The 72,089-nt window shown below is 44.2% G+C and overlaps 2 protein-coding genes across 8 annotated transcripts in view; one reads left to right on the top strand and one right to left on the bottom strand.

Moving 5' to 3' along the window:
* LOC121840562 (carcinoembryonic antigen-related cell adhesion molecule 1-like) overlaps window positions 1-6,047 on the bottom strand; it is a 20,783-nt gene extending 14,736 nt beyond the window's left edge. Inside the window, exons 1-2 of the mRNA XM_042304409.1 lie at window positions 5,940-6,047; window positions 1,248-1,398 (exon numbers count right to left, since the gene is read on the bottom strand). Coding sequence (XP_042160343.1) covers window positions 1,248-1,398; window positions 5,940-6,047 — 259 coding nt within the window. The remainder of the gene's footprint in view (window positions 1-1,247; window positions 1,399-5,939) is intronic.
* Window positions 6,048-21,490: 15,443 nt separating this feature from the next.
* Window positions 21,491-41,272, top strand: LOC112235055 (carcinoembryonic antigen-related cell adhesion molecule 5). Of its 7 annotated transcripts, XR_002950994.2 has the most exons (10): window positions 21,493-21,632; window positions 21,926-22,246; window positions 23,214-23,489; window positions 23,917-24,183; window positions 26,302-26,577; window positions 27,912-28,026; window positions 28,833-28,876; window positions 29,278-29,321; window positions 32,080-33,127; window positions 41,227-41,272. XR_002950994.2 is itself a non-coding variant. In XM_024403444.2 (9 exons), exons 1-9 carry the CDS (start codon window positions 21,581-21,583, stop codon window positions 32,209-32,211), a joined length of 1,524 nt encoding a protein of 507 aa, XP_024259212.1. In that variant the 5' UTR covers window positions 21,492-21,580; the 3' UTR covers window positions 32,212-34,054. The 7 variants fall into 7 exon arrangements, 4 of the variants coding, with proteins under 4 accessions (XP_024259212.1, XP_024259213.1, XP_024259211.1 ...); XR_002950995.2 differs by lacking the exons at window positions 32,080-33,127; window positions 41,227-41,272 and adding an exon at window positions 29,031-29,172 and having other exon boundaries at window positions 21,491-21,632; window positions 29,278-29,327; XR_002950996.2 differs by lacking the exons at window positions 32,080-33,127; window positions 41,227-41,272 and adding an exon at window positions 29,031-29,174 and having other exon boundaries at window positions 21,491-21,632; window positions 29,281-29,318.
* Window positions 41,273-72,089: the final 30,817 nt, after the last annotated feature.

The following is a 72,089-nucleotide window of genomic DNA, read 5'->3' as shown; positions in this document are numbered from 1 at the left end:
ATAAATCGATTTCCATCATTTTCATCAGCAAGTGCCTGCATGTCACATAGATTCGCCTGAAACTGGGACAAGGGATGAGTAGAAAAAGTATATTTCGAGGAAATTGTTTTCGCACAGGTTTATGCAGAGTGTAAGCATCCTGCTCTGCTAGCCAATCATTCACTTGAGCAGCGCTTAACCGGCTACCTGTTTCTTCAGCTATAGATATCTGGAACCTCTCCTTCCCCCCCATAAGACCCTGGGTTAGAGGGGGTATAATAAATGTTTTTCATCATTTGCTCAGCCATCCTTCTTGCTTCTCTGATGTACAATAACATTAATGAACCTATTTCAAATAACGAGAACATTTCATTTTGATTTTTCATTTTATTTTTGCATACATTTTTAAGTATTACGTATCCAGACAATTCAGGATACGTAGCAAGATATTAGTACCCGTTTTCTCAATGACCCAAGCATGCACTCCATGGTATACTTGGTTTACATTTACAGGCTTATATCTCTTTTTAAAACACATACATCTGTTATGTAAGTATAACAACAGAAGAATATGATACATGTTACAATTAAATGATGGTTCAAACATATGAACTAAAATCTTAGACAAGGATGTTTCTAGTTCTTCAGAATAATCCACAAGACGGGATACCTGTTGTGACTATTGTAGAGTCTTCCCCGTATGTCTTACATGACTCATGACTTGTTCCATTTTCAACACACGCTCTGCATTAACCCCTGTATTATTGGATGTGTAGAGCGATACATAGTCCACTTTATTTTCAATCATTTGTTGAATAAGAGTTTTAAATTCTCTCAAAATATTTGTTTTATTTATTCTCTCTAACATAGTATGCAAATAGTTACCCTTTATGTTATGCTTTATATCTCATTTAAAAAATAATAATAATGTTACATGTTTTCTTGGGGTTTATTGAGCCAGAAAGTCACCACATCAGCCACCAAAGCTTCCTTGTATTTGCTGTCGTCCACCACTGCTTGCCTGATTTCTTTGAGTTTCTCATGGATGAAGATCGCCTCCATCAGTTCATGTAGGAAAGCCTCTGTTACACCGTAAACCCTTGGAATACATGGCACAAGACCCATAGACTCTAGGGCTCTGAACATCGATGTTATAAAACAGCCGGACCACATTCTTTTCACCAGTTCCTCAAAGTGGTTGAAGAAGAAGTGCTTTGGTGGGTCATATAAACAAGGATGTTGTCGCTGGCTGGGGTGATTGATCTCACAACCGGGACATTTTTCTCTTGTATACTCTCCAATCACCACATCTAAAAGTGTGGCTACAGCGGCCTTGATGGTGTCCACAAAAATAGTACTGACCACCCCATCAAACACATCCTCATGCTGTGTACATGTAGGGACTGTCGGGGGGCATGCCTGGGGAGAGTAGATAGGAGGGCTGTGAGGCATAGAGTCCTTAGGGTCTGGTACCCATGACGTATTGGAGTCCTCATATGGTATATGAATATCCATAGTATATGCTGAAATGAAGAACCGTAAGAGTTATGGTCACCCCTTTTATTGTTGAAGCATTTCTTGGGGATCGGGGCATGGTTAACGCAACACCCACATACTTCGTTTTTTTCAGCAGATGACCCTTCTGGGGGTTCCTTTGAATCAACATCCTTAGGATTCATATGTATAATGCATTTCCTTAGTTTAACAATACACTGCCGGCATTGGCTCTGTTCAAAGAGAGCATCCACTAACTCAACCATTTCCAATTCCATTACATCCCAACCTTTAATTTAGTTTTTTCTCAATATCCGCCTGAATGACGTGCCCAAAGTAAACTGCTTGTTACTCAGGCCATAAAGCCAGGTCACGCATATAATTGGTACCATTGGAAAGAAAACACTTCGAAGTTTGTAGAAATGTTAAAACAATGTAGGAGAGTATAACACAATAGATATGGTAGGAGAAAATACAAAGAGACATCAATCAGAATTGTTTTTGTTGAGAGACCATGCTCTTCCAATGGCAAGTATAAGGGCATACATAATTATAACTCTCAGGATGCAATTCCTATGGCTTCCACTGGGTGTCAGCAGTCTATGTTCAAGGTTTCAGGCTTGTAACCTGAAAAACGAATAAGAAAAATGAGTTTTAGCACAGGGACACAGTCTTGGAAATTTGTGTTTTCACGCACCATGAAGACAAGATGCACTTGCTAAAATTGGTTTCCTATTGAACATACTTCTTTCCGTAAGAAATATTATAGTTTGATTACATTTTAGGATATCTGAGGACTACATAGAAACATATTTTGACTTGTTGAAACAAAGTTTAGGATTAGATTTTCGGATTCCTTTCTCTGCACGTTGAACGAGTTGATTACTCAAATCGATGACTTTCTGGGATACAAAGAAGGATTTTATCTAACAAAATGACACTATATGTTATAGCTGGGACCCTTTGGATGACAAATCAGAGGAAGATTTTCAAAAAGTGAGTGAATATTTAATCGCTATTTGTGAATCTATGAAACCTGTGCCGGTGGAAAAATATTTTGATGTGGGGAGCCGTCCTCAAACAATCGCATGGCAGGTTTTTGCTGTAATAGCTACTGTAATCGGACTGTGCAGTTAGAATAACAATCATTTATGCTAGCGGAACACCTATCCCTGAGAGGATTTAAAAGGAATAAGCATACAAAACCGCAGGTCAGTCCATCATCACGGATGTTACTGTTGCGGATTTTGTCATTGCTGATATAGAACTCCACACATCCACAAGGAAGCCCATTCTTTCTTTGTATTTTCACCCTTTGAAATATTCTTCCAGAGGAGTCAGGGACACCTTCCCAACGGGCCTCGAAGCCCGTGAACAAGCTATACTCCTTTGAGCTAACTCTCAGTTCAGGAAACACCACATTGGGAAACACATGCCAGTCTTCATTCCTGTAGTCCACCCCTAAGGTCTGGTCTGTATATTCTTCTCCTTCGTCTAGGGTATAGCATTTCAGTCTACAGACAGGGTAATCAAACATATACGCCCATAGTTGTCCATTGTATATCAACACTTGATCTTTCAGACCATTACGGGAGGTATTTGGGTTCTATCCAAATTTAGAAAACACTTTTTTGGCGCATCGTATATTGCTGATTTATACTCGTCCCTTTCTCTATGTTTTAACCATGGTCCTGCTTCTGATGTTATGGTTGTCACGGGCATGTCAGTACTTAACAAATCCATGTTTTATTTCTTTCTTCTTTAGAGTCTTCTGTGGTTTATCCCTCTTGAGGTTTCTTGTCGCTCGTAGTGTTCACAGCTCTTTCTTATACGGAGGCATACCGACCCCCTGAAATTACCGTTTCATATGCAAGATCCCCGTACAGCAGATCCATAAGTTCACTGCAAAATTTCATAACTCTTTCAAATGTTCAAACACATTTCACAGTTCAACAAGGACACTACACACCAATCACCAGGACAGCTTTAAAAAAAAAGTTTTACAAGGTTAAAATCTGTCGTTCTGCCCCTGAACAAGGCAGTTAACCCACTGTTCCTAGGCCGTCATTGAAAATAAGAATATGTTCTTAACTGACTTGCCTAGTTAAATAAAGGTAAAGAGAAATAAAATTATTGCCAACACAGGCTTTACCCAAAATAGCTCACTTGATAGCATGAGAACATCCGGACAGGATGTACATAAATGGACATAACCACGTGACACACAAAATAGGTCATCAATCACTTTCGGACACAAGCCGCCTACTATAATTATTCTTGCCTGCCTGCTGTTCTGTACCTTGTGACACTGCTCTGGATTACTGACCTCAGCCTGCCCTTGACCTGCCATTTTCCTGCCCCCTGTTCTTGTATTAAACTTGTGTTACTTCGTACTGTCTGTATCTGGGTCTTGTCCTGAGGTCTGATAGAGCTGGCTACTATATTGCGATAAACACAACATTGGGCCTACAGTTGGAACTTAATTTGGCCAAATACTGCACACAATTAAACATCCAATTTAATTTAGTCAATAAAAATGTCTCAACAGAATTGAATCAAATAGGTTTAGCATATTTAAAGATCCCTCTCTCTCTCTCTCTCATAAAAAGGTTGGATGGAAACCAGGTTAATGTCAAGCCATTTTGGGGATGCTGAAATTCTATTTTGGATGAACGTGTGCAGGCCTACAGGAGACATTTGAAGTAGCCTAATCAGATTCAAACATTCTGACTGGTTGTGTTTATGCCCCATATAAAAGGCAATACATTTTAAAAGTTAAATGATAAATATTTAGGCTATATTGAAGCGTTAGGTTCTAGGAGAGGAGGCAGAGAGAGCGCATGTTAAGCTTTCCTGAATAACCGGGCCTGCCGGGAGCAGATGTGGCCACATTATTATAGGAGGACTTGGGGGAATGATGATCTGAAACAGACGGCCCATATCAGAAGTAAAAATCCAGCCAGACTGGATCACAACTGTTCCATTCTAGACCTTGTCAACTGTCCAAATCAAACAAAACATTCAAATCACAGGGATTTTGCGCCCTTATTCAAATGACATTTTCACTGAAGTACAATTTTGTACTCACTTGAAAGCGATATATTATTAATTGCATTGTGGTGTTGTAGGCTAGTCTAAGCAAGAAAAGTGTGTTGTCCCCAAACAAGATCAATCGGGAAGCTTTTTGAGATGTGTGTTTCATGTCTTATCCTTTTTTGCAATGATGCACCTGGCCTTTCCCGCTACCTATCAGCTATTTCTATTTGTTTTTGTGGATTCATATTACAATTGATACAGTTTTGAATGCTTTTATGCGTGGTATGATTGCTAGTTAGCATGTTTCAGATCTGGAAATGTTTTCCACCTACCACAATTGTCACTATGAATGGTGGATAGAGTGCAGGATAGACCGTTAGACTGGTAGACTATAGTGACCTGTGGTATAGTAAAAGTTAGCACATGGAAAAGCATAGTGCATAAGGGAAGTACCAAAACACAATGATATAGGGGAGGCGCATGCAAGCACAATTTGTCTAGGATGGAATAAATTATATTGTAAAACCTGCAAATAATTAATGTAAACAAGGATAAAAAAAATGCACTACCCTCCCATGTTCCCAAATAAAAAGTTTGACAACCCTCCTCCCCTATTTTGGAACACCCCTCGCCCCAGTAAATTGTGATCTGTCCCTAATCTTATTTTATGCACTCTGGACATGTCTTAGTAGTACCCAACTTGCTAATGATCATCAGGTCGCTAATGGCTTAGTACTTAGGGCTCTATTGTCCCTCTAACTACTCTGACATCAATGCAATTGGAAATCACATCAAATACTTATAATCAAAAGAGTATGTGCTTTTAAAACTCACCTCACTGTGATTGATCAATTTGAAAACAGAAGTTCAACAGGTTCTAACTGAGTGGATAACATGGCGTTGTGGATGTTGTTTCAAAGCGTAACAACAAGCTGGACAGCACTTTTTAGGCTGGTGATTAATTCAAAACACCCATATGCATTTTAGAGCTTATGCATATGCATAGGCCTATATATGAGCCCAAGTCGCCCCAAAAAGCTGCATTAAAATAATTATTGTGCCATTATTCAATACATAGCCTACCGCATAATAAACACAGCAGAATAAAAAAAACATGATTTTAAGATATCTTTGGTACATAATTGGTCAAGCCTAAATTAAACAAATACAAATTGTATTTGTTTTGGAATAGCCTAGTAATGGGCCATTTTTTTATGTTTTCATAGTTAATAGGCTGACACATTTAGCTACAGAATATCTCACAACTATGCATTTCTTCAAACAGTGGTTGATGTGTGGAGTGAAATAACCAGAGTACCCTACCAGACATGATTGAAAGTGGCCTCTTTTTGCTATTTGAGTGCATATGGATTAGAGGCTTCCCTTTGTGACAGGTATGATTGTGACATCGCCCCTAGGGATCTGCATACCTTGTGTATGCACTGCCTGGGTTTGAGCCACATGGAGAGGATGGTGGAGCGCCCTACTGGATGCCTGTTTTGTTGGCTCAGAACGCCTAGCGAGATTGGCCGACCCATTCTCGCATGGCCTCCAATCTCAGGCTCGGGATGAGCTCCTCCCTCAGGAGTGGTGCGCCAGGCCCAATACCCTTCCCAGGAAGTGTGGCCGGACCCAACGGAGGCAAAGCCCAGCTACCTCCAATCCTGGACGGGGGCAGGAGTCGGACTGCTGGAGGGCACATGCCCTGCGTCAGGAGGTTGATAGTTTAGATAGCAATGACAGCTGTTACCTGTTGGCCAGAGTTAAGCTGTTCCTGGGGTACAATGCTGGCACTGTTCACCACCGTGAGCAGGGCTACCAGTTTATCAGAAGCCGGCAGTGGGGCTTCATCGCCTCCAGCGGCTCGAGAGGCTATGAGGAGCCTACTCACTTGGGTAGCCTCTGCACTGAACATCAAACTGGTGGACAGTAATGACTCTCCATCTTCCCCATCTTTGCTGAGTTCTGCGAAGCCCAGGTCCTGTCAGACAGAGACCAGCTCCTGACCCACATCGGCGGGCTGAGCATTTACTGTAAACAAGAAGAAGAGTCGTCTGATGGCCACCCAGAGGGTGGCCTTCATTGGCATGGTACTGGACTCAGTCCTCATGAGAGCACGCCTGCCCACCAGAAGGTTTCAGGCGATCTTATCTTGCCACGACCACCTTCGGCAGGGGCGGGTGGTATTCACCCTGACCTGCCAACGCCTGTTGGGATCTCTGACGGTGGCCTCGTTGCTGATTCCCCTGGGCCTGCTCCATCTCTGGCCTCTTCAACCGTGTTTCAACTCCCATAGGCTGCACCTGAAGCGCCACTGTCACTGCCAGCTGCGGTGACCGCACAGTGCCTCAGGGCATTGTTGAGGTGGCGCTGTCGCTCCTTTCTCTCAGGTGGGGTGGAGATGCTGCGGATATGCCGCCGGGAACTGGTCAGCACAGATGCCTCCCAGATCAGCTGGAGTGGTGTGACCCAGGGCAGGCCGGTCAGCGGCTGTTGGCTACCCCCTTGGAGCGGCAGGCGCATCAATACACTAGAGCTCCGAGCTGTACTGCTGGCCCTGCAGTCTTTCCTCCCACATCTGAAGGGAAGACATGTCCTGGTCAGAACGGACAACATCACAGTGGTGGCTTACATCAACTATCAGGGTGGACTGAGGTCCCACCGCCTCCGTCTTATGGCACGTCTTATGGAGGTATAGCGTCTCTATACACAGCTCATGTACCTGGCAACCTGAATGTGGCAGCGGATATGCTCTCGAGGGAGGGCCCTCCACCTTGGGACTGGAGCCTATATCCCCATGTGGTGCAGCAACTGTGGGACAAGTTTGGGAGTGTGCAAGTGGACCTGTTTGCCTCCCTGGATAATGCACACTGGTGGTACTATGGTACTCCATGTCGGCAACATCAGGGCCTCTGAGCTTGGATGCTTTGGTTCACGATTGGCCAGGGCTGGAGATTTACACATTCCCCTATTTTCCCCTGATCTAGGCTGTGCTGGACAGGACCAGGATGACGGAGCATCGTCTGCTGCTGGCGGCCCCATACTGGCCCAGATGACCCTGGTTCAGCCTTCTCCTGTCCATGTTGTCTGGGACACCTTGGCAACTGCCCCTGAGACCCAACCTGCTTTCTCAGGCCGGGGGTACTCTGTGGTATCCGAGACTGCACTACCTCAGTCTGTGGGCTTGGCCGCTGAACAGCACCAATGTTTCATGTTTGGACTACAGGAGGGCATAATGTACACCAGGCAGAGCGCCAGGGCACCGGCTACAACCACGCGCATACCAGTTGCGCTGGCAGTTATTCTGCTCTTGGTGCACTGGTATTGAGATTGTACCCGAGTCATGCAGGGTGCAGTATGTCCTCCAATACCTGCAGTCTAACTTGGATGAGGGCTTGGCAGCCTCTACACTGAGAGGGTATTTGGCCGCTATATCTGCCTGCTATGTGGGGTGTATGGATAGGTCAATGGGGCGCCAACCCTTGGTCTCCAGGTTTATGAAGGGGGTTCATCGCCTGCGTCCAGCTAGGACCTGCTCAATAGCGAGCTGGGATCAGGATGTGGTCTTGGCAGCTTTGGCAAAGTCGCCTTTCGAACTGTTGGAATCTGCCTCCCTGAAACACCTTTTTATGAAGGTGACTTTCTTGGTAGCGATTACTTCCATGAAGAGTGTGGGTGCTCTTTCGGTAAGTTCTGAGTGCTACCGGATGGACCCCGGTGGGAGGAGTATATCTCTCTGCATCAACCCTTCATTCTTCCCGAAGGTTCTGTCAGACAGGCATGTGAACATCCCATTTATCCTGTCTGCTTACGACCCCCTGGCAGTGGAGTCTGGGCCTCCCTCCAGCATGCTGTGCCCTGTGTGGGCACTGGGTGCCTATGTGGAGATGTGGGTGCCTATGTGCAAATGAATGACTTAAAAATCATACAATGTGATTTTCTGGATTTTTGTTTTAGATTCCGTCTCTCACAGTTGAAGTGTACCTATGATTCAAATTACAGACCTCTACATGCTTTGTAAGTAGGAAAACCTGCAAAATCGGCAGTGTATCAAATACTTGTTCTCCCCACTGTATATATATATATTTGAAATAATGACAGTTACAACTGAAGGAACAATGAACACTTATTTTAATTCAATATAATACATAAAAAATATATAATTAGTCTCAAATAAATAATGAAACATGTCCATTTTGGTTTAAATAATGCAAAAACACAGTGTTGGAGTAGAAAGTAAAAGTGCAATATGTGCCATGTAAAAAAGCTCATGTTAAAATGTCTTGCTCAGAACATATGAAAGCTGATGGTTCAATATTCCCAGTTCTTCAATATTCCCAGTTAAGTGTAACGAAGAGTAGTAGGAAGGATCGGAGGACCAATGCGCAGCGTGGTAAGTGTCCATATTGTTTAATCAGAATAATGAACACTGAACAAAACAATAAACAACAACGTGAAATAAGAAAACCAAAACAGTTCTGTGTGGAACAAACACTGACACGGAAAATAATCACCCACAACTCAAAAGTGAAACCAGGCTACCTAAGTATGGATCTCAATCAGGGACAACGAATGACAGCTGCCTCTGATTGAGAACCATACCAGGCCAAACACAGAAATCCCAAATCATAGAAAAAGGAACATAGACAACCCACGCAACTCAAGCCCTGACCATACTAAAACAAAGACATAACAAAAGAACTAAGGTCAGAACGTGACATTAAGAAGTTTTAGGTTGAAGTTAATATAGGAATTATGAAGCGTTGACTATTTCTCTCTATACCATTTGTATTTCATATACCTTTGACTATTGGATGTTCTAATAGGCACTTTAGTATTGCCAGCCTAATCTCAGGAGTTGATAGGCTTGAAGTCATAAACGGCGCTGTGATCAAGCATGGCTAAGAGCTGATTGCAAACGCAGTAAAGTTTGAATGAATGCTTACGAGCCTGCTGCTGCCTACCACCGCTTAGTCAGACTGCTCTATCAAATATCAAATCATAGACTGAATTATAACATAATAAACACAGAAATACGAGCCTTTGGTCATTAATATGGTCAAATCCGGAAGCGAATCATTTTCAAAACAAAACGTTTATTCTTCAGTGAAATACGGAACCGTTTCGTATTTTATCAAAGGGGTGGCAACCCTAAGTCTAAATATTGCTGTTACATTGCACAACCTTCAATTTTATGTCATTATTGCGTAAAACGCAAATTAATTCGCAAAGAGCCAGGCGGCCCAAACTATTGCATATACCCTGACTCTGTGTGCAATGAACGCAAGAGAAGTGACACAATTTCCCTACTTAATATTGCCCACTAACATGAGTTCATTTTAACTAAATAGGCAGGTTTAAAAATATATACTTCTGTGTATTGCTTTTAAGAAAGGCAAAAGATGTTTATGGTTAGGTACATTCGATCAACGATTGTGCTTTTTTTGCGACTGCACCTTTGTTAAATTATCGGCCGTTTGGCGAAGTAGGCTGTGATTCGATGATAAATTAACAGGCACCGCATTGATTATATGCAACGCAGGACAAACTAGTTAACCTAGTAATATTATCAACCATGTGTAGTTAACCAGTGATTATGTGAAGATTGATTGTTTTCTATAAGTTTAATGTTAGCTAGCAACTTACCTTGGCTCATTGCTGCACAAGCATTACATGTGGTCAGCCTGCCACGCAGTTCTCTCGTGGAATGCAATGTAATCGGCGTCCAAAAAATAAGCTCAGCCAAGCCAACAAGGCCACGGAGCAGGGTTCCAACGCCCTGGGAGAGCTTATGTTGACATTTTAATTGCATCGGACCGAGGCTCTGCATCTGTCCTCGTGCTCCTAGACCTTAGTGCTGCTTTTGATACCATCGATCACCACATTCTTTTGGAGAGATTGGAAACCCAAATTGGTCTACACGGACATGTTCTGGCCTGGTTTAGATCTTACCTGTCGGAAAGATATCAGTTTGTCTCTGTGAATGGTTTGTCCTCTGACAAATCAACTGTAAATTTCGGTGTTCCTCAAGGTTCCGTTTTAAGGACCACTATTGTTTTCACTATATATTTTACCTCTTGGGGATGTTATTCGAAAACATAATGTAAACTTTCACTGCTATGCGGATGACACACAGCTGTACATTTCAATGAAACATGGTGAAGCCCCAAAATTGCCCTCGCTAGAAGCATGTGTTTCAGACATAAGGAAGTGGAAGGCTGCAAACTTTCTACTATTAAACTCGGACAAAACAGAGATGCTTGTTCTAGGTCCCAAGAAACAAAGAGATCTGCTGTTGAATCTGACAATTAATCTTAATGGTTGTACAGTCGTCTCAAATAAAACTGTGAAGGACCTCGGCGTTACTCTGGACCCTGATCTCTCTTTTGAAGAACATATCAAGACCATTTCGAGGACAGCTTTTTTCCATCTACGTAACATTGCAAAAATCTGAAACTTTCTGTCCAAAAATGATGCAGAAAAATGAATCCATGCTTTTGTCACTTCTAGGTTAGACTACTGCAATGCTCTACTTTCCGGCTACCCGGATAAAGCACTAAATAAACTTCAGTTAGTGCTAAATACGGCTGCTAGAATCCTGACTAGAACCAAAAAATTTGATCATATTACTCCAGTGCTAGCCTCTCTACACTGGCTTTCTGTCAAAGCAAGGGCTGATTTCAAGGTTTTACTGCTAACCTACAAAGCATTACATGGGCTTGCTCCTACCTATCTCTCTGATTTGGTCCTGCCGTACATACCTACACGTACGCTACGGTCACAAGACGCAGGCCTCCTAATTGTCCCTAGAATTTCTAAGCAAACAGCTGGAGGCAGGGCTTTCTCCTATAGAGCTCCATTTTTATGGAACGGTCTGCCTACCCATGTCAGAGACGCAAACTCGGTCTCAACCTTTAAGTCTTTACTGAAGACTCATCTCTTCAGTGGGTCATATGATTGAGTGTAGTCTGGCCCAGGAGTGGGAAGGTGAACGGAAAGGCTCTGGAGCAACGAACCGCCCTTGCTGTCTCTGCCTGGCCGGTTCCCCTCTTTCCACTGGGATTCTCTGCCTCTAACCCTATTACAGGGGCTGAGTCACTGGCTTGCTGGGGCTCTCTCATGCCGTCCCTGGAGGGGGTGCGTCACCTGAGTGGGTTGATTCACTGTTGTGGTCATCCTGTCTGGGTTGGCGCCCCCCTTGGCTTGTGCCGTGGCGGAGATCTTTGTGGGCTATACTCAGCCTTGTCTCAGGATGGTAAGTTGGTGGTTGAAGATATCCCTCTAGTGGTGTGGGGCTGTGCTTTGGCAAAGTGGGTGGGGTTATATCCTTCCTGTTTGGCCCTGTCCGGGGTGTCCTCGGATGGGGCCACAGTGTCTCCTGACCCCTCCTGTCTCAGCCTCCAGTATTTATGCTGCAGTAGTTTATGTGTCGGGGGCTGGGGTCAGTTTGTTATATCTGGAGTACTTCTCCTGTCCTATTCGGTGTCCTGTGTGAATCTAAGTGTGCGTTCTCTAATTCTCTCCTTCTCTCTTTCTTTCTCTCTCTCGGAGGACCTGAGCCCTAGGACCATGCCCCAGGACTACCTGACATGATGACTCCTTGCTGTCCCCAGTCCACCTGGCCATGCTGCTGTTCCAGTTTCAACTGACCTGAGCCCTAGGACCATGCCCCAGGACTACCTGACATGATGACTCCTTGCTGTCCCCAGTCCACCTGGCCATGCTGCTGCTCCAGTTTCAACTTCCACCTGACTGTGCTGCTGCTCCAGTTTCAACTGTTCTGCATTATTATTATTCGACCATGCTGGTCATTTATGAACATTTGAACATCTTGGCCATGTTCTGTTATAATCTCCACCCGGCACAGCCAGAAGAGGACTGGCCACCCCACATAGCCTGGTTCCTCTCTAGGTTTCTTCCTAGGTTTTGGCCTTTCTAGGGAGTTTTTCCTAGCCACCGTGCTTCTACACCTGCATTGCTTGCTGTTTGGGGTTTTAGGCTGGGTTTCTGTACAGCACTTTGAGATATCAGCTGATGTACGAAGGGCTATATAAATAAATTTGATTTGATTTGATTTATGTTGTGACCCGCCTGGAGGAGTAGGAACCCGGTGAGGGATAAATTACCCAGTACTTCTGCAAAAAAACGGGGAAGACCAGTGTGGGAAAATCTGGCAGACAAAAAAACAGCATCCAGGTAATGGATTGATTTATTTGTGATTTTTTGTTTTATGCCAACTGCAATATTACCTCCGGTTTAATATCCAACCAGTAAAAACAGCACTATATATTAAGGAACTCCATAGTTAATGTCTTAAAGTAGTGGAAAGCCCACAACAATACTCTTAGACTCTGCAGGGGAAAGAACAAGAAAAAAACCTGCAGGGCAATCAGCGGAGAAACATGGGGAGTAGCATGTAGGGAGTGGGGAGTAGCATGTAGGGAGTGGGGAGTAGCATGTTAAGGCAATTCACAACAAACACATAGAACAAGCTAGTCGGCAAGTTGTGTAAAGTAAATTGTGGCAGCAAGAGCCACCATACCAATGCTGCCACAAAAGTAAGTTTGTGACAGCAAGAGCCACCATACCAATGGATGCACACAGAGTCGTCGTGTAATGCTAACGAAACACAAGTACAACAAACCCTGGGCGGAAGATACAGATCAACAGCATGCAGTGAGTGGAGCACTCTAGAGGAGGGGCTGGCCATGTGGCCAGCTGCACCAGGCTGCAAACAGCCAGTGAGTATACTTCCACCCAAGGAGTCTATATATAGGGACGGATCCCAGCCGTGACACAGGTGTACACTGGAGTAAATCTATAAATCCTCACCTCAGATGTATCCCTCCGCTGTGGAGTGATACCAATATATTGGAGTTATTCAATATGATGAAACATAACAGCCTGAAGCAAGAAACAAAAAGCAAGATTTTTATGTAACTTTCTCAAATCATCAATAACCTACTGTATAGTCACATCATTCAACCCATATATCTTTTGATTTCTAAGAAATTCAAAGGTTTGTATCATTCACAACTAAAGTTGCCAAATGACTCTGAATCAATACTATAGTACCTGTTTCAAATGATTACTTTTACCCTCATTATAGCCACTTTTAGAAATGTTTTATTTTTTATTTCACCTATATTTAACCAGGTAGGACAGTTGAGAACAAGTTCTCATTTTCAACTGCGACCTGTCCAAGATAAAGCAAAGCAGTGCTACAAAAACAACAACACAGAGAATAAATAAACAGACAGTCAATAACAAAATAGAAAAATATGTATATAGTGTGTGCAAAAAGTAAGGAGGTATAAGGCAATAAAAAGGCCAATAGTGTCGAAGTAATTACAATTTAGCAATGTACACTGGAGTGATATATGTGCAGACGAGGATGTGCAAGTAGAAATACTGGTGTGCAAAAGAGCAGAAAAACAAAAACAAATATGGGGATGAGGTAGGTAGTTGGTATGATGGGCTATTTACAGATGTGTACAGCTGCAGCGATCGGTAAGCTGCTCTGATGGCTGACGCTTAAAGTTAGTGAGGGAGATATAAGTCTAAAACTTCAGTGATTTTTGCACTTCGTTCCAGTCATTGGCAGCAGAGAACTGGAAGGAAAGGTGGCCAAAGGAGGTGTTGGCTTTGGGGATGACCAGTGAAATATACCTGCTGGAGCGCGCGCTACAGGTGGGTGTTGCTATGGTGACCAGTGAGCTGAGATAAGGCCAGAGCTTTACCTATCAAATACTTATAAATGACCTGGAGCCTGTGGGCTTGGCGACGAATATGTAGTGAGGACCAGCCAACGAGAGAATACAGGTCGCAGTGGTGGGTAGTATATGGGGCTTTGGTGACAAAATGGATGGCACTGGGATAGACTGCATCCAATTCGCTGAGTAGAGTGTTGGAGGCTATTTTGTAAATGACATCGCCGAAGTCAAGGATCAATTGTTCATTCATTCACTCACAAACATACAAGGTGTACATTGTCATCCACCTGAGCTCAACCCTGTTGATGCTGTCCTCTATTGATTTGAACCACCCTTTGGCTTGACCCTTAACCCTCACAAAGTTTTTCAGATGAACAATTGAGAGCATCCTGTCTGGCTGTATCACCGCCTGGTACGCCAACTGCACCGCCCGCAACCGCGGGGCTCTCCAGAGGGTGGTGAGGTCTGCCCAACGCATCACTGGGGGCAAACTACCTGCCCTCCAGGGCACCTACAGCACCCGATGTCACAGGAAGGCCAAAAATATCATCAAGGACAACAACCCCCCGAGCCACGGCCTGTTCACCCTGCTATCATCCAGAAGGCTAGGTCAGTACTGGTGCATCAAAGCTAGGACCAAGAGACTGAAAAACAGCTTCTATCTCAAGGCCATCAGACTCTTAAATAGCCATCACTAGCCGGCTTCCACCCAGTTACGCAACCCTGCACCTTAGATGCCGATTCTAAGTTTATATACATAGACTTGGAATCACTGGCCACTTTAATAATGGAAAACTAGTCACTTTAATAATGTTTAAATCATGTTTACATACTGCTTTACTCATCTCATATGTATATACTGTATTCTATTTTATTCTACTATATTTTTTGTCAATGCCACTCAGACATTACTCAATCTAATATTTATATATTTCTTAATTACATTATTTTACTTTTAGATTTGTGTGTATTGTTGTGAATTGTTGTTGTGAATTGTTAGATACTACTCCACCGTTGGAGCTAGGAACACAAGCATTTCACTACACCTGCAATAGCATCTGCTAAATATGTGTATGTGACCAATAAAATTAGATTTGACATTTTCTATATTGAAGCTGAGTTGTGTTCATTAGAGCACACAGCATAACAAAATGTGTTGAAAATAAATACGTAAATAAAAGCATTTGGTAAAAGTATTCTACCTTCTGTTTTACTGTGTTTTCTTCCGTGTTGTGGCTTCCAAGACCACAGTGTGTCTGCTCCTGAACTCTCCCTGTTTCTCTGTTCCAGAGTCCTCTGTTGAGCGGGGGGAAAGAACGAGGTCCCCTGGCCACCTGAACCTACTGCTGCCATCCAACCAGCCGCGTCTGATCCCCCGGCCACCTGGAATGTGACCTACCAATGACGGAGACCAGTAAAACTCCCCATTCTGGCCTGGATCAGAGTTGTTGTTCCAGTGCCCGCCACTAGTGGGGGCGGAAGAGGAGAAGAGAAGAACGACTTGATGCCAATGGAGAAGGTCACTTGAACTAGATTGGGGTGAGTGAATGATGAGTAAGGACAGGAAAGAAGGAGATGAGAGCTGAATGAATGTACTGGGTGATAATATTTTGGGAGCGCTTAGACATGGTTTTTACTCATTTTACTCACTTACTCTGTATGTCTGCTTTTTTCCATCTCTGTATTTCTGTTCATGTTTTTTTTACCATCATTATCCTTCCCCCTTGATAATATATACAGTGGGGAGAACAAGTATTTGATACACTGCCGATTTTGCAGGTTTTCCTACTTACAGAAAAGCAAAATGTAATATTTGGTACAGAAACCTTTGTTTGCAATTACAGAGATCATACGTTTCTTGTAGTTCTTGACCAGGTTTGCACACACTGCAGCAGGGATGTTGGCCCACTCCTCCATACAGACCTTCTCCAGATCCTTCAGGTTCTGTCGCTGGGCAATACGGACTTTCAGCTCCCTCCAAAGATGTTCTATTGGGTTCAGATCTGGAGACTGGCTAGGCCACTCCAGGACCTTGAGATGCTTCTTACGGAGCCACTCCTTAGTTGCCCTGGCTGTGTGTTTCGGGTCGTTGTCATGCTGGAAGACCCAGCCACGACCCATCTTCAATGCATGGCCCCATCCATCCTCCCCTCAATATGGTGCAGTTGTCCTGTCCCCTTTGCAGAAAAGCATCCCCAAAGAATGATGTTTCCACCTCCATGCTTCACGGTTGGGATGGTTTTCTTGGGGTTGTACTCATCCTTCTTCTTCCTCCAAACACGGCGAGTGGAGTTTAGACCAAAAAGCTCTATTTTTGTCTCATCAGACCACATGACCTTCTCCCATTCCTCCTCTGGATCATCCAGATGGTCATTGGCAAACTTCAGACGGGCCTGGACATGCGCTGGCTTGAGCAGGGGGACCTTGCGTGCGCTTCAGGATTTTAATCCATGACGGCGTAGTGTGTTACTAATGGTTTTCTTTGAGACTGTGGTCCCAGCTCTCTTAAGGTCATTGACCAGGTCCTGCCATGTAGTTCTGGGCTGATCCCTCCCCTTTCTCATGATCATTGGTGCCCCACGAGGTGAGATCTTGCGTGGAGCCCCAGACCGAGGGTGATTGACCGTCATGTTGAACCTCCATTTTCGAATAATTGCGCCAACAGTTGTTGCCTTCTCACCAAGCTGCTTTCCTATTGTCCTGTAGCCCATCCCAGCCTTGTGCAGGCCTACAATTTTACCCCTGATGTCCTTACACAGCTCCCTGGTCTTGGCCATTGTGGAGAGGTTAAGGTCTGTTTGATTGAGTGTGCGGACAGGTGTCTTTTATACAGGTAACGAGTTCAAACAGGTACAGTTAATACAGGTAATGAGTGGAGAACAGGAGGGCTTCTTAAAGAAAAACTAACAGGTCTGTGAGAGCCGGAATTCTTACTGGTTGGTAGGTGATCAAATACTTATGTCATGCAATGAAATGCAAATGAATTACTTAAAAATCATACAATGTGATTTTCTGGATTTTTGTTTTAGATTCCGTCTCTCACAGTTGAAGTGTACCTATGATAAAAATTACAGACCTCTTCATGCTTTGTAAGTAGGAAAACCTGCAAAATCGGCAGTGTATCAACTACTTGTTCTCCCCACTGTAGAGGATCGATCCAGTGATGTTACCTCCATGATCAGAAGACAGGCAGATGGGTCCTCTCGCATGTTGACTGGCAACAGCTGTTTTTATTGCATGACAAGTCTACTGCAGAACTATACTGAACAAAAATACAACAATTCAAAAGATTTAAAGTTACAGTTCATAAAAGGATATCAGTCAATTCATATAAATTCATTAGGCCCTAATGTATGGATTTCACATGACTGGGCAGGGGTGCAGCCATGGGTGGGCCTGGGAGGGCATAGGCCCACCCACTTGGAAGCCAGACCTATCCACTGGTGAGCTCCCCCCGATTGAGTGTGCAAAGCTGTCATCAAGGCAAAGGGTGGCTACTTTGAAGAATCTCAAATATAAAAAATATTTAGATTTGTTTAACACCTGTTTGATAACTACATGATTCCATGTGTGTTATTTGATAGTTTTGATGTCTTCACTATTATTCTACAATGTAGAAAATAGTAAAAATAAAGTAAAACCCTGAATGAGTAGGTGTCACACCCTGATCCGTTTTACCTGTCTTTGTGATTGTCTCCACCCCCCTCCAGGTGTCGCTCATCTTCCCCAATATCCCCTGTGTATTCCTACCAGTGTTCTCTGTTTGTCTGTTGCCAGTTCGTCTTGTTTGTCATGTCAACCAGAGTTTTTTTTGTATCAGCTCCTGCTTTTCCCCAGTCTCTTTTCTCGTCCTCCTGGTTTTGACCCTTGCCTGTCCTGACACTGAGCCCGCCCGCCTGACCACTCTGCCTGCCCCTGAGCCTGCCTGCCGTCCTGTACCCTTGCCCCGCCTCTGAATTACCGACCTCTGCCTGACCCTGAACCTGTCTGCCGTCCTGTACCTTTGCCCCTGTTGCTGTAATAAACATTGTTACTTCGACACGGTCTGCATCTGGGTCTTACAGTACCTTAATCCTGATAGTAGGTGTGTCCTTTTGACTGGTACTGTAGCTTAAGATCTGGAAAACGTCATGCGCCGAGCCACTAGCTTGTCCCCGAGGTGTCCTGGCACCAATATCTGATTTCCTTGATGAACTCTCGCCAAAACCACGGGAGGAATTCGATCATAAGCTGCATAAGTTGTGTATGTGTATGACTTTAAAACTTCTTTGGGGTAGGGGCAGTATTTTCACATCCGGAACTGCCTGATTCTCTGCCTGTTTCTCAGGCCCAGAATTTAGGATATGCATGTATTTGGTAAATTTAGATTCTAAAACTGTTAAATTATGTCTGAGTATAACAGAACTGATATGGCAGGCGAAACCCAGAGGACAAACCAACCCCTCATTTTTTTTCTGCTTACCACTGTTTTCAATGGCTTGAACTTGAATTATAAGCCCAAGTCCTCCCAAATGGCAGTTCCTAGGGCTTCCACTAGATGTCAACAGTCTTTAGAAAGAGTTTCAGGCTGTTTTTTAGAAAAATGACCTGGAAATTGTAGTTTTTCTAGGTGACTCCCATTTTGGCTTTAGTGATTCCAAGCGCGTGGAGGAATGTGCGTTCTTTGTTGTTCATCTCCGGTAAAGACAATAACGATTCTCTGTCTTAAATTGTATAGTTTATTTGCATATTAGGATACCTAAGGAATGATTATAAATGTTGTTTGACTTGTTTGGAAAAGTTTATTAGTAATGTTTGTGATTCATTTTGTATGCATTTTGACGGAGGGAAACTGAGTGGATTATTGACTGATGCACGCCAGCTAAACTTAGTTTTTATGGATATTAGAAGAACGTTATCGAACAAAAGGACCATTTGTGATGTTTATGGGACATTTTGGAGTGCCAAAAGAAGAAGATCTTCAAAGGTAAGGCATGAATTATATCGTTATTTCTGAGTTTTGTGTCACGCCTGGCAGGTTGAAATGTGATTGTCATGTGTTTGTTTGATGGGGTGTTGTCCTCAGATAATTGCATGGTTTGCTTTCACTGTAAAGCCTTTTTGAAATCTGACCCGGTGGCTGGATTAACAAGAAGTTACGCTTTATTTTGACATATTGCATGTGTATTTTCAAGAATTCTGTAGTTTGAATTTGGCATCCTGCACTTTCACTGGATGTTGGTCAGGTGGGACGGTAGCGTCCCATCTAACCTAGAGAGGTTATTAAGAAGTGGACATGGACCGAATAACTGGGACTGAGAGGGACTGGGGGTTGGGGCGAAATGACCAACTTGTTATGTTGTTCAGACATCTCAGGAGTCAGACACTTTCATTTTATTCCATGGACACTTTTGTTATCTACGTGTTTGTTCAGAAGACTTACTACTGTTCCCAAAATATTTCTATTACTCATAAATACACTACATGATCAAAAGTATGTGGTGTTTGTCAAACATCTCATTCCAAAATCATGGGCATTAATATGTAGTTGGTCCACCCTTTGCTGCTATAACAGCCTCCACTCTTTTGGGAAGGCTTTCCACTAGATGTTGTAACAAAGCTCCGGGGTCTTGCTTCCATTCGGCCACAAGAGTATTAGTGAGGTCGGGCACTGATGTTCCGCAATTAGGCCTGGCTCGCATTTGGTGTTCCAATTCACCCCAAAGGTGTTCGATGGGGTTGAGGTCAGAGCTCTGTGCAGGCCTGTCAAGTTCTTCCACACCAATCTCAAAAAACCCTTTCTGTATTGTGAGCGGACTAAGTAATTGGGCGTCACTCTAAAGCGGGAAGGTGGAATAAACGAGTCAGGAGTAGGTTTTCTTCACTGAACACAGTTCTCTATTGAGGGCATTTGGTCAACACAAACACTCCAACATAATCAATGAAAATCTCCCAAGGAAAAACATACATCTTCTTCTCCAGATGAAACAGGAACACAATATGATTATCTTTAAACTACAACAAAAGTCACGGGATTGTCACCGTCTTAGTGGTTCTTCATGGATAGCTCCTCTGTCTCAGTGGCCATCTTCCAGAGATAGTTCCCCCCCTTCTCTGCTGGTTCCATACTCTCTCTTATAGGGGAAGGAGAATATGTCATTAGTTCCGTCAGCTGTGCTTAATTGACTCTGGTTACCTTGTCTCCCATGCCTTGTTGGGCTACTATCCGTGAGCCCAGCCTGCCCTCTGGTGGTCCTTCCACAGTATTGACCTCGCTTTGTGCACGGGGGCATTGTCATGCTGAAACAGGAAAGGGCCTTCCCCAAACTGTTGACACAAAGTTGGAAGCACAGAATTATCTCGAATGGCATTGTATGCATTTGCTTAAGATTTCCCTTCACTGGACCAAGAGGCATAGCCCAAACAATGAAAAACAGCCCCAGACCATTATTCCTCCTCCACCAAAGTTTACAGTTGGTACTATGCATTTGTTGCTCCTACACGGTTCAGCTTCACAGTAACAGGACTTACAGTTGTCCAGGGCAGCTCAAGCAGGGCAAAACATTTGACGGATTTACTTGTTGGAAAGGTGGCATCCTATGGCAGTGCCACGTTGAAAGTCACTGAGCTTTTCAGTAAGGCCTCTCTATGTTTGTCTATGGAGATTGCATGGCGGTGTGCTCAATTTTATACACTTGTCAGCTACGGGTGTGGCTGAAATAGCAAAATCATTCATTTGAAGGGTGTCTACATACTTTTGTGTATATAGTCTACCTGGATAAGGGCGCATGAGGCTATCATGTAGAGGGAAAGCTGCATCTCCCATTAAAACATGAGGACTTGCTGCTGTGGTACCTGTCAGGACAGCAGGCAGTGATAAATCAAGGGTCTTTTTCAGCAGTTTGGACCCAAAATAACTATTTTGAAACACTCTGTCATAGCTCTCTTGGCCGTATGCACCTATATCCACCATTGTGAACCTGTAGTGGGCATCTTCTCTCTCCTTATCTCGTCTATAATACTGTATGTGTTGCTAGGTTGATTAGATCTGGGGCAATTCACAAACATTTACTTTTCTCGCCAGTCAAGTGTCCCTCTGTGTACAGCCCCGATGAATTGCAACTCAATATTATGAAGGTGTTCCTAACGTTTTGTACACTCTGTGTATGTGCTGAACCGAGCAGCTGCAATTTCCTTTCTGGAGTAGGTTTAATTTCATTGGTAGGAGCAAGAGGGTGGAGTTTTATTGTGCAGCCTCTGAGGCTGGATTGTCTGGGAGGTGGCTTCCAGGGCAAAAAGAAGAGTTTTTCAACTGGGTGTGTTCACCAAACTAAAGCGTACACAGTAGCTACTATGCATGCATCTGTCTAGTGGTTCGAATGGATTCTCGACCCTTTAACTTTTACCTTTCACTATGTTTTCATGTTGTAGGTAAGACCAATATAATTAATAGATTTTTGTAGATGGCACATTTGTTCTGTGAAATGTATACACAGTATTGAGTAATGTGCTGCTTACATTCATTTAAAATATTTTAATTAGTCGTTTTTATTTACATTTACATACTGAATGTTGGAATTTAAGATATGTATAGTGTAATTGTTTTATCAACCTACAAAACAATACAAACGCATGGACTACTACTTGAGTTGGTATGCCATAGAGTTGAAATAGTGGATAATTCAGGAAATAATTGTTACTCAAACCTATGCTTGTCTCTCCAGGGTTGTGTTATGGAAAAGGTTTGTTACCAGCAGATTCCATGGTCGGGGAGGTTACACACAATGTGACATTCACAATCGTGAATCCACCAAGCGCACCATTTAGGGTAGTAGCCTGGACAGCTAATGGTACTAATGTAATAACCAGTGGTGGCGGCGAGGCTGACGATATAGGTACTGGATATGTAGGAAGAATCACTTTGAACTCTACTACTGGATCTCTGGAACTCAGGAATCTAGTCCTGAGTGACACGGGAGAATATGTAGTCAATATATTTGCAGTTGGACAACCAAATGAAGGGACTGCTACATTGAGGGTGTATGGTGAGTACTTTGTGTTGCTGCAGTCATTGTCTGACAACACCAATTTGGTTTTACATCAGCGGTACACTTCACACACTATACCTTGAATTCTAATTACAGTAAGCCTTATATTATCTTTACAAGGAAGGCTGGATTTTCCAAAATGTGTCACCTGTACTGTACCATAATACTGACACACCATCCTTTAGGAAAGATTTTGAAATACAGTACATTTTTCCTCCCTATGTACTTTTTTTTCAGTAAATATATAATTGTTCAAATCCAGAAGAAGCAAGTCTTCCAAGGAAATCCAGAGATTTTCACTCACCTGTATTTGGTTGCATTCCACTCAAAATACAGCTTTATATGATTTCTCCATTTACATACTCCAGACATATTTTGGATATGTATTTTACTTACTTAGGTATTTGATAGTTTTGTGTTTAAGTATAACCTTAGGGCCCCATTTAATTCTGGAAACGTGTCTAAAGCACCTTAGAAACTCTCCAATCCAACTCATTTTATAAAATTATCCCTGACAAACACACTGTTCGTGCGTTCCAGGTCGCACATTGCAATCGTAATGTCATAAGGATCATATTATACAGTAATTATGTTCTTTCTCAAAAACACGAAATGCAGTGCTTGACTAATGCTGTGCTTTTAGCAGGGGGTGCTCCTGCATCAAACCGCCACTACCCAAAAGGCATAGTCAGACTATCTTGGGAATCAGTTTGTGATTTGTGATTTTTAGCTTGTGAGCAAGTTATTGTAGGTGCATTATTGCTGTTTTATGTCTAAAACAGTTACTGGCAATTTGCTGGTTCAAGTTACAATTGGTCAATACTGTTGAGCTCTTCTGGATGGAACAGATCCAAGTGCTCCATTCAAATGAACAATCGGTAAAAAATCTGGCCAAACACTCTGGCTTTGGATCAGATTGTTTTCTAAGCCAATAGGAAGTTGTTATTGTGTTTTTAACCCACAGCGCCAGTCTCCAAGATGACAATAACTGCCAACAACATAGACTTAGTGGAGTTCAACAGCTCTGTCAGTCTGTCCTGCTCCTCCTCTGGCTCCTCCCCCTCTTACCGCTGGCTGAATGGCAGCTCAGAGTTCACAGCCAGTGATGGAGTTCAGCTTGATGATGGAAACAGCACTCTCACCATAGTCAGAGTGACCCGGTATGACCAGGGGCCGTTCTGGTGTATTGTCTCCAACCCCATCAACAGTGACAATGAGAGTATAACCCTCACCATCAGCTGTGAGTCTCTAACCTGCATGTCTTACCCTTCTAAGTGAACTGCATGTGGAAAGAGATACAGTATGTGTAAACATTGTTTACCTGTGTACTTCATCTTGTAATTTCTTGAGTTTGCTTCCCATAGTGGCAATTCAACTGAAAAATAACAAGACATCAAATCTTGAAAATAACTCCCCTTGTTCTGGTATAGAAAAAAACATTCCTGTTTAGTATGCAACTTCCCTTCATCCTATTCTAACATCTTCCACTACCATAAACATTTGTAGACAGTTGTGGTGTGCCTTTGGCGATAGGACGCTTGATCTAGATAGATCCACTTTTACATTCATGACATTGATGAATGTGGTCTACAGTATTAGAACTGTAGATTACTTTTGGCCATCCTTATTTTTTAGCAAAGGTGTTTGACATGGACCATTTATTACAGATGGTCCAGAAAACATAACATTGAAGGTGACCCCTCTAGATGTACTGTATGGATCAGGGTCAGACCTCACTCTGTCCTGCTCAGCTGAGTCCAGTCCTCCTGCCCAGTTTCGGTGGGCTCTGAATGGAGAACTGCTGTCCAATCAGGGACCAGTACTCAGGCTAGAGAACATCCAGGCCAGTCAGAGTGGTAGGTACAGCTGCTGGGCCCATAATACCAGAACCCTGAGGTACCAGACATCTGAGCCCTCTGACATCACTGTGCTGGGTAAGTGGTAGCTGTGACACAAAATCCACATTGTAGTATTTACCGGTGTTTGTAGTTCTGTGGGGTAGTGTCAGCGGTTCTGTCCAGAACTGAATGTTTCAGACTTCAACAATTGACATTTTAAATAGCTCTGAGATTTCCCACACTCAACCATGCATCTTTTGAAAAATATTTCCAGTTGTAATAACAGCTGGGTATTCAGTGTGTGCCCAAAAACTCACCAGTCCTGGCCACGATCTCACTTTGCAAAGTTAGCCTTGTGTGCCAGTGTGCTCCAATGCATGTGTCAATGCGAGAGCTGTGTGTCATTTTTTGGGGAACCCCAGAGAACTCCAATGACTGTAAACAACAAAAGGGATTTTGTTTCATGGCTAGGTAAGTGGGAAAGAGGAATAGACAGTTATTGGAGAAAACAAAGACTGACTTTGATGGTTTCATTGGTACAGGAAAGTCACAGCTGATATTTGGTCTTTGTTACATCAATGTGAGTTTTGTGCTTACTAATGTGCAATGTTTATTTAGTTGTTTTTCAGTTTGCTGTGGTTGTCTCAATAATTAGTGTTCTGTCGATTGCGTGAATCAGGCATTGTGAGGGAATGAAAGCTGATAATTTGACGGCCATGCACTAAAGAAAGGATGTGATAGAATTCACATTGAGAGTATTGGCCATCTATATTGAAACATGTACTTACACGAAACAGTCAAAGCATAACTGACTTGCCGGGTTAAATAAAGGTTGAATAAAATAAAATAAGTACCAGTGAAAAGTTTTAGAACACCTACTCATTCAAGGATTTTCTTTATTTTTACTGTTTTTTTTACATTGTATAATAATAGTGAAGAAATCAACACTATGAAATAACACATATGGAATCATGTAGTAACCAAAAAACATTTATATTTGAGATTATTCAAAGTATGCCCTTTGCCTTGATGACAGCTTTGCACACTCTTGGCATTCTCTCAACCAGCTTCATGAGGAATGTTTTTCCAACAGTCTTGAAGCAGTTCCCACATATGCTGAGCACTTGTTGGCTGCTTTTCCTTCACTCTGCTGTCCAACTCATTGCAACCCATCTCAAACGGGTTCAGGTCGAGTGATTGTGGAGGCCAGGTCACATTATGCAGCACTCCATCACTCTCCTTGGTCAAATATCCCTTACACAGCCTGGAGGTGTGTTTTGGGTCATTGTCCTGTAAAGAAAAACAAATTATAGTCCCACTAAGCGCAAACCAGATGGGATGGCGGTTCGCTGTAGAATGCTGTTGTAGCCATGCTGGTTAAGTGTGCCTTGAATTCTAAATAAATCACAGACAGTGTCACCAGTAAAGCAACCCACACCATCACACCTCCTCCTCCATGCTTCACGGTGGGAACCACACATGCGGAGATAATCTGTTCACCTATACTCTGCGTCTCATAAAGACACGGCGGTTGGAACCAAAAATCACAGATTTGGACTCAACAGACCAAAGTACAGATTTCCACAGGTCTAATGTCCTTTGCTCATGTTTCTTGGCCCATGCAAGTCTTTTCTCCTTATTGGTATCCTTTAGTAGTGGTTTCTTTGCAGGAATTCGACCATGAAAGCCTGACTCACACAGTTGATGTTGAGATGTGTCTGTTACTTGAACTCTGAAGCATTTATTTTGGCTGCAATCTGAGGTGCAGTTAACTCTAATGAACTTATCCTCTGCAGCAGAGGTAACTCTGGGTCTTCCTTTCTTGTGGCGGTCCTCATGAGAGCCAGTTTCCTCAAAGCACTTGATGGTTTTTGCAACTGCACTTGAAGAAACATTCAAAGTTCTTGAAATGTTCCTCATTTACTGACTTAAATGTCTTAAAGTACACTTTTGGTTACTACGTGAATTCCATATGGGTAATTTCATAGTTTTGATTTATCAACTTTTTACAACGTAGAAAATAGTCAAAATAATGAAAAACCTTTAAATGAGTAGATGTGGCCAAACTTTTGACTGGTACTGTATGTACGGAATGTAAGACTAAAACAGGCTTTTTGTAGAGTTGTTCACTATTAGTAAAACAAGGGTAATGTATAAACTACATTATTGTAGCCTTTCTCATTCAAGTAACCATTTCTGTACTCCTTTTCACAGAAAGAATATCTAGTGCTAAACTCACAATTTCCCCAAACCCTCCAATCATCGAAGGGGGTTCTGTCACCTTAACCTGTGATGCTTCTGGCTCCATCAGCAACAGAGACTGGATGAAGGATGGTCAGCCTCTGTCTCCTAGTGAAAGAATCATCTTCTCTGAGGATAATAAGACAGTTTCTATCAGTCCTTTGAATTTAACAGATTCTGGAATATTCCTGTGTCATCTCGCCAACCTTCTCAGCAATGAGAATGCATCTTACAATCTCACTGTTAATTGTGAGTATGACACAACCTATGCAGTGGGGCAAAAAAGTATTTAGTCAGCCACCAATTGTGCAAGTTCTTTGTGCAAGTTCTTAAATAGATGAGAGAGGCCTGTAATTTTCATCATAGGTACACTTCAACTATGACAGACAAAATGAGGGAAAAAAATCCAGAAAATCACATTGTAGGATTTTTAATGAATTTATTTGCAAATTATGGTGGAAAATAAGTATTTGGTCAATAACAAAAGTTTATCTCAATACTTTGTTAAATACCCTTTGTTGGCAATGACAGAGGTCAAATGTTTTCTGTAAGTCTTCACAAGGTTTTCACACACTGTTGCTGGTATTTTGGCCCATTCCTCCATGCAGATCTCCTCTAGAGCAGTGATGTTTGGGGCTGTTGCTGGGCAACATGGACTTTCAACTCCCTCCAAAGATTTTCTATGGCTTTGAGATCTGGAGACTGGCTAGGCCACTCCAGGACCTTGAAATGCTTCTTACGAAGCCACTCCTTCGTTGCCCGGGCGGTGTGTTTGGGATCATTGTCATGCTGAAAGACCCAGCCACGTTTCATCTTCAATGCCCTTGCTGATGGAAGGAGGTTTTCACTCAAAATCTCACGATACATGGCCCCATTCATTCTTTCCTTTACATGGATCAGATCATTTTGACCCCACGGGGTGAGATCTTGCGTGGAGCCCCAGATCGAGATTATCAGTGGGAGATTATCAGTGGTCTTGTATGTCTTCCATTTCCTAATAATTGCTCCCACAGTTGATTTCTTCAAACCAAGCTGCTTACCTATTGCAGATTCAGTCTTCCCAGCCTGGTGCAGGTCAAAATGTTGTTTCTGGTGTCCTTTGACAGCTCTTTGGTCTTGGCCATAGTGGAGTTTGGAGTGTGACTGTTTGAGGTTGTGGACAGGTGTCTTTTATACTGATAACAAGTTCAAACAGGTGCCATTAATACAGGTAATGAGTGGAGGACAGAAGAGCCTCTTAAAGAAGAAGTTACAGGTCTGTGAGAGCCAGAAATCTTGCTTGTTTGTAGGTGACCAAATACTTATTTTCCACCATAATTTGCAAATAAATTCATAAAAAATCCTACAATGTGATTTTCTGGATTTTTTTTTTCATTTTGTCTGTCATAGTTGAAGTGTTCCTATGATGAAAATTACAGGCTTCTCTCATCTTTTTAAGTGGGAGATCTTGCACAATTAAACTTCATGTAGTTTGTTGCTTTGAAATGATCTCCTAAACCGATGAGATGGCAACATGGCTTATTCAAAGTGTACTGTATATGCTCAATCTCATCGCTGTATGGTTCTGTCCCTGTTCTTTGCAGTGAAGGGATCAACACAAGGTGGACCAAATGTTGGTGCCATCGTTGGTGGTAGTTTGGGTGCAGTAGCTGTGGTTGCAGTGACAGTGATAGGTGTGGTGGCAGCTATGAAAAAGGGGTAAGTAACAGCTACATTTTATTCTAAGCAGTTTTTTGTCCCACATATCCTTGCTCTGTATGGTGTTTCATATTGGTTTAGCTTTTAAGCTCTATGCTTGAAATAGTTAGTCAGACAGCCAACTAGTTAGCTGAACCTTGACCCTTTAGGTTTGCTTAATGTGTGTCTCACTGACCCATGGCTGAAAGTATAATAGGTGTTTGCTCATGATGAGACTCATGAGAGAGATTTCCCTGTTTAGTTGAGTTTTCATTTGTCAACTTCCTTGATTGTCACCACTTCTCTCGAAACCGTTTATTATAGTACAGGGCTTGTAGAGGCTTGGTCTTATCATACATTGGCTCAGGGATTTTCTTGCAAGGAATGGCTTTTCATGTAAGCAAACACACATTTCTGTAATCAGATATGAATTGAGGAGTAGTTGGTTATACTGTAATATGAGAGGGGTTCAAAATAAATAGACGTAAACAATGTGGCATTGGAGCTGTGAAAGGTCAATTGCAGGAAAGCATTTGACAATTTCTAAAAGGTAACTATAGACTGATAACAACCTAAGAATTGCTCCGGCCTGTGAATAGAAGAGAGGTGTAGTATGATTTACAGTAAAGGTGAAGGTTATATTCTCATAACAGGATATTATTAATCCTTCCTGTAGTTGGATGTCAGGGCTGGAGTTGTCAAGGTTATGAACAAATTATTTGTTGGTGGTTCAATGTCATTCATTTGCATTATCTAAATTATATGTGTACCTGAACATAACAATAGTAATTTCCCAAAGATACTGACTGCTACTTATTTTCAATTAGCTACTTCAAGAAAATAACTTCCAGTGGAAGGACAGTTGGCAACAGTAAGTATAAGTTGTGTGTGTGTGTTTGCTATCACAGGCATCCATTTTGTAAATGAATCAAACATTTCTGTTTCCAGAAAAGGCAATTTGATGAACTTTTGGTATACATATATTTCTACTTTGTCTAATAGTCAACTGATCTCCATCTCTCTAGTTCCCAGCTGTGTAAATACTTAACTTCCCCTGTCTGTTTGGGAAAACAAACCTATCTCTGCTCCTGATTATCATAATCTTCTACAGACACAAAAACGAACTAACCATCATGCCTGTAATCTAAGGCAATGCTTTGATTGAAGGTGTGAGTATTAGCAGTCAATGTTGATTAGTGCTTCATGATTGTGAAACCTACTCTACTGTAAAGTGCAATCCCATTTCTAAGTGCTATTTGTGTGTCATCCCAGCAGGTGAAAGCTCTACTAATGGAGGGGGGAAAGGAGGAAACCAGGTACTGTGCATTGTCATGTCATGCATTTAACTGTCATTGTTTTCTGTTTTCATAGCTTTGATAGGGTATTTGTTTAACTCACATGAATGTCATGCCAATGTATAATAAACTCAGCTAAAAAAGAAACAGCCCTTTTTCAGGACCCTGTCTTTCAAAGATAATTAGTGAAAATCCAAATAACTTCACATATCTTCATTGTAAAGGGTTTAAATACGGTTTCCAATGCTTGTTCAACGAACCATAATCAATTAATGAACATGCACCTGTGGAATGGTCGTTAAGACACTAACAGTGTACAGACGTTAGGCAATTAAGGTCACAGTTATGAAAACTTAGGACACTAAAGAGGCCTTTCAACTGACTCTGAAAAACACAAAAGGAAAGATGCCCAGGGTCCCTGCTCATCTGCATGAACATGCCTTAGGCATGCTGCAAGGAGGCATGAGGACTGCAGATGTGGCCAGGGCAATACATTTCAATGTCTGTACTGTGAGACGCCTAAGACAGCGCTACAGGGAGACAGGATGGACAGCTGATCGTCCTCGCAGTGGCAGACCACGTGTAACAACACCTACACAGGATTGGTACATCCGAACATCACACCTGCGGGACAGGTACAGGATGGCAACAACTGCCTGAGTTACACCAGGAACGCACAATCCCTCCATCAGTGCTCAGACTGTCTGCAATTGGCTGAGAGAGGCTAGACTGAGGGCTTGTAGGCCTGTTGTAAGGCATGTCCTCACCAGACATCACCGGAAACAACGTAGTCTATGGCCACAAACCCACTGTCGCTCGACCAGACAGGCCTGGCAAAAACTGCTCTTCACTGACGAGTCACGGTTTTGTCTCACCAGGGGTGATTGTCGGATTCATGTTTATCTTCGATGTAATGAGCGTTACACCGAGGCCTGTACTCTGGAGCGGGATCGGTTTGGAGGTGGAGGGTCCGTCATGGTCTGGGGCAGTGTGTCAGAGCATCATCGGACTGAGCTTCTTGTCATTGCAGGCTATCTCAACACTGTCCGTTACAGGGAAGACATCCTCCTCCCTCATGTGGTACCCTTCCTGCAGGCTCATCCTGACATGGCCCTCCAGCATGAGAATGCCACCAGCCATACTGCTCGTTCTGTGCATGATTTCCTGCAAGGCCATGGCCTGCGAAGATCCCGGATCTCAATCCCATTAGGCATGTCTGGGATCTGTTAGATCGGAGGGTGAGGGCTAGGGCCATTCCCCAGAAATGTCCGGTAACTTACAGGTGATTTGGTGGAAGAGTGAGGTAACATCTCACAGCAAGAACTGGCAATGAGGAGGAGATGCACTGCAGTAGTTAATGCAGCTGTTGGCCACACCTGATACTGACTTACTTTTGATTTTGACCCCCCCCCCCCTTTTGTTCAGGACTAATTATTCCATTTCTGTTAGTCACATGTCTGTGGAAAATAAACGCAGTTGACAGTGAGAGGACGTTTCTTTTTTTTTCTGAGTTTATTTCCTTTATTTACAGTATTGACATCATTCAGGTGCACAGATAATTAACTGACCTGCCTTTGATACTGCCATTTTGTGTAGAAAGAGCTGCACTCTGGGCGACATGTACGATATCATATCTTGTCTGGCTATCAGATATCATGATCAGAATAGTAGATTCTATTGTTTTATAAGACTATAATGATCATCACATATAAATATCTCATCACACAATGTAGAAGAAGATGGGTCAGTATAGTAGTTATAAAATAACAATAAGATAATATACAGTAATAGCTTAAATGGCACCAGAGCCAAGCTCCTGGTCTGCTACAGTATATCTCCTGGCATTGTTCCTGCTAAGCCACAGTCTGACATTTAACCATGTGTATACAGTGCCTTGCGAAAGTATTCGGCCTCCTTGAACTTTGCGACCTTTTGCCACATTTTGCACGCCCAATTTTTCAGTTTTTGATTTGTTAAAAAAGTTTGAAATATCCAATAAATGTCGTTCCACTTCAAGATTGTGTCCCACTTGTTGTTGATTCTTCACAAAAAAATACAGTTTTATATCTTTATGTTTGAAGCCTGAAATGTGGCAAAAGGTCGCAAAGTTCAAGGGGGCCGAATACTTTCGCAAGGCACTGTATATCCATATCCGCACATCATAGAGATAATCCCACTTTCAGGCAGGGGTAGTATGCATTGCATTACTGTAAGGCTGAGGGAATTTGCTCCAGGAAGAGAATATTATATTGAGCTTGCACACACAACTTTTCTTGTCAAGTATTTACAACAGACTGTTGCCTTGGCTACTCAGCGATGACAAATGTATGCCTGTCAAGTGCCATGAGCCCTAATGTGTCCATTTGGCTGCAATTTAATCTCTTCTAAAACTCAACCGAAAGAAATATAAAAGATATGAGGAACTATCTTCGTAATCAACACTGACCTTTTTCAAGATAATAATAGAAACATGACAACCTGCTCATAATGGCCTAGTCTGGTAACTGGTTCACTAGCTGTGTGACACACCTTCACTCCTGGCATACAAGGCTAGTAACGACCACACAGTTTGAGGGGATGTAACAAGTTCCCTGCCCTCAAGAAGTTGTACGAGAAATAACCAAAAAAAGTTGACTGAACTAACTCTGTGTTTGTAATTATCCACTGCTCTGGTGCTTATAGCTCTAGATGTGATGCAGTACAAAAAGGTCCCTGAGTTTGTCCTTGTCAGGTCATGGTCAGGACTGAACTAAGACATGTCTCTCCTCTCTCCTCCTAGGAGCTGAACTATGCAGACATCACACAATTCCAGAAGAGGGATGGTGGGTCAGTTCAGCTGGGGAACCTGGGTATTTCCTCCACAGAGTACGCTACGGTCAGAGTCAACAACCGGCCCGGTCAGCCGACCTAACCCACCTACCAGGCCCACCAATCCCAGTACACCCAGGTGAAAAAACCTGCCCATAAGCCTGCCCCTGATGCTGCATCCACCGTCTACTCAGACGTCCGAAGGAACTGACCACCCCTCCCTGTCAATCATCTGGACCAGTTGGGGTCAGTCAGGGTGACTAGGCCTGTTCAGACATGGTCAGTGAAGCCCCACAACCTTCTCTGTGTCAAACGTTTTCTAATAATGTATCCCTTATTAGGCCTGGAGATCCCTGGACAAACAAAAATGTCAGTTGACCCCTTAGCTATTATCATTACATTGGGTGTTAATCTGTTTTAAAATGAATACTCAACTAATAGTAATGATAATGTCCTAATAGCTCATCAGATCGTGATGGATAGTGAATATATTGATATACACAAATAATACAGCTACATACACAATGTGCCATTATAGATAGTCTCTCTAACTGCTCTTTTCAGTTCTCATACATACAGTACTGTTGAAGTAACTGTACTATACGACAAATAGTGAAAATCATTAGCATGCATCCCATGATTTATTAGAACAGCAACACAGAGGAACACCATTTCTCAGGGTGACATGGGTACCTTATCCCTGGTCATTTGCATGTATGGTGTACATGATACCTTATGTACTGTTAGATATCATAACAGGGAAATGAAATAGCCCTCTGTGCAGTATGTGTACATGATAAATACTGTTTGCTTTGTTTATTAGCAATAGATGGCTCTCTCACTGTTGATTTGTTTGTCTGAGTGTACAGTGTGTGCATTCAATAATTATTTGGATCAATAATTTCCCTATGGCTATTTGATTATTAAAACACCAATAACAAGATGGGGAATAAAATATAATATTTTTCTTATTAAAAGTTGAAATGAACGAAACCAACAATGGTTATGTCGGTGACAAAGTGCAGTACCACACACATCTATCATAAAACTACCTGTATTTTGGCTTGAGGACAACATACTGTAGTCCCAACCATGCATGAGAAGTTTTTAAACACCACACTACCCATTTAGCTTTAATAATAAAGCTATATTTATTATTTGGGACATTTTCTACAGTGATGCTTGTACCTCAAACCTATTTCAATAACATATTACTATATTTTAAATTATTCAACTAATGTACAATATGAGAAAGTAGGCTTGATTTACAGTAAGATACTTGTGCTTCTAGTTCCGACCGTGCAGCAATATTAACAAATAATCTAACAATTACACAACAACTACCTACTATATTTGTATGTTTAAATTATTAAATTAATGTACAATGTGTGAGAAAGCAGGCTTGATTTACATTAAGATACATTTGTTAATCTTTATGGTTTATTGTGGTTCCAAGCATTTTTGTTATTTGTGAATCCACCTATATTTGAGTCATTATGTATTTTGCAGCAAAAACAGAAGTGTCTGTATGCTTAAGAATGGTTTATTTAATGTCAAATGTACTGTACATGATTTAGTGCCATATCTACTCCCAAACCAAACATTCCAGTTGATCTACTACCAAACCAATCATAGAGTTATGTAAGAACACAGGGGAAGGCACAGCGTGGGTAATGCTATACTCCAACATCAAAGGCCCTCTCGGTCAACACTCTCAATACACTTAGTAATTCCTTTGTACTCATATGAATCCATTGGTTCCTATGATGTCATTGAAGTTTTATCATTCTGACCTGTATACTGCTACTGTACATACTTCACATGATTATTGTCATAATGAATTGTAGACTCGTCTGTTTACAATACAACTATTTGTTTTGAAATAATTGCTATTTTATGGAAGAATTTACATTTTGATGCCAATAAATTATATTTGCTGTAACATGGCTAACATTTCTGTCTTGGATTGGCAGGGATTAAGCACATGGGGTTCTGCTTTCAAATTGCTGTGTAGTACAGAAAAAGTACAACTGAGACAAACTATTTGGGGTTTAAATTATTTAAACTAAAGAATCTTTCAGTAACAGATACTTAATTGTAATAATTAACTGTAATGAATGAGCTCCACGTATAATATGAAATCACTTCTCTCTTTTAGCAGTGTAATATTTCGGGAATTTCCTCATTGAATATTTTAAAGCACTTCTCTCTTTTGAAGGGCAATTACAGCACTTTTCAACCTCATATTCATTATCTCTAGCACAAAACCAATCAAATCAAATCCAATTGAATTTGTCACATGCGCCGAACACAACAGGAGTAGACCTTACAGTGAAATGCTTACTTACAAGCCCTTAACCAACAATGTGGTTTTAAGAAAATCTCTAAAAAAGTAAGAGACAGGAATTACAAATCGCTAAAGAGCAGCAGTAGATAACAATTGCTTGGCTGTATACATGGGGTACTGGTACAGAGTCAATATGAGGTAATTATGTACATGAAGATAGAGTTATTAAAGTGGCTATGCATAGATAATAACAGAGAATAACAGCAGCATGGGGGGGGGCAGTGCAAATAGTCTGGGTAGCCATTTGATTAGCTGTTCAGGAATCTTATGGCTTGGGGGTAGAAGCTGTTTAGAAGCCTCTTGGACTTAGACTTGGCGCTCTGGTACCGCTTGCTGTGTGGAACTGCCATACCAGGCAGTGATGCAACCTGTCAGGATGCTCTCGATGGGGGAGCTGTAAAACCTTTTGAGGATCTGAGGACCCATGCCAAATCTTTTCAGTCTCCTGAGGGGGAATGTGTTTGTCGTGCCCTCTTCACGACTGTCTTGGTGTGTTTGGCCATTCTAGTGTGTTGTTGATGTGGATTCGATCTATAAAAAAGTGGTCAGATGAAGCAGATGCTAAACTACAGGACTGTTTTGTTAGCACAGACTGGAATATGTTCCGGGATTCTTCCGATGGCATTGAGGAGTACACCACATCAGTCACTGGCTTTATCAGTAAGTGCTGGAATATGGTTGCACATTTAACACTCTGATAGAAATGAGGTAAAACTGATATAGTTCCCCTGCATAAAAGTCGCCGTCCGCAACTTTAATGCTCTGGATGAGCGTTTCCCTGTTTGCTTATGGTGGAATAGAGCTAATTGAGTGCGTTTTTAGTGTCAACCTCAGTCTGTGATGGTATGTAGACAACTATGAAAAATACAGATGAAAACAATCTAGGTAGATGGTGTGGTCTACAGCTTATCATGAGATACTCTAGCTCAGGCAGGCAAAACCCTGAGACTTCCTTAGATATTGTGCACCAGCTATTGTTTACAAATATGCATAGGCCCCCGCCCCGTGTCTCACCAGAGGCTGCTGTTCTGTCTTGCCAATAGAGTGTAAACCCGCCAGCTCTTTGTTCTTAAAGTCATCGTTCAGCCATGACTCAGTGAAACATATGATATCACAGTTTTTAATGTCCCGTTGGTAGGATATACAGTGGGGCAAATAAGTATTTAGTCAGCCACCAATTGTGCAAGTTCTCCCACTTAAAAAGATGAGAGAGGCCTGTGAATTTTCATCATAGGTACACTTCAACTATGACAGACAAAATGAGAAAAAAAATCCAGAAAATCACATTGTAGGATTTTTAATGAATTTATTTGCAAATTATGGTGGAAAATAAGTATTTGGTCACTCGTTACCTGTATTAATGGCACATGTTTGAACTTGTTATCAGTATAAAAGACACCTGTCCACAACCTCAAACAGTCACACTCCAAACTCCACTATGGCCAAGACCAAAGAGTTGTCAAAGGACACCAGAAACAAAATTTTAGACCTGCAAATGGGATGAACTGAAAGTACGTACAGTGGGGGGAAAAAGTATTTAGTCAGCCACCAATTGTGCAAGTTCTCCCACTTAAAAATGAGAGAGGCCTGTAATTTTCATCATAGGTACACTTCAACTATGACAGACAAAATGAGAAAAAAAATCCAGAAAATCATATTGTAGGATTTTTAATGAATTTATTTGCAAATTATGGTGGAAAATAAGTATTTGGTCAATAACAAAAGTTTATTTCAATACTTTGTTACATACCCTTTGTTGGCAATGACAGAGGTCAAACGTATTCTGTAAGCCTTCACAAGGTTTTCACGCACTGTTGCTGGTATTATGGCCCATTCCTCCATGGAGATCTCCTCTAGGGAGCAGTGATGTTTTGGGGCTGTTGCTTGGCAACACAGACTTTCAACTATCTCCAAAGATTTTCTAAGGGGGTGAGATCTGGAGACTGGCTAGGCCACTCCAGGACCTTGAAATGCTTCTTATGAAGCCACTCCTTTGTTGCCCGGGCGGTGTGTTTGGGATCATTGTCATGCTGAAAGACCCAGCCACGTTTCATTTTCAATGCCCTTGCTGGTGGAAGGAGGTTTTCACTCAAAATCTCATGATACATGGCCCCATTCATTCTTTCCTTTACACGGATCAGTCGTCCTGGTCCCTTTGCAGGACAACAGCCCCAAAGCATGATGTTTCCACCCCCATGCTTCACAGTAGGTATGGTGTTCTTTGGATGCAACTTAGCATTCTTTGTCCTCCAAACACGACGAGTTGAGTTTTTCCCAAAAGGTTATATTTTGGTTTCATCTGACCATATGACATTCTCCTAATCTTCTTCTGGATCATTCAAATGCTCTCTAGCAAACTTCAGACGGGCCTGGACATGTACTGGCTTAAGCAGGGGGACATGTCAGGATTTGCGTCCCTGGCAGCAGTGTGTTACTGATGGTAGGCTTTGTTACTTTGGTCCCAGCTCTCTGCAGGTCATTCACTAGGTCCCCCCGTGTGGTTCTGGGATTTTTGCTCACCGTTCTTGTGATCATTTTGACCCCACGGGGTGAGATCTTGCGTGGAGCCCCAGATCGAGGGAGATTATCAGTGGTCTTGTATGTCTTCCATTTCCTAATAATTGCTCCCACAGTTGATTTCTTCAAACCAAGCTGCTTACCTATTGCAGATTCAGTCTTCCCAGCCTGGTGCAGGTCTACAATTTTGTTTCTGGTGTTCTTTGACAACTCTTTGGTCTTGGCCATAGTGGAGTTTGGAGTGTGACTGTTTGAGGTTGTGGACAGGTGTCTTTTATACTGATAACAAGTTCAAACATGTGCCATTAATACAGGTAACGAGTGGAGGACAGAGGAGCCTCTTAAAGAAGAACTTACACGTCTGTGAGAGCCAGAAATCTTGCTTGTTTGTATTCAGTTTTTAGCCAGAGGGAGGGCATTTTCTTTCTCCCCACGTCACTGCAAATTTCATAGTGCACGAAAATCAATGTTTGAGGATTTCATTGAGTAGAACTTTATATATTTGTTTATAAAAAGTATAAAATTGTGCAGTTTTCACATATGTAGACACTGGTATTGTGCTGGAGATAATGAAATGAAAAGATATCAAAATGTATGCTCTCAAGACGTTCAGGATAAGAGTGTCTGCTAAATTACAAAAATGTGAAATGTAAAATGATGTTGAAAAGTGTTAGAATTGACAGTTGTGTTAAGTACTTATGTAAAAGTACTTTAAAGTACTACTTAAGTCGTTTTTTGAGTATCTGTACTTTAGTATTTATATTTTTGACAACTTTTATTTTTACTTCAATACACTCCTAAAGAAAATGATGTAATTTTTACTCCATACATTTCCCCTGACACCCAAATGTACTCGTTACATTTTGAATGAATGCTTAGCAGGACAGGAAAATGCTCCAATTCACACACATATCAAGAGAACATCCCTGGTCATCCCTACTGCCTCTGATCTGGCGGACTCACTAAACACAAACGCATTATTTGTAAATGGTGTCTGAGTGTTGAAGTGTGCACCTGGCTGTCCATCAATTTAAAAAACAAGAAAATTGTGCCGTCTGATTTGTTTAATGTAAGGAATACTATACTTTTGCTTTTGATAATTACGTATATTTACAACCAAATACTTTTAGACTTTTACCCAAGTAGTACTGTACTGGTACTTGAGTCATTTTCTATCTTTACTTTTACTCAAGTATGACAAATGAGTACTTTTTCCACAACTGGGAATTGCCCTTTAACAGTGGAACTTCCTCGTTGAATATACACGGGCACATGTCCACTCTTTCTCTATTACTTATTTCTCTCTCGCATGAGTTTGGATATGTTTTACATACATTAGTAAAGTGAATACACATCTGCCTCTGAAGCACAAAAGATGCAGTTATACGGTACATCACGTTTGACATTGGGTGTTACAGAATGCAACTAAAAGGTTGGATGTGTGACAGATTCAGGGGAAAGAGCATATGAACGATTTTGAAAGGGAGACAAAATGCTAATTTTGTTAGTGTGTGCATTTTTTTCCATATCTATGTTGAGACTCATTATACAGGTTGTCACCATAGCGGAGTGTTTGTTTGTTTATTTATTATTGCACTATCAAAGCTCATTGAATCGATTGGAAAAACGGAATTATGCAAATAGAATTCAGCTTAAGTGCTTTCTCCATTCAGGGCCTGCAAAACACACCAGACACCCATGTACTGATATAACACTGTCTCATCAACCTCATGTAACTCTTCATTTAACAGAATCTCAAATAAATATTTTTTATCCATTTAATCCTTTATTCATAGACGTGATGCCGTTGAGATGAAACATCTCTTTTACCAAAAAGGCAGCAATATACAAACATATCCTTGCTCTGTACGATTGGTATCTATGAGTTCAATTTATTGGGTTAGCTTTTCAATAGCTATGCGTGTTGATCAAACTTTTAAAAATGTTTACCTTTATTTGACTAGGCAAGTCAGTTAAGAACACATTCTTATTTAAACTCAGCAAAAAAAGAAACGTCCCCTTTTCAGGACCCTGTCTTTCAATGATCATTTGTAAAAATCCAAATATCTTCACATATCTTCATTATAAAGGGTTTCCCATGCTTGTTCAACAATCCATAAGCAATTAATGAACATGCACCTGTGGAACGGTCGTTAAGACACTAACAGCTAATGTCACAGTTGTGAAAACTTAGGACACTAAAGAGGCCTTTCAACTGACTCTGAAAACACCAAAGGAAAGCTGCCCAGGGTCCCTGCTCATCTGTGTGAACATACCTTAGGCATGCTGCAAGGAGGCATGAGGACTGCAGATGTGGTCAGGGCAATAAATTGCAATGTCTGTACTGTGAGACGCCTAAGACAGCGCTACAGGGAGACAGGATGGACAGCTGATTGTCCTCGCAGTGGCAGAGCACGTGTAACAACACCTGCACAGGATCGGTACATCCGAACATCACACCTGTGGGACAGGTACAGGATGACAACAACAACTGCCCAAGTTACACCAGCAACGCACAATCCCTCCATCATTGCTCAGTCTGTCCGCAATAGGCTGAGAGTGGCTGGACTGAGGGCTTGTAGGCCTGTAGGCCTCACCAGACATCACCGGTAACAACGTCGCATATGGGCACAAACCCACCGTCGCTGGACCAGACAGGACTGGCAAAAAGTGCTCTACACTGACGAGTTACGGTTTTGTCTCACCAGGGGTGATGGTCGGATTCACACTTAAAGAGAACTTGATGACCTTTGGTCTAAATCTATTTCTGCACTGTGTACTACTACTATCAAATAGTAAATTAATTTATCTAGTGCCCAGATCTGGAAATATTTTGGGAAAACAAACCTCTCTGCTCCTGCTTACCATACTCTTCTACAGACACACAAAATACTAATTAACCTACCAATGCTTGTAATCTAAGGCAATGATTTGATTGAAGGTGTAAGTATGGACCAAGTTGATTATTGCGACATGATTGTAAAACCTACAGTACTGTAAAGTACAGTCCCATCTCTAACTGCTGTTTGTGTGTCATCCCAGCATATACACATTCTGCTAATGGAGGGGGAAAGGAAACCAGGTACTATGTACTGTCATGTCATGCATTTAAATGTCATGCATTTCTGTTTTCTCAGCTTTGAGAGCACATTAGTTTAACTCAGATGAATGTAATGCCAATGTATAATATGTCCCTTGTTTATGGTATTGACATCATGCAGGTGCACAGATAAGTGACGGAGCTGCTTTTGTTATTTTGATTTGGCCATTTCATGTAGAAAGAGCTGCACATTGGGTGACATATCTTGTCTGGCTATCAGATATCATGATCAGTATAGTAGATACTATCGTTGTATAAGACTATAATGATCATCACATATAAATATCTCATCACACAATGTAGAAGAAGATGGGTCAGTATAGTAGTTATAAAATAACTATAAGATAATATACAGTAATAGTTTAAACGGCACCAGAGCCAAGCTCATGGTAGCCAACGTTGTATATCTTGGCATTGTTTTTGCTAATCCACAGTCTGACATTTAACCAGGTTTATAACCTCATATCATTATAAAGGGGGCAGTATGTGTGGCCTGTTTACTGTAAGGCTGAGGGACTTTGCACCAGGAAGATAATATTATATTGAGCTTGCACACACAACTTTTCTTGTCAAGTATTTACAACAGACTGTTGCCTTGGCTACTCAGAGATGACAAATGTATTTCTGTCAAGTGCCATGAGCCCTAATGTGGTCATTTGGTTGCAATTGAGTCTCCTGAAACTCAACCGAAAGAAATACGAAAGACATAACTGGTTCACAAGCTGTGTGACAGGCGGGGTGGGGGGTTCTACTAAACTAACAGATGGAATGTTTTCAGATGGTCATACCAAGGACCATTTAGCTATTTGATTTAGAATTTGAAGATATAAGATATAGTCTCTCTTACTGCGCTTTTCAGCTCTAAAACATACTGTAGATCTAACTGTACTATACCACAAATTGGGAAAAGCATTAGCATGCATCCCATGGTTTAGCAGAATAGCATCACAGAGGAACATCATCTCTCAGGGTGATCTGTGTACCATTGCCCTGGTCATGTACGCTGTACATGATACCTTAAGTGCTGTTAGATATCGTTTACGGGAAATGAAATAGCCCTGTGTGCAGTTTGCGTAAATGTTTTATTTATTAACAATAGCTCTTTTCTGTAAGTTGAAATGAACGAAACCAACAATGGTTATGTCGCTGACAAGGTGCAGTACCACACACATCTATCATAAAACTACCTGTATTTTGGCTCGAGGACAACATACTGTAGTCCCAACCATGCATGGGTAGTTTTTAAACACCACACTACCCATTTAGCCTTAATAATAAAGCTGTATTTATTATTTGGGACATTTTCTACAATTATGCTTGTACCTCAAACTTCCTTCAGCAACTTATATGAAGTCAAATCCAGTTTTATTGGTCACATACACATGGTTAGCAGATGTTATTGTGAGTGTAGCGAAATGTTTGTGCTTCTAGTTCCGACCGTGCCGCAATATTAACAAGTAATCTAACAATTACACAACAACTACCTAATATATTTGTATGTTTAAATTATTAAATTAATGTACAATGTGTTAGAAAGCAGGCTTGATTTACATTAAGATACATTTGTTAATCTTTATGATTGCCAGATTTATTCTGGTTTATTGTGGTTCCAAGCATTTTTATTCGTGAATCCACTATAATGATCATCACATAAAAATACATATAAATATCTCATCACACATTATGTATTTTGCAGCAAAAACAGAAGTGTCTGTATGCTTAAGAATGGTTTATTTAATGTCAAATGTACTGTACATGATTTAGTGCCATATCTACTCCCAAACCAAACATTCCAGTTGATCTACTACCAAACCAATCATAGAGTTATGTAAGAACACAGGGGAAGGCACAGCGTGGGTAATGCTATACTCCAACATCAAAGGCCCTCTCGGTCAACACTCTCAATACACTTAGTAATTCCTTTGTACTCAAATGAATCCATTGGTTCCTATGATGTCAATTTGGGCTTGTCATTGAAGTTGTACTTTTTCACCTGTTGACTGCTACTGTACATACTGCACATGATTATTAAGCATACTGGATTTTAGACTTGTCTGCCTTTAAAAAAGAGGAATGCAACTATTTGTTTTGAAATAATTGCACATTTATGGAAGAATTTGAATTTTTATGCCAATAAATTATATTTGCTGTAACATGGTTAACATTTCTGTCTTGGCAGGGAATAAGCACATGGGGTTCTGCTTTCAAATTGCTGTGTAGTACAGAAAAAGTACATTTCAGACTATTTGGGGTTTAAATGGTTTATACTAAATAATATATTAGTAACATTTTCTCAATTTTAATAATTAACTGTAATGAATGAGGTCGATGTAGAATGTTAAAGCACTTGTCTCTTTTAACAGTGTAATATTTCTGGAAAATGTTAAAGTACTTCTCTCTTTTAAAGGGCAATTCCGCCACTTTTCAATCACATATTTATTATTTCCAGCACCAAACCAGTATCGACATATGTGAAAACATATGAAAGGTCCTAAAAAATGCTTCTTTGTGACATAACTTGGGAGAATTAAAAAAACACAAAAAAAACAGGGATTTTCAAAACCTACAAACAGTTTCTGGCCAGGGGGAGGGTCATTTTCTTGCTCTCACGTCTCCTCAAATTTCACATTGTTTGAAAATCAATGTTTGAGGCTGTCATTGGGTAGAACTTTTTAACTTTATATATTTTTCTACAAAACTTAGAAATGGGCCGTTTTCACGTATGTAGACACTGGTATTGTTCAGGAGATAATGAAAATGAGGTTGAAAATTGGTGGAGTTGCCCTTTAACAATGTAACGCTTCTGGAAAGTCCTTGTTGAACGTACACAGGCACACACACACACACACACACACACACACACACACACACACACACACACACACACACACTCTCTCTCTCTTTCTCTTACTTTCTTTCCCTCTCACATGAGTTTGGATATGTTTTACATTCATTAGAAGCGTGAATACACAACTGTCTCTGAAACACAAAGATACAGTTATACTGTACATCACATGTGACATTGGGTTTCACAGAATGGAAATAGGAGGTTGGACCAGTAACAGTCAGGGGAAGCGGCTAATTACCTATTTTTAAAGGGAGACAAATTGCTAATGTATTAGTGTGTATTTGTATCCATATATATGTTGATTCAGACAGGTTGTCACCATTGCAGTATTTGTTTATTCATTTTTTGCACTATCAAAGCTCAATAAAGATTGGAAAAACTCAATTCAGCAAAACACACCAGCCACCCATCCCCCAATGGGGAGCCAGGCCCAGCCAATCAGAATGAGCTTTTCCCCAAAAAAGGGCTCCATTACAGACAGAAATACTCCTCAGCATCCCCCACTATCGCCTGCCATCAGATGATCCCCCAGGTGAATAAGGCAGATGTGGAGGTCCAGGGCTGACGTGGTTACACGTGGTCTGTGGTTGTGAGGCCGGTTGGACGTACTGACAAATTCTATCAAATGACACTGGAGGCAGCTTATGGTAGATAAATGAACATTAAATTATCTGTCAACAGCTCTGGTGGACATTCTTGCAGTCAGCATTCCAATTGCAGCCTCCCTCAAAACGTTAAGCATCTGTGGCATTGTGTTGTGTGACAAAACTGCACATTTTTAAAGTAGCCTTTTATTGTCCCCAGCACAAGGTGCACCTCTAATGATCATGCTTTTTAATCAGCTTCTTGATATGCCACACCTGCCAGGTCAATGGATTATCTTGACAAAGGAGAAATGCTGATTAACAGGGATGTAAACAAATATGTTCACAACATTTGGAGAAATAAGCTTTTTGTGCATATGGAACATTTCTGGGATTTTCAACACATTTTTTTAATTCAGTGTATATTTTGTATTTATTTAACCTTCATTTTGATAATTTTGTGTCAAGATTTATTTGACAGATGAGGCATCAATACGCATACCAATATTCACATCAATATTCATATCAATATTTACATAAATAACGAAAAGCAAAACACAATCATAGAAAACAAACACATTCTTCAGTAAAAAGGTCCTCAATCAGCCTTTTGAATTTCCCCTGAGATACCAATTCATCCAATTTTAGAGCACTGGATATTATTCCACAAGTAAGGAGCAAAATAACTAACTTTCATTCCATATTTAAAACCAATAATACAGTGGCACAGGAAGCATAAGCAACACCGTCATACGGTACCGTGCTCTACCTGTGGAATCACACCTGGAGACAGTGGATCAAACTGTATATCAGTATGAAGGATGTAAAACAAGGATATTAGTGGATTTTTTTGGTTCAGTTCTGTTTTTGTTTTTTATTTTCTTATTTTCAGAAGGTCAAATTGTATCATGGGTTCCAGCAGTGAACAACAGTTTGTGCAACTATTTATGGCTTTTCATGAGAAGAGACAAAAGCAACATTCTTGACCAACTATGCATGTTCCCTTTATATCAAACCCATAGACTGCAGTTACTGAAAGTGTAGTTAAGAAATGATTAGCATCAAATGCTGAGGAAGTTCTAAGTTCCCCTCAATAACTGAAGATGTATTCATGCTATCCTAAAGAAGAGAGAGAGAGAAACAGAGGGAGGGAGAGTGAGAGAGAGGAGGGAGGAAGAGGTTTATGGATGATACCATGCAAAGCCCATAAAAGGCAAATGTTGTGTAAACAAGGGTCACTGCCAGGAATAATGCAGCATTGCAACCCTTTTACAATGTGCTGGTAAATTGCAACATGTATTGTGTTGGTCCGGACCTAGTCCCATTTCCATTCCACCTGCTGCTTTACATGTCAACCTTTACTCTTTGGAGTCATATTTATGAGGACCATGAAGACTGGACTGGCATAGCAACCTGTTTAGTTTTGGTTCATCGGCCATAGCCAGTTGCTGAATCATGTCTGTGCCCTCTGGTGATATAGATTTTAAAAAAATTGAGGATGCTGTATTTAATGTTGTTATCTTCTGAATGCAACAACCAGTATTAAATAAGATGGTGCTCTTTAGCTAAAGGGACGACATACAATAAGTCAATCCCTTTAACCTTTAACCCGGTGATGGTAACATCATTCATAGGTTATTGCGGAGTGGGAACGAGATAACAGTGACGATAACTTCCAGTCAGTTTAGTCACTGATTACCACAGCTATGCTAAGAGGTCAGGGAACTTGACTTTGACCCAGTTAACCACAGGGATATCATACACAAACCACCGGGGTTGGCTACAGTAGCCGTACCAGTCATGAAGGAACAAGGAAAGAGAGGAAGGCATTTTACACAAGTCCGAACTCACATAGTAGTGTTGATGTCATCATTTAAACCAGCCCACTCTTTAAGGAAACAGGGAAACAATAAACACATCATCTATTAACTACCTGGAATCTCTAGTCAATGTTTCTCAGCACACGATGACTGAGACGTGTATAAAGAATGAAGAATGTATGAATAAATATAATTTTGTGAGTCAGTTGTTGAAATCCAGGACGTTATAGTATGTCAACATAACCCTCCCTGTACTATTGAGGCTATAAAGGTGTCCAAATATTTTGGGTGGCCACAGAAAGAGTGGTACAAAACTGAATAGAAGTTTTGTAATGTTAGATTGTTAAGAATGCACTGATATAAGTGGACATACGTGGTATTTTGGATTCTTCATTCCCGTTCACACTTGCATTTGCCTTCTCATTGGCTAGAATAGTCCCACCTGATCTCGCCTTCTCACGCCTGCCTTCCATCTTTGAGGACATGTATTTCCATTGTTACAACGGTAACTCGACTGTGTTGTCAATATAATAGAACATCTTAGGTGCAGTCCATGGTGTAGCCAGGTAAAACAGTAGGTCATAGAACATACTGCAACCTGATCACCCCCTGGTGGCTCCTGGTCACACCTGCAAACACATCAGCTCAGACACACCATACACTCCTTTACATTGACGGTAACCTCGTCCCCGGGCTACTGGGCACAGCAGGGGAACGAGATTACAGTGACGGTAACCTCGTCCCCAGACTACTGGGCACAGCAGGGGAACGAGATTACAGTGACGGTAACCTCGTCCCCAGACTACTGCACACAGCAGGGGTACTAGATTACAGTGACAGTAACCTCATCCCCATGCTACTGCACACAGCAGGGGAACTAGATTACAGTGACGGTAACCTCGTCCCCAGACTACTGCACACAGCAGGGGTACTAGATTACAGTGACAGTAACCTCATCCCCATGCTACTGCACACAGCAGGGGAACTAGATTACAGTGACAGTAAGCTCATCCCCATGCTACTGCACACAGCATGGGAACTAGATTACAGTGACGGTAACCTCGTCCCCGGCTACTGGGCACAGCATGGGAACTAGATTACAGTGATGGTAACCTCGTCCCCGGGCTACTGGGGACAGCATGGGAACTAGATTACATTGACGGTAACCTTGTCCCCGGGCTACTGGGCACAGCATGGGGACTAGATTACAGTGACGGTAACCTTGTCACTGGGCTACTGGGCACAGCATGGGGACTAGATTACAGTGACGGTAACCTCGTCCCCGGGCTACTGGGCACAGCATGGGAAACAGATTACAGTGACGGTAACCTCGTCCCCATGCTACTGCACACAGCAGGGGAACTAGATTACAGTGACGGTAACCTCATCCCCGTGCTACTGCACACAGCATGGGAACTAGATTACAGTGACGGCAACCTCATCCCCGGGCTACTGCACAGCAGGGGAACTAGATTACAGTGACTGTAACCTCATCCCCTGGCTACTGCACACAGCATGTGAACTAGATTACAGTGACGGTAACCTCATCCCCGGGCTACTGGGCACAGCAGGAGAACTAGATTACAGTGACGGTAACCTCATCCCCATGCTACTGCACACAGCATGGGAACTAGATTACAGTGACAGTAACCTCATCCCCTGACAGTAACCTCATCGCTACTGGGCACAGCAGGGGAACTAGATTACAGTGACGGTAACCTCATCCCCGGGCTACTGCACACAGCAGGGAACTAGATTACAGTGACAGTAACCTCATCCCCATGCTACTGCACACAGCAGGGAACTAGATTACAGTGACGGTAACCTCATCCCCGGGCTACTGCACACAGCATGGGAACTAGATTACAGTGACGGTAACCTTGTCCCCGGGCTACTGGGCACAGCATGGGGACTAGATTACAGTGACGGTAACCTCATCCCTGGGCTACTGGGCACAGCAGGGGAACTAGATTACAGTGACGGTAACCTCGTCCCCGGGCTACTGGGCACAGCATGGGAACTAGATTACAGTGACAGTAACCTCATCCCCATGCTACTGCACACAGCAGGGAACTAGATTACAGTGACAGTAACCTCATCCCCATGCTACTGCACACAGCATGGGAACTAGATTACAGTGACGGTAACCTCGTCACTGGGCTACTGCACTGCCACAGCAGGGGAACTAGATTACAGCATGGGGACTAGATTACAGTGACGGTAACCTTGTCACTGGGCTACTGGGCACAGCATGGGGACTAGATTACAGTGACGGTAACCTCGTCCCCGGCCTACTGCACACAGCATGGGAACTAGATTACAGTGACGGTAACCTCGTCCCCATGCTACTGCACACAGCATGGGAACTAGATTACAGTGACGGTAACCTCATCCCCGTGCTACTGCACACAGCATGGGAACTAGATTACAGTGACGGTAACCTCATCCCCGGGCTACTGCACACAGCAGGGGAACTAGATTACAGTGACTGTAACCTCATCCCCGGGCTATTGCACACAGCATGTGAACTAGATTACAGTGACGGTAACCTCATCCCCTGGCTACTGGGCACAGCATGGGAACTAGATTACAGTGACAGTAACCTCATCCCCTGGCTACTGGGCACAGCATGGGAACTAGATTACAGTGACGGTAACCTCATCCCCATGCTACTGCACACAGCATGGGAACTAGATTACAGTGACAGTAACCTCATCCCCTGGCTACTGGGCACAGCAGGGGAACTAGATTACAGTGACGGTAGCCTCGTCCCCGGGCTACTGGGCACAGCAGGGGAACTAGATTACAGTGACGGTAACCTCATCCCCGGGCTACTGCACACAGCAGGGAACTAGATTACAGTGACAGTAACCTCATCCCCATGCTACTGCACACAGCATGGGAACTAGATTACAGTGACGGTAACCTCATCCCCGGGCTACTGGGCACAGCAGGGGAACTAGATTACAGTGACGGTAACCTCGTCCCGGGCTACTGGGCACAGCATGGGAACTAGATTACAGTGACGGTAACCTCGTCCCCGGCCTACTGCACACAGCATGGGAACTAGATTACAGTGACGGTAACCTCATCCCCATGCTACTGCACACAGCATGGGAACTAGATTACAGTGACGGTAACCTCATCCCCATGCTACTGCACACAGCATGGGAACTAGATTACAGTGACGGTAACCTCATCCCCGTGCTACTGCACACAGCATGGGAACTAGATTACAGTGACGGTAACCTCATCCCCATGCTACTGCACACAGCAGGGGAACTAGATTACAGTGACTGTAACCTCGTCCCCGGCTACTGGGCACAGCATTGGGACTAGATTACAGTGACGGTAACCTCGTCCCCATGCTACTGGGCACAGCATGGGAACTAGATTACAGTGACGGTAACCTCATCCCCATGCTACTGCACACAGCATGGGAACTAGATTACAGTGACGGCAACCTCATCCCCGGGCTACTGCACACAGCAGGGGAACTAGATTACAGTGACTGTAACCTCGTCCCCGGGCTACTGGGCACAGCATTGGGACTAGATTACAGTGACGGTAACCTCGTCCCCGGGCTACTGCACACAGCAGGTGCAACTAGATTACAGTGACAGTAACCTCATCCCCGGGCTACTGCACACAGCAGGGGAACTAGATTACAGTGACGGTAACCTCGTCCCCGGGCTACTGGGCACAGCAGGGGAACTAGATTACAGTGACGGTAACCTCATCCCCGGGCTACAGGGCACAGGATGGGAACTAGATTACAGTGACGGTAACCTCATCCCCATGCTACTGCACACATCATGTGAACTAGATTACAGTGACGGTAACCTCATCCCCATGCTACTGCACACAGCATGGGAACTAGATTACAGTGACGGTAACCTCATCCCCGGGCTACTGGGCACAGCAGGGGAACTAGATTACAGTGACGGTAACCTCATCCCCGGGCTACTGCACACAGCAGGGGAACTAGATTACAGTGACAGTAACCTCATCCCCATGCTACTGCACACAGCATGGGAACTAGATTACAGTGACGGTAACCTTGTCCCCGGGCTACTGGGCACAGCAGGGGAACTAGATTACAGTGACGGTAACCTCGTCCCCGGGCTACTGGGCACAGCATGGGGACTAGATTACAGTGACGGTAACCTCGTCCCCGGGCTACTGGGCACAGCATGGGAACTAGATTACAGTGACGGTAACCTCATCCCCGGGCTACTGCACACAGCAGGGGAACTAGATTACAGTGACGGTAACCTCATCCCCGGGCTATTGCACACAGCATGTGAACTAGATTACATTGACGGTAACCTTGTCCCCGGGCTACTGGGCACAGCATGGGGACTAGATTACAGTGACGGTAACCTCGTCCCCGGGCTACTGGGCACAGCATGGGAACTAGATTACAGTGACGGTAACCTCGTCCCCAGGCTACTGGGCACAGCATGGGTACTAGATTACAGTGACAGTAACCTCATCCCCATGCTACTGCACACAGCAGGGGAACTAGATTACAGTGACAGTAACCTCATCCCCATGCTACTGAACACATCATGGGAACTAGATTACAGTGACGGTAATCTTTTCACTGGGCTACTGGGCACAGCATGGGAACTAGATTACAGTGACGGTAACCTCGTCCCCGGGCTACTGGGCACAGCATTGGGACTAGATTACAGTGACGGTAACCTCGTCCCCGGGCTACTGGGCATAGCATGGGAACTAGATTACAGTGACGGTAACCTCATCCCCGGGCTACTGCACACAGCAGGGGAACTAGATTACAGTGACAGTAACCTCATCCCCATGCTACTGCACACAGCATGGGAACTAGATTACAGTGACGGTAACCTCATCCCCGTGCTACTGCACACAGCATGGGAACTAGATTACAGTGACGGCAACCTCATCCCCGGGCTACTGCACACAGCAGGGGAACTAGATTACAGTGACTGTAACCTCATCCCCGGGCTATTGCACACAGCATGTGAACTAGATTACAGTGACGGTAACCTCATCCCCGGGCTACTGGGCACAGCAGGGGAACTAGATTACAGTGACGGTAACCTCATCCCCGGGCTACTGGGCACAGCATGGGAACTAGATTACAGTGACAGTAACCTCATCCCCGGGCTACTGGGCACAGCAGGGGAACTAGATTACAGTGACGGTAACCTCATCCCCGGGCTACTGGGCACAGCAGGGGAACTAGATTACAGTGACAGTAACCTCGTCCCTGGGCTACTGGGCACAGCATGGGGAACTAGATTACAGTGACGGTAACCTCATCCCCGGGCTACTGGGCACAGCATGGGAACTAGATTACAGTGACAGTAACCTCATCCCCATGCTACTGCACAGCAGGGGAACTAGATTACAGTGACAGTAACCTCATCCCCATGCTACTGCACACATCATGGGAACTAGATTACAGTGACGGTAACCTCATCCCCGGGCTACTGGGCACAGCAGGGGAACTAGATTACAGTGACGGTAACCTCATCCCCGGGCTACTGGGCACAGCAGGGGAACTAGATTACAGTGACAGTAACCTCGTCCCTGGGCTACTGGGCACAGCATGGGGACTAGATTACAGTGACGGTAACCTCGTCCCCGGGCTACTGGGCACAGCATGGGTACTAGATTACAGTGACAGTAACCTCATCCCCATGCTACTGCACACAGCAGGGGAACTAGATTACAGTGACAGTAACCTCATCCCCATGCTACTGCACACAGCATGGGAACTAGATTACAGTGACGGTAACCTCATCCCCGGGCTACTGGGCACACATGGGGAACTAGATTACAGTGACGGTAACCTCCCCTGGGCTACTGGGCACAGCATGGGGAACTAGATTACAGTGACGGTAACCTCATCCCCGGGCTACTGGGCACAGCATGGGAACTAGATTACAGTGACGGTAACCTCATCCCCGGGCTACTGGGCACAGCAGGGGAACTAGATTACAGTGATGGTAACCTCATCCCCGGGCTACTGCACACAGCAGGGGAACTAGATTACAGTGACAGTAACCTCATCCCCATGCTACTGCACACAGCAGGGGAACTAGATTACAGTGATGGTAACCTTGTCCCCGGGCTACTGGGCACAGCAGGGGAACTAGATTGCAGTGACGTTAACCTCGTCCCTGGGCTACTGGGCACAGCATGGGGACTAGATTACAGTGACGGTAACCTCGTCCCAGAGCTACTGGGCACAGCATGGGAACTAGATTACAGTGACGGTAACCTCATCCCCGGGCTACTGCACACAGCAGGGGAACTAGATTACAGTGACGGTAACCTCATCCCCGGGCTATTGCACACAGCATGTGAACTAGATTACAGTGACGGTAACCTCATCCCCGGGCTACTGGGCACAGCAGGGGAACTAGATTACAGTGACGGTATCCTCATCCCCGGGCTACTGGGCACAGCATGGGAACTAGATTACAGTGACAGTAACCTCATCCCCGGGCTACTGGGCACAGCATGGGTACTAGATTACAGTGACAGTAACCTCATCCCCATGCTACTGCACACAGCAGGGGAACTAGATTACAGTGACAGTAACCTCATCCCCATGCTACTGCACACATCATGGGAACTAGATTACAGTGACGGTAACCTCGTCACTGGGCTACTGGGCACAGCATGGGGACTAGATTACAGTGACGGTAACCTCGTCCCCGGGCTACTGGGCACAGCATTGGGACTAGATTACAGTGACGGTAACCTCATCCCCGGGCTACTGGGCACAGCATGGGAACTAGATTACAGTGACTGTAACCTCATCCCCGGGCTATTGCACACAGCATGTGAACTAGATTACAGTGACAGTAACCTCATCCCCATGCTACTGCACACAGCATGGGAACTAGATTACAGTGACGGCAACCTCATCCCCGGGCTACTGCACACAGCAGGGGAACTAGATTACAGTGACTGTAACCTCATCCCCGGGCTATTGTACACAGCATGTGAACTAGATTACAGTGACGGTAACCTCATCCCTGGGCTACTGGGCACAGCAGGGGAACTAGATTACAGTGACGGTAACCTCATCCCCGGGCTACTGGGCACAGCATGGGAACTAGATTACAGTGACAGTAACCTCATCCCCGGGCTACTGCACAGCAGGGGAACTAGATTACAGTGACGGTAACCTCATCCCCGGGCTACTGGGCACAGCAGGGGAACTAGATTACAGTGACAGTAACCTCGTCCCTGGGCTACTGGGCACAGCATGGGGACTAGATTACAGTGACAACCTCGTCCCCGGGCTACTGGGCACAGCATGGGTACTAGATTACAGTGACAGTAACCTCATCCCCATGCTACTGCACACAGCAGGGGAACTAGATTACAGTGACAGTAACCTCATCCCCATGCTACTGCACACATCATGGGAACTAGATTACAGTGACGGTAACCTCGTCACTGGGCTACTGGGCACAGCATGGGGACTAGATTACAGTGACGGTAACCTCGTCCCCGGGCTACTGGGCACAGCATTGGGACTAGATTACAGTGACGGTAACCTCATCCCCGGGCTACTGGGCACAGCATGGGAACTAGATTACAGTGACGGTAACCTCATCCCCGGGCTACTGCACACAGCAGGGGAACTAGATTACAGTGACAGTAACCTCATCCCCATGCTACTGCACACAGCATGGGAACTAGATTACAGTGACGGTAACCTCGTCCCCGGGCTACTGGGCACAGCAGGGGAACTAGATTACAGTGACGGTAACCTCGTCCCCGGGCTACTGGGCACAGCATGGGAACTAGATTACAGTGACGGTAACCTCATCCCCATGCTACTGCACACAGCATGGGAACTAGATTACAGTGACGGTAACCTCATCCCCGGGCTACTGGGCACAGCAGGGGAACTAGATTACAGTGACGGTAACCTCATCCCCGGGCTACTGGGCACACTATGGGGACTAGATTACAGTGACGGTAACCTCGTCCCCATGCTACTGGGCACAGCATGGGGACTAGATTACAGTGACGGTAACCTCGTCCCCGGGCTACTGGGCACAGCATGGGAACTAGATTACAGTGACGGTAACCTCATCCCCGGGCTACTGCACACAGCAGGGGAACTAGATTACAGTGACGGTAACCTCATCCCCATGGGCTATTGCACACAGCATGTGAACTAGATTACAGTGACGGTAACCTTGTCCCCGGGCTACTGGGCACAGCATGGGAACTACATTACAGTGACGGTAACCTCATCCCCGGGCTACTGCACAGCATGGGAACTAGATTACAGTGACAGTAACCTCATCCCCATGCTACTGCACACAGCATGGGAACTAGATTACAGTGACGGTAACCTCATCCCCGGGCTACTGCACACAGCATGGGAACTAGATTACAGTGACGGTAACCTCGTCCCCGGGCTACTGGGCACAGCATGGGAACTAGAATACAGTGACGGTAACCTCGTCCCTGGGCTACTGGGCACAGCATGGGGACTAGATTACAGTGACGGTAACCTCGTCCCCGGGCTACTGGGCACAGCATGGGAACTAGATTACAGTGACGGTAACCTCATCCCCGGGCTACTGCACACAGCAGGGGAACTAGATTACAGTGACGGTAACCTCATCCCCATGGGCTACTGCACACAGCATGGGAACTAGATTACAGTGACGGTAACCTCATCCCCGGGCTACTGGGCACAGCATGGGAACTAGATTACAGTGACGGTAACCTCATCCCCGGGCTACTGCACACAGCATGGGAACTAGATTACAGTGACAGTAACCTCATCCCCATGCTACTGCACACAGCATGGGAACTAGATTACAGTGACGGTAACCTCATCCCCGGGCTACTGCACAGCATGGGAACTAGATTACAGTGACGGTAACCTCGTCCCCGGGCTACTGGGCACAGCAGGGGAACTAGATTACAGTGACGGTAACCTCGTCCCCGGGCTACTGGGCACAGCATGGGAACTAGATTACAGTGACAGTACCTCATCCCCATGCTACTGCACACAGCAGGGGAACTAGATTACAGTGACAGTAACCTCATCCCCATGCTACTGCACACAGCATGGGAACTAGATTACAGTGACGGTAACCTCTCCCCGGGCTACTGCACACAGCATGGGAACTAGATTACAGTGACGGTAACCTCGTCCCCGGGCTACTGGGCACAGCAAGGGAACTAGATTACAGTGACGGTAACCTCGTCCCCGGGCTACTGGGCACAGCAGGGGAACTAGATTACAGTGATGGTAACCTCGTCCCTGGGCTACTGGGCACAGCATGGGGACTAGATTACAGTGACGGTAACCTCGTCCCCGGGCTACTGCACACAGCAGGGGAACTAGATTAGAGTAACAGTAACCTCATCCCCATGCTACTGCACACAGCATGGGAACTAGATTACAGTGACGGTAACCTCATCCCCATGCTACTGCACACAGCATGGGAACTAGATTACAGTGACGGTAACCTCGTCCCCGGCCTACTGCACACAGCATGGGAACTAGCTAACAGTGACGGTAACCTCATCCCCATGCTACTGCACACAGCATGGGAACTAGATTACAGTGACGGTAACCTCGTCCCCGGCCTACTGCACACAGCAGGGGAACTAGATTACAGTGACGGTAACCTCGTCCCAGGGCTACTGGGCACAGCATGGGAACTAGATTACAGTGACAGTAACCTCATCCCCATGCTACTGCACACAGCATGGGAACTACATTACAGTGACGGTAACCTCATCCCCGGGCTACTGCACAGCATGGGAACTAGATTACAGTGACGGTAACCTCATCCCCGGGCTACTGGGCACAGCAGGGGAACTAGATTACAGTGACGGTAACCTCGTCCCCGGGCTACTGGGCACAGCAGGGGAACTAGATTACAGTGATGGTAACCTCGTCCCCGGGCTACTGGGCACAGCATGGGGACTAGATTACAGTGACGGTAACCTCGTCCCCGGGCTACTGGGCACAGCATGGGAACTAGATTACAGTGACGGTAACCTCATCCCTGGGCTACTGGGCAGAGCATGGGTACTAGATTACAGTGACAGTAACCTCATCCCCATGCTACTGCACACAGCAGGGGAACTAGATTACAGTGACAGTAACCTCATCCCCATGCTACTGCACAGAGCATGGGAACTAGATTACAGTGACGGTAACCTCGTCCCCGGGCTACTGGGCACAGCAGGGGAACTAGATTACAGTGACGGTAACCTCGTCCCCGGGCTACTGGGCACAGCATGGGGACTAGATTACAGTGACGGTAACCTCGTCCCCGGGCTACTGGGCACAGCATGGGAACTAGATTACAGTGACGGTAACCTCGTCCCCGGGCTACTGGGCACAGCATGGGAACTAGATTACAGTGACGGTAACCTCATCCCCATGCTACTGCACACAGCAGGGGAACTAGATTACAGTGACAGTAACCTCATCCCCATGCTACTGCACACAGCATGGGAACTAGATTACAGTGACGGTAACCTCGTCCCCGGGCTACTGGGCACAGCATGGGAACTAGATTACAGTGACGGTAACCTCATCCCCGGGCTACTGCACACAGCAGGGGAACTAGATTACAGTGACAGTAACCTCATCCCCATGCTACTGCACACAGCATGGGAACAAGATTACAGTGACGGTAACCTCATCCCCGGGCTACTGGGCACAGCATGGGAACTAGATTACAGTGACGGTAACCTCATCCCCGGGCTACTGCACACAGCATGGGAACTAGATTACAGTGACAGTAACCTCATCCCCATGCTACTGCACACAGCATGGGAACTAGATTACAGTGACGGTAACCTCATCCCCATGCTACTGCACACAGCATGGGAACTAGATTACAGTGACGGTAACCTCGTCCCCGGGCTACTGGGCACAGCAGGGGAACTAGATTACAGTGACGGTAACCTCGTCCCTGGGCTACTGGGCACAGCATGGGAACTAGATTACAGTGACAGTAACCTCATCCCCATGCTACTGCACACAGCAGGGGAACTAGATTACAGTGACAGTAACCTCATCCCCATGCTACTGCACAGAGCATGGGAACTAGATTACAGTGACGGTAACCTCGTCCCCGGGCTACTGGGCACAGCAGGGGAACTAGATTACAGTGACGGTAACCTCGTCCCCGGGCTACTGGGCAGAGCATGGGGAACTAGATTACAGTGACGGTAACCTCGTCCCCGGGCTACTGGGCACAGCATGGGAACTAGATTACAGTGACGGTAACCTCATCCCCATGGCTACTGGGCACAGCATGGGGAACTAGATTACAGTGACGGTAACCTCATCCCCGGGCTACTGCACACAGCAGGGGAACTAGATTACAGTGACAGTAACCTCATCCCCATGCTACTGCACACAGCATGGGAACTAGATTACAGTGACGGTAACCTCATCCCCATGCTACTGCACACAGCATGGGAACTAGATTACAGTGACGGTAACCTCGTCCCCGGGCTACTGCACACAGCATGGGAACTAGATTACAGTGACGGTAACCTCATCCCCATGCTACTGCACACAGCATGGGAACTAGATTACAGTGACGGTAACCTCGTCCCCGGGCTACTGGGCACAGCAGGGGAACTAGATTACAGTGACGGTAACCTCATCCCCGGGCTACTGGGCACAGCATGGGAACTAGATTACAGTGACGGTAACCTCATCCCCATGCTACTGCACACAGCATGGGAACTAGATTACAGTGACGGTAACCTCATCCCCGGGCTACTGCACACAGCATGGGAACTAGATTACAGTGACGGTAACCTCATCCCGGGCTACTGGGCACAGCATGGGAACTAGATTACAGTGACGGTAACCTCGTCCCCATGGGCTACTGGGCACAGCAGGGGAACTAGATTACAGTGACGGTAACCTCATCCCCATGGGCTACTGGGCACAGCATGGGAACTAGATTACAGTGACGGTATCCTCGTCCCCGGGCTACTGGGCACAGCATGGGAACTAGATTACAGTGACGGTAACCTCGTCCCTGGGCTACTGGGCACAGCATGGGTACTAGATTACAGTGACAGTAACCTCATCCCCATGCTACTGCACACAGCAGGGGAACTAGATTACAGTGACAGTAACCTCATCCCCATGCTACTGCACACAGCATGGGAACTAGATTACAGTGACGGTAACCTCGTCACTGGGCTACTGGGCACAGCATGGGGACTAGATTACAGTGACAGTAACCTCGTCCCTGGGCTACTGGGCACAGCATGGGAACTAGATTACAGTGACGGTAACCTCGTCCCCGGGCTACTGGGCACAGCATGGGAACTAGATTACAGTGATGGTAACCTCGTCCCCGGGCTACTGGGCACAGCATGGGAACTAGATTACAGTGACGGTAACCTCATCCCCATGCTACTGCACACAGCAGGGGAACTAGATTACAGTGACAGTAACCTCATCCCCATGCTACTGCACACAGCATGGGAACTAGATTACAGTGACGGTAACCTCGTCCCCGGGCTACTGGGCACAGCATGGGAACTAGATTACAGTGACGGTAACCTCGTCCCCGGGCTACTGGGCACAGCATGGGAACTAGATTACAGTGACGGTAACCTCATCCCCATGCTACTGCACACAGCAGGGAACTAGATTACAGTGACAGTAACCTCATCCCCATGCTACTGCACACAGCATGGGAACTAGATTACAGTGACGGTAACCTCGTCCCCGGGCTACTGGGCACAGCAGGGAACTAGATTACAGTGACGGTAACCTCGTCCCCATGGGCTACTGGGCACAGCATGGGGACTAGATTACAGTGACGGTAACCTCGTCCCCGGGCTACTGGGCACAGCATGGGAACTAGATTACAGTGACGGTAACCTCATCCCCATGGGCTACTGGGCAGAGCATGGGTAACTAGATTACAGTGACAGTAACCTCATCCCCATGCTACTGCACACAGCAGGGGAACTAGATTACAGTGACAGTAACCTCATCCCCATGCTACTGCACACAGCATGGGAACTAGATTACAGTGACGGTAACCTCGTCCCTGGGCTACTGGGCACAGCATGGACTAGATTACAGTGACGGTAACCTCGTCCCACGGGCTACTGGGCACAGCATGGGGAACTAGATTACAGTGACGGTAACCTCGTCCCCGGGCTACTGGGCACAGCATGGGAACTAGATTACAGTGACGGTAACCTCGTCCCCGGGCTACTGGGCACAGCATGGGAACTAGATTACAGTGACGGTAACCTCATCCCCGGGCTACTGCACACAGCAGGGGAACTAGATTACAGTGACAGTAACCTCATCCCCATGCTACTGCACACAGCATGGGAACTAGATTACAGTGACGGTAACCTCGTCCCCGGGCTACTGGGCACAGCATGGGAACTAGATTACAGTGACGGTAACCTCGTCCCCGGGCTACTGGGCACAGCATGGGAACTAGATTACAGTGACGGTAACCTCATCCCCGGGCTACTGCACACAGCAGGGGAACTAGATTACAGTGACAGTAACCTCATCCCCATGCTACTGCACACAGCATGGGAACTAGATTACAGTGACGGTAACCTCGTCCCCGGGCTACTGGGCACAGCAGGGGAACTAGATTACAGTGATGGTAACCTCGTCCCTGGGCTACTGGGCACAGCATGGGGACTAGATTACAGTGACGGTAACCTCGTCCCCGGGCTACTGGGCACAGCATGGGAACTAGATTACAGTGACGGTAACCTCATCCCTGGGCTACTGGGCAGAGCATGGGTACTAGATTACAGTGACAGTAACCTCATCCCCATGCTACTGCACACAGCAGGGGAACTAGATTACAGTGACAGTAACCTCATCCCCATGCTACTGCACACAGCATGGGAACTAGATTACAGTGACGGTAACCTCGTCACTGGGCTACTGGGCACAGCATGGGGACTAGATTACAGTGACGGTAACCTCGTCCCCGGGCTACTGGGCACAGCATGGGAACTAGATTACAGTGACAGTAACCTCATCCCCATGCTACTGCACACAGCAGGGGAACTAGATTACAGTGACAGTAACCTCATCCCCATGCTACTGCACAGAGCATGGGAACTAGATTACAGTGACGGTAACCTCATCCCCGGGCTACTGCACACAGCATGGGAACTAGATTACAGTGACGGTAACCTCGTCCCCGGGCTACTGGGCACAGCAGGGGAACTAGATTACAGTGACGGTAACCTCGTCCCCGGGCTACTGGGCACAGCATGGGAACTAGATTACAGTGACGGTAACCTCATCCCCATGCTACTGCACACAGCAGGGGAACTAGATTACAGTGACAGTAACCTCATCCCCATGCTACTGCACACAGCATGGGAACTAGATTACAGTGACGGTAACCTCGTCCCCGGGCTACTGGGCACAGTAGGGAACTAGATTCAGTGACGGTAACCTCTTCCCCGGGCTACTGGGCACAGCATGGGAACTAGATTACAGTGACGGTAACCTCATCCCCATGCTACTGGGCACAGCATGGGAACTAGATTACAGTGACGGTAACCTCATCCCCGGGCTACTGGGCACAGCAGGGGAACTAGATTACAGTGATGGTAACCTCATCCCCATGCTACTGCACAGAGCATGGGAACTAGATTACAGTGACGGTAACCTCGTCCCCGGGCTACTGGGCACAGCAGGGGAACTAGATTACAGTGACGGTAACCTCTTCCCCGGGCTACTGGGCACAGCATGGGAACTAGATTACAGTGACGGTAACCTCATCCCCATGCTACTGCACACAGCATGGGAACTAGATTACAGTGACGGTAACCTCGTCCCCGGGCTACTGCACACAGCATGGGAACTAGATTACAGTGACGGTAACCTCATCCCCGGGCTACTGCACACAGCAGGGGAACTAGATTAGAGTGACAGTAACCTCATCCCCATGCTACTGCACACAGCATGGGAACTAGATTACAGTGACGGTAACCTCATCCCCATGCTACTGCACACAGCATGGGAACTAGATTACAGTGACGGTAACCTCGTCCCCGGGCTACTGGGCACAGCAGGGGAACTAGATTACAGTGATGGTAACCTCGTCCCTGGGCTACTGGGCACAGCATGGGAACTAGATTACAGTGACAGTAACCTCATCCCCATGCTACTGCACACAGCAAGGGAACTAGATTACAGTGACAGTAACCTCATCCCCATGCTACTGCACAGAGCATGGGAACTAGATTACAGTGACGGTAACCTCATCCCCGGGCTACTGCACACAGCATGGGAACTAGATTACAGTGACGGTAACCTCGTCCCCGGGCTACTGGGCACAGCAGGGGAACTAGATTACAGTGACAGTAACCTCATCCCCATGCTACTGCACACAGCATGGGAACTAGATTACAGTGATGGTAACCTCGTCCCCGGGCTACTGGGCACAGCAGGGGAACTAGATTACAGTGACAGTAACCTCATCCCCATGCTACTGCACACAGCAGGGGAACTAGATTACAGTGACAGTAACCTCATCCCCATGCTACTGCACACAGCATGGGAACTAGATTACAGTGATGGTAACCTCGTCCCCGGGCTACTGGGCACAGCAGGGGAACTAGATTACAGTGACGTTAACCTCGTCCCTGGGCTACTGGGCACAGCATGGGAACTAGATTACAGTGACAGTAACCTCATCCCCATGCTACTGCACACAGCATGGGAACTAGATTACAGTGACGGTAACCTCATCCCCATGCTACTGGGCACAGCAGGGGAACTAGATTACAGTGATGGTAACCTCGTCCCCTGGGCTACTGGGCACAGCATGGGGACTAGATTACAGTGACGGTAACCTCGTCCCCGGGCTACTGGGCACAGCATGGGAACTAGATTACAGTGACGGTAACCTCGTCCCCGGGCTACTGGGCACAGCATGGGTACTAGATTACAGTGACAGTAACCTCATCCCCATGCTACTGCACACAGCAGGGGAACTAGATTACAGTGACAGTAACCTCATCCCCATGCTACTGCACACAGCATGGGAACTAGATTACAGTGACGGTAACCTCGTCCCCGGGCTACTGGGCACAGCATGGGAACTAGATTACAGTGACGGTAACCTTGTCACTGGGCTACTGGGCACAGCATGGGGACTAGATTACAGTGACGGTAACCTCATCCCCATGCTACTGCACACAGCATGGGAACTAGATTACAGTGACGGTAACCTTGTCACTGGGCTACTGGGCACAGCAGGGGAACTAGATTACAGTGACGGTAACCTCATCCCCGGGCTACTGCACACAGCAGGGGAACTAGATTACAGTGACGGTAACCTCGTCCCCGGGCTACTGGGCACAGCAGGGGAACTAGATTACAGTGATGGTAACCTCGTCCCCAGGCTACTGCACACAGCATGGGAACTAGATTACAGTGACGGTAACCTCATCCCCGGGCTACTGCACACAGCAGGGGAACTAGATTACAGTGACAGTAACCTCATCCCCATGCTACTGCACACAGCATGGGAACTAGATTACAGTGATGGTAACCTCGTCCCCGGGCTACTGGGCACAGCAGGGGAACAAGATTACAGTGACGGTAACCTCGTCCCCGGGCTACTGGGCACAGCATGGGAATTAGATTACAGTGACAGTAACCTCATCCCCATGCTACTGCACACAGCATGGGAACTAGATTACAGTGACGGTAACCTCATCCCCAGGCTACTGGGCACAGCAGGGGAACTAGATTACACTGACGGTAACCTCGTCCCCGGGCTACTGGGCACAGCAGGGGAACTAGATTACATTGACGGTAACCTCATCCCCGGGCTACTGGGCACAGCAGGGGAACTAGATTACAGTCAGTTTAGTCACTGACTACCACAGTATTGACAAGATGTCAGGGATCTTGATCAGTAAAGAACTCCAGTGACTCCAGTTAACCAGGGGGATATCATACACAAACCACAGGGGTTGACTACAGGGTAGTGTGTAGGCTTTTGTTCCAGCCCAACTGTAACACACATGATTCAATATAATCTACTATTGATGGTCGTCAACTGAAACATTCTGTTTTGGGGCAACAGGACAAGTTTGGAATCAGTAGCGGTCATGAACGGATGAGGAAAGAGAGGAAGGCATTTTACACAAATCTGAACTCTCCCAATACGTTCTAGAGTATACACTTTCATTTAAACCAGCCTACTCTTTGAGTAAGGTAACAAGGGAATAAAATCAAAATGTTTTAGCAACCTGGAATCTCTATAGAAGATGGTTGAGGCGTGTATAATGGCTTCGGTGTAGAAGCTGTTAAGAAGCCTTTTGGACCTAGACTCGGCGCTCCGGTACCACTTGCTGTAGTGCCTTGGGGTCAGAGGCCAAGCTGTTGCCATACCAGGCAGTGATGTAACCAGTCAGGATGCTCTTGATTGTATAGCTGTAGAACCTTTTGAGGATCTGTGGACCCATGCCAAATCTTTTCAGTCTCCTGAGTGGGAATAGGCTTGTCGTGCCCTCTTCACGACTGTCTTAGTGTATTTGGACCATGATAGTTTGTTAGTGATGTGGACACCAAGGAACTTGAAGCTCTCAACCTGCTCCACTACAGCCCCATTGATGAGAATGGGGGCATGCTCGGTCCTCCTTTTCCTGTAGTCCACAATCATCTCCTTTGTCTTGATCACGTTGAGGGAGAGGTCGTTGTCCTGGCACCACACTTCCAGGTCTCTGACCTCCTCCCTATAGTCTCATCGTTGTTGGTGATCAGGCCTACCACTGTTGTGTCATCGGCAAACTTGATGATGGTGTTGGAGTCGTGCCTGGCCATACAGTCATGAGTGAACAGGTAGTACAGGAGGGGACTGAGCACGCACCCTTGAGGGGCCCCTGTGTTGAGGATCAGCGTGGCGGATGTGTTGCTACCTACCCTTAGGTAACAGCACAGTAAGTGATTAGACTACCTCTAATCTCTTACTTTTACCACCAAAGCAATTATGTTAACTCACCATTATATAGAGCCACATTTTACTATATGTTTAGTATCATAGTGTTTAGAATTGTGTTATATGTTCGCTATTTTGTTATGACATTGTGACAGTGATTTTTATACTGTAACAATGAAGTGTATAGTAAATCAATCTCCCTTGCAGGTGGTCCTGATTTAACAGGCCTGTCCTATGTTGGTCGGTTGAGAGATGGATACGAGACAACCTTCACCTGTACCTCCAACTGCATCCCAGGATGCACCTACACCTGGCTGCTGAAGGGGTGCACTTTCAATGGGAGTGACTTGACCTGGACCCCAGACGGTCTGGACCGCATTGTGGAGCTGCAGTGTACTGCGGTCAACACAGAGAGTGGGAGCTCCAAGGGCATAACCACAATCTTGGAGGTGAAAAGTAAGAGATTTCTTTGTTTGTAACTTACAATCATGCGTGCATGTGGTCCCAGAAATGCATTCCACTATCCTGGTGTTGCAAGAGCTCTACCAACAGATCTACAGAGGCTCACACTACTGCAGCCATCACTGCAACTTGTATTACAAATTTCTAAATCTAGTGTCAACTCCTTCCATCCTATGCGACACATTGCGGTGAAAAGAAAATAAGAATACTTTATAGTCCATTGTCCTTACAGTCCGTCCACAGAAATGTGTCTTTTCTCTTTCAAGCGCTCTTGAGAAAGCGCAGTAAGGAAAAAACAGATATCTGCCCTGATTGAATATGCCTAAGATCCCTAACACTAAACAACTCCAATCACACCTCTGGATTTCCCATCTGTGTGTTCCAGGCTCAGTGTCCGTGAGGCCCAGCTCACAGCTCCCTCTCCCCGTCCTCAACCAGTCCTTCAGCCTGGACTGTGACGGCTCCTTCCCAGGCCTGCCAGTGCTTTGGTACAAGACGGCCAGGATGTAGCTCCAGACGCCAGGATAAACCTGTTGGAACACAACACCTCCCTCCACTTCAACTCCCTGCTGTCATCTGATGGTGGCTTCTATCAGTGCGAGGTGACCATGGCAAACATGGCTGAAAGCAAGGTCATAAGCTTGGGCTACCTGCTAAACTGTGAGTATAAGATGTAACGCCTACGCTTCATTTGGCAGAATCAGTGAACATGGGTATTGCTCTCCAATTTTCCTTAAAAGAAATGTAGAGGCAAAGCTATTTTGCTGACATTTTCTTCCTTTGCTGACAGTTGATCATTGGAGTGTTAGTATCAGTGGCCCTGACACAGTGTTGCCTGGGAGGGAATACACCTTTACCTGCAAGGTGAACTGCACTGTCGACCTGGACTGCTTTATCCGCTGGCCATTGAGGGGGGGTATCCTCACTAGCACCTATCTCTCCGTGAACAGGAACATCCTGAAATGGATCCCGTCGGTACCTGGTACGATCCAGATCTTCACCTGTGTGGTGGAGAACACAGCAGCTGGACGCTCTGCAGAGGCCTCCAATACAGTGAAGGTCACAGGTAGTCACTCCCGTTTTATTGTGTGATAAAAGGAAGCTTCACTGCAGAATCTAATCTTGCAATGGCAGTTTTGTGATTGTAGTTTGAGGGTTCTTTAGATTGTGAATAGATGACTCTTCAGACAAACCCAGGATGGAGGCTGATTACTCTTTGGCAGATTTAATGATGAACTGACCACATTCATTCAGCCATGCATAAAGGTAGATAATCAATTACTATCATAATTCCAAACAACTGATTCACCATATTGTAAAACTATACTACACTTCACCTTATATAATAATATCCCTCATAAAATATTCCTACACTATTATCACCCAGTTATCATGGTACACAATCTATTAACTCATGCTTAAACCCAGTTGTAGGTACTGTTAAATCCTAATATTTAAATTGAAATGCTTTGTTTTTTAACCTAGCTAGAATACCTGCGTACTACATGGTAAAATACTGTTTTAGACAGTTTCCATCATCTCCAAAATCCCAGACTGAAGTCATGTTATTTTTCCCTCATTCAGGACCCACAGTATCAGGATCTGAAACAGTAAGGCTGACTGGAGTTTTAAGACTGGTCCTCTGTATGGGACTGCTGTTCCTGCTGGATCCCTAGTGGGGGCGCTATAAGACTACAGACGATGGGAAAGACAGAGGAGAACATTGATTGAGACCAGGTTCACCTTCAAAATGAACAATAAAACAGGAACCAACGTTTGGAAATTCTTCATCTTGTCCAATAAGAATGCTAATTTCTCAGAATAAGAATATAAGAATGTAAGAATGTTTCCTCTGTTGTGGCATAATGATAGTTGAGTCATTGGAAGTTTCCTGTGAATTATGTTTACAATTCACATGCAGTGGATAATGATGAGAAATGATCTATGTAATATTTCCTTATTTGCAATACGTACTGTATTATAATTATTTGTATTATTTCTGTACTTTGTTGCTGTTGAGATGACCTTGTAAAATATACTCACAGATGAGTGTGGTAATACAGTTGAAGTCGGAAGTTTACACAGATCTTAGCCAAATACATTTGAACTCAGTTTTCACAATTCCTGACATTTTATTCTAGTAACAATTCCCTGTCTTACTTAGGTCAGTTAGGATCGCCACTTTATTTTAAGAATGTGAAATGTCAGAATAATAGTAGAGAGAATGATTTATTTCAGCTTTTATTTCTTTCATCACACTCCCAGTGGGTCAGAAGTTTACATACAGTCAATTAGTATATGTAGCATTGTCTTTGTTTAACTTGGGTCAAACGTTTCGGGTAGCCTTCCACAAGCTTCCCACAATCAGTTGGGTGAATTTTGGCCCATTCCTCCTGACAGAGCTGGTGTAACTGAGTCAGGTTTGTAGGCCTCCTTGCTCGCGCACACTTTTTCAGTTCTGCCCACAAAGGTTCTAGAGGATTAAGGTCAGGGCTTTGTGATGGCCACTCCAATACCTTGACTTTGTTGTTCTTAAGCCATTTTGCCACAACTTTGGAAGGATGCTTGGGGTCATTGTGCATTTGGAAGACCCATTTGCGACCAAGCTTTAACTTCCTGACTGATGTCTTGAGATGTTGCTTCAATATATCCACATAATTTTCCTCCCTCATGAAGCCATTTATTTTGTGAAGTGCACCAGGCCCTCCTGCAGCAAAGCACCCCCACAACATGATGCTGCCACCTCTGTGCTTCATGGTTGGGATGGTGTCACCTGAATGACCCTAGAAAGTCTATGTCTGGTAACAGTAATGTTCATGAATTACCGTCATGTGTTTGGAAGGACTCTGTTGCTGTATATGACATCTGAAATGCTGAATTGTTTCAATGAGCACTTTGCATCATCTGGTAGGCTGTTTGATTCAGTGTCCTCTGTCTCTGTACAACCCTGTGTGGATGAACAAGTGAGAGCTGGTCAAACTTTGAGCTTTTTGCCATTCTCAGTGCAGGTGGTACATAAAGCCCTGAAATCCTTAGATCAGAGAAAGCCTGCAGATCCTGATCTTTTGGATCCCTGCTTTTTAAATCTGGCAGCTGATTTCATAGCTGAACCACTTACATATCTGTTCAATCTAACCCTGGAATGTAATGAGATTCCAAAAATCTGGAAATCAGTGTTTGTCCTACCACTTTTAAAAGGCGGGAGATCCAACTCTTTTAAATAATTATAGGCCAATCTTAAAGCTGTCACCCCTGGTAAAAATACTTGAAACCCTTGAGTGAACAGCTAAAATAGTTTTTATTTACTAACTCTATTTTATCAATGTACCAATCGGGCTTCAGGAAGAAGCATAGCACAATTACAGCAGCCATGAAGGTTTTAAATGATATCACTGAAGCCCTTGACAAAAAAACGGCTCTGTGTCTCACTTTTTATTGATCTCTCTAAGGCTTTTGATACAGTTGATGATGCTATAATAAGGCAAAGATTGTCGAGTGTAGGTCTTTCAGAGCATGCAGTTGCATGGTTTGCTAACTATCTGTCTGATAGAACTCAGTGCACTCAATTTGATGGGCTTATGTCTGTTAAATTGTCTGTCTTTAATGGTGTGCCCCAAGGCTCTGTACTTGGTCCTCTCTCTTCACTATTTATATAAATGATTTAGACAAAAATGTCCAAAATGCGCAACTTCATTTTTATGCTGATGATACTGTTATTTACTGTTGTGCCTCGTCTCTTACAAAAACTTTCCAGAACTTGCAAACGGCTTTTTATACTGTTCATGTCACACCCTGACCATAGTTTGCTTTGTATGTTTCTATGTTTTGTTTGGTCAGGGTGTGATCTGAGTGGGCATTCTATGTTGGATGTCTAGTTTGTCTGTTTCTGTGTTTGGCCTGATATGGTTCTCAATCAGAGGCAGGTGTTAGTTGTTGTCTCTGATTGGGAACCATATTGTGGGTGATTGTCTATGTTCGTTGCTTGTGTCAGCACAGTTCTTATTATAGCATCACAGTCGTTATTCGTTTATTGTTTTGTATTCAGTGTTCAGTGCTTTCTTTAATTAAAGTATCATCATGAACACATAGCACGCTGCATTTTGGTCCGCTTCTTACGACGATCGTGACACTTCAACATACCTTGTCAATTGAAGCTTATCCTCAATAATGACAAAACTAAACGAATGGTGTTTTCTAAAGGAAGAAATAGACCTCTGAACCTTTCACCTATCACTACCTGTCAGGGCAAGGAGATTGCGGTTGTAACCTCATATAAACACCTTGGAATTTTAATTGATGACGGCCTCTCTTTTAAATTGCATATTCAGCAACTTACAAAAATGTTTACGCTGAAATTGGGATTTTATTTTAGGAATAAGGCCTGTTTTTCTTTCGAAGGCAGAAGGAGGCTAGGATCAGCTACATGTATGCCTTTACTAGACTATGGGGATATTTTATATATGAATGCTTCGACTCAGTGTTTGAGATCAATTGACACTCTTTACCATGGCACTTTGAGATTTATTTTAAACTGCAAAACACTTACGCACCACTGCACTTTGTATACCAGGGTTGGCTGGCCTTCTCTAGTCACTCGTAGGCTCAGGCACTGGTATAGTTTTATTTACAAAGCCATTTTGGTTTTACTACCTTTTTATTTGGGCATTTTTATTGTTCAGAAATGTGGTGGGTACTCTCTTTGTTCGCTAGACTTTATCCTGCTAACTGTTCCAAATGTCTGAACTGAATTTGGTTAAAGGGCTTTTATGTTCTCTGCGTCATCGTCTTGGAACGCCTTACAAAAGACTTATAAACTGGAAGAACTTGTCCCGATTGGTATTTTTAAATCACTGATGAATGTCTTGAGACTGATTCCCTGACCTGTCAATGTTTTTAATTTGCTGTTTTTGATTTTGTTGTACTCTTGTGGATTCCATGGTTTATCTAGATTACTTGTAGTTTTTCATGTTTGTCTGTAATTTTCGTAATGACTTGGTGCTGCCTATCTTGGCCAGGACGCTCTTGAAAAAGAGATTTTAAATCTCAATGAACCCTTCCTGGTTAAATAAAGGTTAAATAAATTCACTAAAAAATATTCACAATTTTCCTCCTCATGATGCCATCTATTTTGTGAAGTGCACCAGTCCCTCCCGCAGCAAAGCGACCCCACAACATGATGCTGCCACCCCCATGCTTCACGGTTGGGATGGTATTCTTTGGCTTGCAAGCCTCCCCCTTTTTCCTCCAAACATAACAATGGTCATTATCGCCAAACAGTTCTATTTTTGTTTCATCAGACCAGAGGACATTACTCCAAAAAGTACAATCTTTGTCCCCATGTGCATTTGCAAACCGTAGTCTGGCTTTTTTATGGCGGTTTTGGAGCGGTGGCTTCTCCCTTGCTGAACGGCCTTTCAGGTTGTGTTGATATAGGACTTGTTTTTCTGTGGATATAGATACTTTTGAACCTGTTTCATCCAGCATCTTCACAAGGTCCTTTGCTGTTGTTCTGGGATTTATTTGCACTTTTTGCACCAAAGTACGTTCATCTCTAGAAGGCAGAACGCATCTCCTTCCTGAGCGGTATGACAGCTTCGTGTTCCAATGGTGTTTATACTTGCGTACTTGTTGTTTATACAGATAAACGTGTTACCGTCAGGCATTTGGAAATTGCTCCCAAGGATGAACCAGACTTGTGGATGCCTACAATTTTATTTCTGAGGTCTTGGCTGATTTCTTTGGATTTTCCCATGATGTCAAGCACATTTTGAAGGTAGGCCTTGAAATACATCCACAGGTACACCTCCAATTGACTCAAATGATCAGAAGCTTCTAAAGCCATGACATAATTTTCTGGAATTTTCCAAGCTGTTTGAAGGTACAGTCATCTTAGTGTATGTAAATGTCTGACCCGCTGGAATTGTGATACAGTGAATGAAGTTAAATAATCTGCCTGTAAACAATTGTTGGAAAAATTACTTGTGTCATGCACAAAGTAGATGTCCTAACCGACTTGCCAAAGCAATAGCTTGTTAACAAGAAATTTGTGGAGTGGTTGAAAAATGAGTTTTAATGACTCCAACCTAAGTGTATGTAAACTTCCGACTTCAACTGTTGGTACCTGTCTCTGTATAGAGTTGTCACTTTTGGTCTTTGATTGACATGGGTAAGTGGCCAACTACTGTACAGTGACACATTATATTAAAAGAAGGACCCACCATACCTCCAGATCCACTCCCAGATGTACCAGTAGAGTACAATGTACTGTCCCTCCCCTCACTAGGGAGCAGAGACAAACCTGCTGTCTCCTCAGGGTGTTGAGTTTCAAGGAAATAGTCCTATGAAAAGCTGCTGTTATAATCACACCATCTTCACACCATAACATCACTTGTTTATGTGAGAGTGGTATTATGAGACTAGCCTGACCTACATACACAGAAGTCGTTTCATAACATGATAGTATACTATAGGCTGTCAGTGTGTAGGCTCATATAGCTACAGTACCCTACTTATTGCAAAGGCTAACCTGATGTACAAGTTGAAATAGTCTTTACCTCAGTCTTAGCCCCATGTCCAACACAAACACACACATTCAAATGTCTTTGTTGGCAAATCACTTTCTGTGTGATAAGGTAATGTCAACCTCAGGCCATGTTTGCCTACCCTGTTTGGTCAGGGCATGACATGGTGAAATTGAACAATGGAGACCATTTGTCATTGACCCAGAATACCACAAACTAGATATTGAAGCTAAACTCAAACCTGGAAATGGCACATGGAGTGAGGAGGCGTTCATTTATCAATACAACTCGCACAAAGCCATGGGTTATTTAAATTTACAGGGTAAACTATACTGGATGCATCATACTCCAGCATCTGTTTTGATATACTCCTTTATCTATGACCACATCATTTGCCTTCTATTGGAAGTCAAAACATTATTCAAACAGTATCTGGTAGTTAGTGCGCCTATCCCTAACACTGACCCTAACCCTAACCCTAGCTTCATGTTCACACCCCAGCTCAAACCTAATCCTAAGCACCTGTCTGCCACCATATTCACCCATTAGGGACTTCTATCAGGGAATAGGGTTGAGCAGGGCTGTGGACATGTAATTAGGGTTAGGTTTATTATTACATTATATTAGGGGAATTTATGATCACCCCTTTATTTACATTGAGTAATAGTGATATTAATTATACAGACATACTGTAAATCAGGCCAAATTGTGGGTGTGACCGGTGTAGATTGCCTCTGCATTGTGTTTTTATTGGCTTACATCTGACCATAGGATCACGGTTGGTGTTGATCTTTAATTCTCTGAAAAGGAAAGGAAACACTTCCATAAACAAATGCTGTGCTTCCCTTCTACACCAACTCCTCTCTTCCACATGAGTACAGTAGACAGGGCAGGGCAATATAACAATAACCTCCTTTAACATAACAGTAAAATACAGTATAATGAAACACAATGTACAGTATGAAATGTAAATGTACAGTAGCATATAAACCTAGGCTAGTATTCATAAATTACAATATTTTTAAAAGTATATAAATACATGAAATGCATGAATATCCCAATATAATGGTAGGATGACATAATAATAATATGTCAGGGACCATATTAATTAATTAATGGTGCTTTTTCATACATACTGAGTGTACAAAAGTCCTTCCATAACATAGACTGACTAGGTGAATCCAGGTGAAAGCTATGGTTCCTTATTGATGTAACTTGTTAAATCCACTTCAATCAGTAGAGATGCTTGGGGGGAGACAGGTTAAAGAAGGGTTTTTAAGCCTTGAGACAATTAATACATGGATTGTGTATGAGTGCCATTCAGAGGGTGAATGAGCAGAAGAAAATATTTTTAAATGCCTATAAAGAAAATATATTTAAATGCCTTTGAATGTTAGTAGCTGCCATGCGCACCGGTTTGAGTGTGTAAAGAACTGCAACGCTGCTGGGTTTTTCCAACAGTTTCCTGTCTGTATCAAGAATAGTCCACCACCTAAGGGACTTCGTGCCAACTTGACACAACTGTTTGACACATTGGAGTCAACATGGGCCAGCATCCCTGTGGAATGTTTTCGAGACCTTGTAGAATCCATGCCTGACAAATTGAGACTGTTCTGAGGGAAAAACAGGGTGCAACTCAATATTAGGTAGGATTGTTTATGATTTCCATGGGACAATTTCACTGTGACTTACCTCTTCTACATGTGTAGAGTAGACAGGGTAGACAGGGGAGATGTAAGAAGGCAGGGCATGGTAATGAGGGGGAACACAGAAGGAGAAGGAAGTGTGCAACATTAAAAAGAGC

Source organism: Oncorhynchus tshawytscha, linkage group LG23 (genome assembly GCF_018296145.1).
Source record: "Oncorhynchus tshawytscha isolate Ot180627B linkage group LG23, Otsh_v2.0, whole genome shotgun sequence".
Classification (NCBI taxonomy): domain Eukaryota; kingdom Metazoa; phylum Chordata; class Actinopteri; order Salmoniformes; family Salmonidae; genus Oncorhynchus; species Oncorhynchus tshawytscha.
Note: the sequence above shows the minus strand (reverse complement) of the source record. Positions and strands in the feature narration are given on the sequence as shown.

Coding starts and splice junctions, on each gene's coding strand:
- LOC112235055 (XM_024403443.2), top strand. CDS start 21,581: ATGGATTCTCGACCCTTTAACTTTTACCTTTCACTATGTTTTCATGTT. Junction 23,490..23,916: donor TATAACCCTCACCATCAGCT/GTGAGTCTCTAA, acceptor CATTTATTACAG/ATGGTCCAGAAAACATAACA. Junction 28,877..29,277: donor TGGAAGGACAGTTGGCAACA/GTAAGTATAAGT, acceptor GTGTCATCCCAG/CAGGTGAAAGCTCTACTAAT.